Source organism: Loxodonta africana, chromosome 3 (assembly GCF_030014295.1).
Source record: "Loxodonta africana isolate mLoxAfr1 chromosome 3, mLoxAfr1.hap2, whole genome shotgun sequence".
Lineage (NCBI taxonomy): Eukaryota > Metazoa > Chordata > Mammalia > Proboscidea > Elephantidae > Loxodonta > Loxodonta africana.
Window position 1 is genome coordinate 195,881,263 of NC_087344.1, and position 67,327 is coordinate 195,948,589.

At 44.9% G+C, this 67,327-nt stretch overlaps 2 protein-coding genes across 15 annotated transcripts; one reads left to right on the forward strand and one right to left on the reverse strand.

Annotated features, from left to right (window-relative positions):
* Positions 1–16,932: 16,932 nt before the first annotated feature.
* On the forward strand, positions 16,933–51,883 carry SLAMF7 (SLAM family member 7). Of its 8 annotated transcripts, XR_010321579.1 has the most exons (8): positions 16,938–17,072; positions 25,730–26,059; positions 27,325–27,585; positions 27,793–27,912; positions 29,310–29,413; positions 33,940–34,002; positions 51,539–51,660; positions 51,793–51,883. XR_010321579.1 is itself a non-coding variant. In XM_023554176.2 (7 exons), exons 1-7 carry the CDS (start codon positions 17,018–17,020, stop codon positions 40,222–40,224), a joined length of 999 nt encoding a protein of 332 aa, XP_023409944.2. In that variant the 5' UTR covers positions 16,935–17,017; the 3' UTR covers positions 40,225–40,239. The 8 variants fall into 8 exon arrangements, 7 of the variants coding, with proteins under 7 accessions (XP_064138901.1, XP_023409944.2, XP_010593337.2 ...); XM_023554176.2 differs by lacking the exons at positions 51,539–51,660; positions 51,793–51,883 and adding an exon at positions 40,159–40,239 and having other exon boundaries at positions 16,935–17,072; XM_023554177.2 differs by lacking the exons at positions 51,539–51,660; positions 51,793–51,883 and adding an exon at positions 40,295–41,471 and having other exon boundaries at positions 16,937–17,072.
* Positions 39,459–60,360, reverse strand: LOC104846344 (SLAM family member 9-like). Of its 7 annotated transcripts, none has more exons than XM_064282823.1 (7): positions 60,231–60,360; positions 55,254–55,604; positions 51,593–51,865; positions 50,972–51,301; positions 50,602–50,868; positions 44,153–44,229; positions 39,459–41,033 (listed from the first exon to the last, which is right to left on the reverse strand). In XM_064282823.1, exons 1-6 carry the CDS (start codon positions 60,277–60,279, stop codon positions 44,165–44,167), a joined length of 1,335 nt encoding a protein of 444 aa, XP_064138893.1. In that variant the 5' UTR covers positions 60,280–60,360; the 3' UTR covers positions 39,459–41,033; positions 44,153–44,164. The 7 variants fall into 7 exon arrangements, with proteins under 7 accessions (XP_064138893.1, XP_064138896.1, XP_064138895.1 ...); XM_064282826.1 differs by lacking the exons at positions 39,459–41,033; positions 44,153–44,229 and adding exons at positions 46,532–48,728; positions 57,446–57,459 and having other exon boundaries at positions 55,254–55,524; positions 60,231–60,294; XM_064282825.1 differs by lacking the exons at positions 39,459–41,033; positions 44,153–44,229 and adding exons at positions 46,532–48,728; positions 57,437–57,459 and having other exon boundaries at positions 55,254–55,524; positions 60,231–60,294.
* Positions 60,361–67,327: the final 6,967 nt, after the last annotated feature.

Below are 67,327 nucleotides of genomic sequence, written 5' to 3' on the forward strand. Positions count from 1 at the left end.
TCTGCTTGCTTCCTTTTCCTTTTATCTCTCATAAGTTGAAAGGTGGTGCGGGCCACACCCCAGGGAAACTCCCTTTACACTGGAACAGAGAGGTGACCTGAGCAAGAGTCGTGTCACAATCCCACTCGAATCCTCTTAACATAAAATTACAATCACAAAATGGAGGACAATCACACAATACTGGGAATCATGGCCTAACCAAGTTGACACATATTTTGGGGGGTAACACAATTCAATCCATGACATTTCACACTTTAGCCCCTAAAAAAATCACGTCCTTGAGACATGCAAAACATATTCACCCCATCATATCATAGCAAAAGTCTTAACTCCAAATTTAAAATCCAAAAATTCCTCTTCATCTGTGAAATCTAGAATACAAGTTATCTACTTCCAAGGGTACAATGGCAGAACAGGCACAAGCTAGACATATCCATTACAGATGGGAGAAACTAGGAGGAAAAGAAGGCATAACAGGCAGCAAGCAAGTCAGCAGAACACATTACATTAGCCCTCAAAGCTCTGAAAATCATCCTATGTTCTCCAAGACAATTTACACAATAATCGTGCCCTCCAGACACTAGGTATTAGCCACACTCTCCGGATTCTGAGTGGAGGCCACTCGATCCTGGGCTTCAGCTCTACCTTCCAGGCCCACTGGGACAGCAACTCTGCTCCCTCTGCTTTAGATGCACCATTCTCCTCTTCCATCTGAGTGGCAGCTCCACCCTTAGAAACACCAGAGGCCATGGCTCTGCCCTTTGAAACCACTGAAGTCATGGCCATACCTTTTGAGACTGAGACATTTCAGCTTCTTCTGTTCCTTCTCTTTTTTAGCTTCTGCTTCATGGTTTCTTAGCCTCTCGGCTCCTAGGTCCACATGCCTGCATCTGCTCTGCTGGGGAAAGTGTTCCAAAGCTCTGCAGTTCCACTGTTAAGTGCGCGGAGGCACCTCCACTCCTCCAGGAAGCCTCCTGCACACAGGCACTCAGCTCTCTGGCTCTGTGGGTCGGCAAGCCTAGCTCCACTGATAAGTGCCCGGAGGCAGCCCACTCCTCCAGGAAGCCTCCTGCACACAGGCACTCAGCTCTCTGGCTCCATGGGTCAGCTCCAGCACTGCTTGCGCTGGTCTCCTGGCTCTGCTGCTTTTGGTTCTCTGCTGTTTTCACTTCTGTGCCGCTGCAGGTTCTCTGCTGTGCGGATCCTCTGCCCCTGTCGCAACTCTATCCATTCACAGTTTCAAAACCACTTCCACATTTTAGGAATCTGTTAGAGCAGCACCCCCTCTCGATATCAAATTCTGTCTTAGTCATCTAGTGCTGCCATAACAGAAATACCACAAGTGGATGGCTTTAACAAAGAGAAATTTATTTCCTCAAGGTAAAGTAGGCTAAAAGTCTAAATTTAAGGCGTCAGCTCCAGGGGAAGCTTTTCTATCTCTGTTGGCTCTGGAAGAAGGTCCTTGCTTTCAATCTTCCCATGGCCAAGGAGCTTCTCAGGTGCAGGGACCCAGGGTCCAAAGGACACACTCTGCTCCTGGCACTGCTTTCTTAGTGGTATAAGGTCCCCAACTCTGCTTGCTTCCCTTTCCTTTTATCTATTGAGAGATAAAAGGTGGTGCCGGCCACACCCCAGGGAAACTCCCTTTACACTGGAACAGGGAGGTGACCTGAGTAAGAATGGTGTTACAATCCCACCCTAATCCTCTTAACATAAAATTACAATCACAATATGGAGGACAACCACACGATACCTGGAATCATGCCCTAACCAAGTTGACACATATTTTGGGGGGGACACATTCAATCCATGACACTCCCTGATGGTTTACTTTCTTGCTGTGGCTTCATCTATTATACCTTACAGTGTTATTCATGAGGAAATTTGTCTATTATCAAGAAGAGAAAGTTGATAAAAAAAATTTAGGCAATATGTATACCAGTCATAACATATATTGAATCTACCTCATTCAGTTATTGCCCCAACAACTATAGCTTCACAAAGGTGGCATATTTTTCAACTTTTTACAGTGAAGAACATTCTCCTTTTTCCTCTTGTACAAAATGATAACTTGGAATGGCTTTAGAATTCTTGGGTCAAAATCTCCACCACCTCCCTCCCAAACTCTATAGATATTATTTTATTCTCTTCTGACATATGTGAGGCAGAAAATAAAACTTCAAGGCCTGTCCTCACTTGTGATATCCCTCTGCCCAGATCTCTGATTGTGGAGGTCGCCAACATTTATCACCTGGACATATCGCTCCTTTAGAGGAGAGTGAGTCTAGACGTATCCCTTAGTCCACCTTCGTTCTCGTCTGGTCTTCTATCTCTCTAGCAAACAAACTGACCCAAGGATGATTTCCTTTGAGTTATTGGCACTTCTGCAGGTTTCTGCCTATTTCTATTTCCTACTGGTCTGGGCAGGGGTCATTAGATGGCTTGACTCACATCTCTGGTCACCATTTTACTAAGAAATGCTGTATTTAAACTTTAATTCAAACCTGATTCCTAGTTCTGCCTTCTCCAACTCAGTTAGCTTTTGAGAAGAGGGTGTTTTACCAAACCCTTTTAAGATCTTCTCCTGGACGTTGAAAGAGTGCAGAAAGAGGCCCCAGAGCCTCCTCTCCTTTAATGTTTTTACAGAATTACTGGTGAGTTCAGTCATCACAGATGGTGACCCAGAACAAATGCTGAGAACAGACTGAAAGGAATGAAATTGCTTTCACAATTATTGCACTATTCTTTTGGTTACCCTCCACAGCTCCCATTACTTGAGTAGAACTGTTTAGAATTCTGCCCATGGTCTTATATTCTCAGGAGGTAAATTTCTCACACGTTCCAGTAAACGTCACCCTTTGAGGCGGACATTACATCGTGCCTTATCTTAGCTCTTGCAGCAGATTGTATCTGACTTCAAGCTACTTTGTATGACTTAATAAACACAGTGTTCCAGCTCACAGACGTTACCAGATCAGTAAACAAACAAACAAGATGCACTGTTCAAGGTTAGGCGGCACACCTGTAAGGGGTGTGCCATACACCAAAAACATGGCAGCCTCACCGAGAGCAACTGCTCTAGACGCACAGGATTCTCTTCGCCTCCAGTCCTCACTGATGAGACTGGGGATGAGAAATGTGGATCAGAGAGCAGACTGACTGGAGGGTCAGAAAGAGGGAAAGTGGCAGCTAGAGGTCTGTGGTGGACAAGCATATTCGGAGGAAACAAAAATCAGAAAGTGAAGTCATGGTAAGTATGTGTGAATTTATAAATATAATGTCAGAGTGTACAATTGGTGGTGTGAACCTCATGAACACAGGACCAGGAGTAGTGGACATCTCTGAGTTTGTCACTCACAATTCTGTTCCCCCAAAGCCTGGCACGTGGCATATATGACATATGTCAGCAGAGGGCAGCAAAGATCGTGGAAATTTCAGATCAGGGATTAGTTGGGGTGCTGTGGTGGGGAAGTGGTTAAGTGCTACAGCTGCTAATCAAAAAGGTTGGCAGTTTGAATCCACCAGCCACTCCTTGGAAACCCTTTGGAGCAGTTCTATTCTGTCCTGTAGGGTCGCTGTGAGTCAGAATCAACTTGATGGCAACAAGTTTGTTTATTTTGGTTTGGTGGCCGGCCTGACAGAGCAAAGTGGCTTTTCTGCAGTGAATCAAAAAAAAGTGCAAAGGTGCAAAGGGCAAGAGGAGATGGTCCAGGCAGGAAGCTCCCAGCATTCCTCAGTGAAGACTGGGACTGGGCCTTCATCTTTTTTATTGCTGACACCTAACTCAAGGCCTGAGTGATCAGGGATTGTTTTAAATGAATTAACTAAAATAATAGCTAATGTTTACTGACGATTTACTGGAAGGTCACCCCTATGCTGTTTTTTTGTGAATGATCTTATTTAACACTTAAATAGGAAGCTATGGTTACTACCATTTTCTACATGAAGAAACTGGGGTATAAAGCATTAAAATCAACTTGCCCAAGGCCAAATAAGGAGGGAGAAACAGAACCAGGACTCAAATCCAGACGGTGTGACTGGAGCAACTATGTGCTTAACCACAGCTTTATCCTGCCAGAGTAGGGGGTGGCAAGGAGTCAGGCTGTAGACCAGGGAGTCGAGACCAGGGGAGGCCTGAGCAGCAGAGCTGTGCTGTGAGCTGTGGGTCAGACTAGAAATCTAGTCTGGACCGTCTGTGAGTGGATATGGAGCCCTAGTAGCTCAGTGGTTAAGCATTCAGCTGCTAACCAAAAGGCTGTCAGTTCAAATCCACCAGCTGCTCATTGGAAACCCTGTGGGGCAGTTCTACTCTGTCCTGTAGGGTCAGTGTGAGTCAGAATTGACTCAATGGCAAGGAGTTTTGGTGGATGGAAGTAGTGACCATGAGCTCGTTGGACATTTCTTACATAACCTCCTGTCCTGTGCCCCATCTTATTAAAGAGGTTGAATGAAGAATTATTAGGGAAGGCTGAGAGTTGTTTTCTCCTCCAAGGAAATACAGAAATGAGCATACGTTAAAACAGGAGAGATGGAGATTAGACCCAGAGAGGGACCATGAGGGACCAGCAGCAAGAGAGGCTGGGAACAGCCTTCCCTGGAGATGCCCTACTTTCTAGTCCCTCTGGGTTGGAGGAGGTCTGCTGGCATGGGCACAGGACCCAGGGTACCCAAGGCTCCTCAGCTACTTGCCCCTCTGACCTACCTTTTGGATTGCAGAAGTGGTGAAGCTGAGTTACAGCAGCTCTGAGCGCCAGATGTCTGGATAAATTCCCACATCTAAGGGAACTGCCAGAAGCCCTACACAGGACAGCTGTAACAGGAATGTCCTCTCCCCCTAGCACCCCGTACTACCTTGTAGTCACTGCCTTATTGCTCTTTAGTGCTTTCACGCCCATTCTACACTTTTGCCCACAACTACCCTTGAGGTGGGCAAGAGAAGACAGTTGTGTTCTAATTTCATAGAAGTAAGGTGACTTGTGGTGGCAGACCCCACATTAGAACTGTTCTGTGCTCTAAAAGCCCTCTGGACTTCACCCAACACAGCCCTTGCTCTCTGCATTGTCATTGTTGACTTATGTACGTCTCCCCCAATAGACCATGAGTTTTTTGAAGGTAGACAACCGTCTTTTCAACACACAGTACAGTGGATGATACAAGTCGCATTAATGACAAATGAGGAGCACCAGGGCTAGGGCTTTCCACTCTAGTACTTGAGATAGACCTTTGGGTGTGTGGGGTCAGTGTGTGTGGATCTGGTCACACCAGGCACTGTCCAGGGTCCAGGAAAGAAGTAACTTTCTTTCCCAGAGCCCCTTCCTCAAAGGACAGTCTGTGTAACTGGTGAATCCAGGTAGAGCACGTAACTGAAAAGGCATAGAAACTGGAAAACACCATAGGGGTGTGAGACCTGATGATTCTCTCACCTCAGCTTACTCAGAGGTGACTCGTGGAAACTATGGGCAGTTTGGGGAAATGCCCAGCCCTAGACTCATAGCCACCTGAGCTGGAGTGGGTATGACCATCAGCAGAGACCAAACTGGTGAGTGGGCAAGGAGAGAATCTAGGCCTATGAGGTTGGGGGGAAGGATGTGGCCCTCTCATCTGCCTGCCGGCCTTGTCATATTCTTTGAAAAGAAGGCAATTGGGAAATGATAGCAATTTTAGTAGTCAGCCTGAGGGCCTTCAGAGAGCACTATGGTGTTCATCTGGGCCTTTAGGGCCCATCCACCCCTTCAGCACTCCTGATACTCAGGCCAGTTGTTCTGGCTCCGTATTGTAGCCATCCCACAGCCAGACCAAAGCCCAAGCCTAAACTTGGCCTTTTGTGGGGCCCTGGGGATTTGAGGAATCAATGTAAGTCTGTTTGGAAGCCTCATCATGACTTATTAAACATGCTTTCAAAGTGTTTTTTCCTGTGTAAAAAAAAAAAAAAAAAACTAGTGCCATCGTGCTTTGTATAAATAATTATAGATACCATTTAAATACAAATAATTATTTAAAAAAATTTTTTAAATAATTATAGATACCATTTAATTGGCATTACTGTGTGACAGTTCTGGGAGATACTACAATGATCCCATTTTGCAGATGAGGGATGAAACTCAAAGAGGCCGCTTCACTTGCCTAAAGTCCCCAAGACACTGAGTGGCAGAGCCAGGACTTGCTCTACCTGACTCTGCTGGATGCCTCAAACCTGGGCCTTCCATCAGGAGACTAAGAGGACAGCACACTGTCTTAGCTTCCTAGTACTGCTGTAACAAAAATACCACAAGTGGTGGCTTTAACAAACAAAAATTTATTTTCCCACCGTTTAGGAGGCTAGAAGGCTGAATTCAAGGCACTGGCCCTAGGGGAAGTTTATTCACTCGGGGAGAAAATTTGTGTCTTTTTACAACTTCTATTCCTCTGTTACTTGGCGATCTCCACGTGGCATCTGTCTTTCCCCCATTTGCACTTGCTTGCTTCTTTGTGTCTAATCTGATCTTTTTGTATCTCAAAAGTCATTAGGCTTAAGACACATCCTACACTTATAGGACTTTATTGACACAACAAAAAGAACCCTATTCTCAAATGGGATTACATCCACAGGTATAAGGGTTAGATTCCAACAATATTTTGGGGGGACACAATGCAATCCATAACTATCCCTGATGAGAGAAGCAGCCTCAAAAAGGAAACAGACAGGAAGCACATATGGCTGCTGGAGAGGCTGAAGAGCTAGAGTATGCTGCTCTGCCAACAGGAATGTCACTCTGGGCTGTGACACAGGGATGTTACCAGCACATGAGAAAAATACACCTTCATCAGGGTTGTAGCCAGTTTTGATGAAGTCCCAAAGTATCAAATTACTCAAGGTATTTGCATTCCCAGGGACATTTTAACACTAATATAAATATTTCAGAGTGAGCTAGAAAAAGCATTCTGTTCAAAATGTCCAAAAATTTGGTTAAATTAAATAATGATTCAAATATATTCATCTCTGTAGTGTCGCTATGAGTCGGAATTGACTCGACGGCAGTGGGTTTGATTTTTTGGTTTTCAAATATATTAGTGAGAAAAGTATCAAAATATTCTTGTATTTTTCTTAAGCTTGAAACTAAAAGTTCTGTTTTATGTTTTAATGTTATGCTTAATTATTTTATAAAGAAATATTCTATCTGCTCATGGGGTGCAAAATCACATCCATAAGAAAATCAGCTGCTATGCTCACTGTAGGACCACTTTTTCATAACATACTGTATTTGGGTGGGGGGCTCTGGTGCCACAGTGGTTAAGTGCTTGGCTATTAAACAAAAATTGTGGGTGTTTTAAAAAAGAAGCAACAATTGAAAATGCTATTTTTAAAATTAAACTTGCAAAGTAATGCTCTCGTGGTTTAGAGTGAGCAACAGCAGTTTCTCAATTTGAGATGACACAAAATTCCCCTTGGAAATACACAAGCATTCTGTTCTTTGGAAATATACAAGTATTCTAGTCTTTCTAAATTTTCTCTCAACCCCCTAGAGTTTCCAAATCTTCCTCTACATTCTGTTCTGCTACCCCACCAACCTCCCAGGAGATGGAGTGCTAACTTCTTGACAACTAAGAAACCCCATCATTTTCACCTCCTAATTTTCTTCACCAAGTAGAAAGAAATGGTGGCTATCATTCACAATTACTCATCTTTTATTGTTCATGACACTTATTCATTCACTCAACACATATATTGAGGGTTTACTATGTGCCAGGCACCGTTCTAGTCACTGAAGACAGAACAGTGAACAAAAGCAATGTCCCTCTTCTTATCATCCTTAGACTTTAGTGTGGTAGATCTTATGGAAAAAGATAATAAATAATAAAGCAGGGTAAGAAAATAGAGAATAAAGATCAGGGAGTAATGTTTTGTACAGTGGGCAAGTATAAAAATGGTGGCAATGGGGGAGAGAATCACCACCAGCATCAGCCCAAGGCTGATTCCTATGAGGTGGAGGTCAAATATGCCTTTACCCTCCAACCTTTTTACCACTGCTGACACTAGCCATCCCTCCTACAGCACTCTCTACTTCTCTACCGGGTTCATTAACTCATTACTATGGTCACACAGAACTCACAGATAATACGATTATGGGGTTTAATAGGGAAGTAACAGAGCCTTGGTGGCGCAGTGGTTAAGACGTCAGCTGCTAACCAAAAGGTCAGCAGTTCAAATCCACCGGCCACTCTCTGGAAACCATATGGAGCAGTTCTATACTGTCCTATAAGGTCGCTATGAGTCGAAATCGATTCAACGTCAACGAGTTTGGTTTTGGTTAGGGAAAGTAACTGGTTACAATTCAGGATCAGGAATGGTTTAGGATATAGTTCTTTGAACAGGACAGCTTCTTCTCAGCTGTGCCCACAGGCAGGCCTCTCTCTGGCCCTCTGCCCCTTGGCCCCTCAGTCCTTTGGCCTGTCCTCTGCCCTCCTCAGTAAAGTGTTACAAAGATCTTTAGCTCTACCAACAAGTGTCCATAGGCACCCCACTGTAGCCACCTTGCCCCGTGGGCCAGGAAATCTACCTCATTGTCTTGTACCAGCCTCCTGGTTCTGCTGCCACCGTTTCTCTGCCACTGCTTCTCTTTGTCTTGCACCATCTCCAGAGTTACGGCTCTCTCTTTCTTTGCCTCCCAGGTCTAGAAGGTTCTCAACACAAGGACCCCAGGTCCAAAGGACCAGTCTCTTCTTTGTGGTAATCAGGTCCCCCTTGCTGCCTCTTGGATCACGCATTTGAAGCTTAAATTTGCACAGTCCTACCCCCATAAGGGTGCCATGCACCTTATTTGTATTATTAGCAAGCTGTCCAATCCCCTTGGTGGACCATAAACACCTTATTTGCATAGTCCCACCCTATAAAAATGGTAGGGCAGAGGCATCTGACCTCCTTTAACTTCACAAGGGGAAGAGAGAATCATTATCAGCAGCAACAGCCGAAAGTTGATTCCTACGAAGCTAAGGTCAGACATACCTCTACCCTCCAACCTTTTTACCGGTTTTAACATTATCTGTCCCTCCCAGGGTACTCTCTACTCCTCTGGTGGGTTCAATGATTCATTGCAATGTCTACAAAGAAATCACAGACAATACTCACAGTTATGGGCTTATTAGGGAAGTAACAGGTTACAGTCCAGTTTCAGGAATGCTCAGGATACAGTTCTTCAATTAGGACAGCCTCTTCTCAGCCATGCTGCAGGCAAGCCTCTCCCTGGCCTTTGGCCTCGCAGACCCTTGGCCTGGCCTCTACCCTGCTCGGGCAAGTGTTACAAAGCTCTTTTAAGTCTGTCAATAAGTGCCTGAGGCACCCCACTAGACCCGTAAACCTCCTCCTAGAAGGCGCTCAGCTCTCCCACTCTGAGGGACACCTGCCAATCTCCTGGTCCTGCTGCCTCTGCTGCTGCCATTTCTCTGCCATTGCTTCTCGCCATCTCTGATGTTACAGCTCTCCCTCTCCATCCTGGTTCTGCTTCCTCTGCTGCCTCTCTCTGTCTCCTGGGTTTAGGAGGCTCTCAGCGCAGGGATCTTGGATCCAAAGGATGTACTCTGTCTCCATCTCTTCTTGGTGGTCATGAGGTCTTCCCCTGCTCTGAATTGGCTCTCTTTTAAGCCTAGCAGGATGGTAAAACTGACCAATCCCCACGTTAGAGTTCTATACACCTTATTTGCATGGTCCCACCCCCACAAGTGTGCCTTACACCTTATTTACATTATTAGCAAGCTATTCAATCTCTCTGGAGGGCCACAAGTACTTCATTTGCATAATCCTCTCCCAATCAGTGGGAGTTACAAAGACTATGCCTAGAAGGGCCATATTAAATAATTCGCTGTACCACATACCCAACCTTTTGGTGGGAGTTACAAGGCCATGGATAGAAAGGCCGTATAAAAGCTATCCATCACACCACAACAGAGAAGTCCTCTTTGATAGGTGACATTAAGTAGATCTTGAGGAAGACATAGCCATGGGAATATCTGAGGGAGGGTTTGGCCCCAAGGTGGGAGTATGTTTGAAGTATTCCAGGGACAGTGAGGTGGCTAGTGGGACAGGAATAATTAGGCAAGGGCAAAGAGGCAGGAGATGGCATCAGAAATCTAATCAAGAATCAAATCATCTAAGGTCTTGGAGATCCTAGGAAGGACTGTGCATTTTATCCTAAGTGATACAGGAAGCTACCGGTGAGCAGAGGAATAACATGGTCTGACTTAGGTGTTAAACATATCACTCGTTTGGCCTATGAAGAATAGAATATAGGGGATCAAGTTAGAAGCAGGGATATTAGTTAGGTGGCCATTGCAACAGTCCAGGTGAGAGATGGTAATGGAGAGATGGCAGTGGAGAAGGTGGTAAAGGTGATGACAAGTAATGGGATTCTGGGCATTTTTTCATGGTAGAGCCAATAGAATTTGCTGATGGATGCATATGGGGTATAAGAGTGGAGTCAAGGATAATTGTGATTTTCTAGCCTACAAAACCGGGTGACCGGAACTGCAATTTACCAAGATGAAGAAGACAGACTGGAGGAGGGGCTAAAGGGTAGGGAATTAAGAGTTTGATTTGACATATGTTAAGTTTCAGATGCTCATTAGACATCCAAATAGAGAAATGGAATAGGAATGGATATAAAAGACTGAAATTCAGGGAAGAGATCAGAGTTGGAAATAAAATCGAGCATTTCAAACCAAGAGACTGAATGAAATCACATTTTCCTGACTTTAAATCACACAGTATCCCCTTGTTCTGTTTGAAACATTGGCTTTTGATCTATGTACAGGTTCTTCATGAGCACAATTAAGTGTTCTGGAATTCCCATTCTTTGAAATGTTATCCATAATTTGTTATGATCCACACAGTCGAATGCCTTTGCATAGTCAATAAAACACAGGTAAACATCCTTCTGGTATTCTCTGCTTTCAGCCAGGATCCATCTGACATCAGCAATGGTATCCCCAGTTCCACGTCATCTTCTGAATCTGGCTTGAATTTCTGGCAGTTCTCTGTCGCTATACTGCTGAAGCTACTTTTGAATGATCTTCAGCAAAATTTTACTTGCATGTGATATTAATGATATTGTTCTATAATTTCCGCATTAGGTTGGATCACTTTTCTTGGGAATAGGCATAAATATGCATTGGTCAGGTAGCTGTCTTCCATATTTCTTGGCATAGACGAGTGAGCATTTCCAGTGCTGCATCCATTTGTTGAAACATCTCAATTGATATTCCATCAATTCCTGGAGCCTTGTTTTTCAACAATGCCTTCAGTGCAGCTTGGACTTCTTCCTTGAGTACCATCAGTTCCTGATCATATGCTACCTCCTGAAATGGTTGAATGTCAACCAATTGTTTTTGGTATAATGACTCTGTGTATTCCTTCCATCATCTTTTGATGCGTCTTGCGTCATGTACTATTTTCCCCACAAAATCCTTCACTGTTGCAACTTGAGACTTGAATTTTTTCTTCAGTTCTTTCATGTTGAGACATGCCAAGGGTGTTCTTCCCTTTTGGTTTTCTATCTCCAGCTCTTTGCACATGTCATTATAATACTTTGTCTTCTTGAGCCACCCTTTGAAATCTTCCGCTCAGCTCTTTTACTTCATCTTTTCTTCCTTTTGCTTTAGCTACTCGACATTCAACAGCAGGTTTCAGAGTCTCTTCTGACATCCATTTTGTTTTTTTTCTTTCTTTCCTGTCTTTTTAACGACCTCTTGTTTTCTTCATGTATGATGTCCTTGATGTCACTCCACAGCTCATATGGTTTTCGGTTATTACTGTTCAACGAGTTAAATCTATTCTTGAGATGGTCTCTAAATTCAGGTGAAATATACTCAAGGTCGTACTTTGGCTTTAGTGGACTTGTTATAATTTTCTTCAGTTTCAATTTGAACTTGCATATGAACAATTGATAGTCTGTTCCGCAGTCTGCCCGTGGCCTTGTTCTGACTGGTGATGTTAAGGTTTTCCATCATCTTCCCACAGATGTAGTCAATTTGATTCCTGTGGATTTTGTCTGGCGAGGTCCACGTGTATAATCACTGTTTATGTTGGTGAAAAAAAGGTATTTGCAATGAAGAAGTCATTGGACTTGCAAAATTCTATCGTGCGATCTCCTGCGTCGTTTCTGTCACCAAGGCCATATTTTCCAACTACTGATCCTTCTTCTTTGTTTCCAACTTTCAAATTCCAATCACCAAGTAATTATCAATGCATCCTGATTGCATGTTCTATCAATTTTAGATTGCAGAAGTTGGTAAAAATTTTCTTTTTCAGTTTCTCTCCTGGGGTAGCCCCAGGATTTTTCACTGACCTCATTCCACCTCATCCAGCCCCCCTCCCATTTCTAGTTAGTTTCTCTCTTTATCTTCCAGAAACCTTGGCTTGGTCGTTTCCAACAGAAAGCAAACTATGATACGAAGCACAAGAGTGAAACTGTTTGACTAAGAATGAAGCATCTGCTCCAAAACCACCTCTAGGTCAGCTCCTACAAAGTATACATCATTTTGTTTGCCAGAATTTTCAGAAATCAGTATCACAAATCTTTGCCACATTTATATCATGGTAGCTTTATATTAAACAAGACAATGTGATATTGGCAGAGACATAAAGATCAATGAAACAGAATAGATAATCCCAGCATATACCCACACAAGTATGAACAACTGATTTTTGACAAAGGTGCAAAAACAATTCAATGGAGGAAGAAGATAGTCTTTTCAATATGTGATGCTGGAGCAATTGGACATCCACGGGTGGAAAAAAAATTAACCTGACCTAAACTTCAGACTTTACACAGAAATTAACTCAGAATGGATTGATATTTAAATTGAAAACACGAAACTATAAAGTTTTTAAAAGAAAACATAGAATAGCTATAGTTTTTAGGTGTGATGTAGTATTTGAAGCATATCAATCAGGTCAAGGAGATTGGTGGTACTCTTCAGATAAAGTAGGACCTTACTGATTTTTCATCTGGTTGTCCTGTCAACTGCCAAACAAAAATGTTAAAATCTTCCACGAAAATTGTGGAATCTTATTTCTTGCTTTAATTATGTCTATCTTTGCTTCTTGTATTTTGAAGATCTGTTATTAGGAGTATACACATTTATGGTTGTTATGTCTTCCTAGTAAATTGATCACTTTATCGTTATGAAATGCCCCTTTTTATCTCTTTGTCCTAAATTCTGCTTTATCTCATATTAATATAGCCACTCGTTCTTAAGCTTAGAGGCTGAATGGTATATCTTTATCTATCCATTTACTTTCAGCCTATATGTAGCTTTATATTTAAAGTACACCTCTTATACATAGAATCTTTTAATTGGAGTGTCTAGTCTATTTACACTCAGTGTAATTATTGTTAGAGTTGGACTTGTTGTTGTTAGGTGCCATCAGGTCTGTTCTGACTCATAGCAACCCTATGTACAACAGAAAGAAACACTGTCCAGTCCTTCGCTCATCCTCACAATTATTGCTGTGTTTGAGCCCATTGTTGTAGTCACTGTGTCAATCCATCCCGCTGAGGTTCTTCCGTTTTCCTAACGACCCTCTAATTTACGAAGTATGTGTCCTTCTCCGGGGAGTGGTCCCTCCTGAAAACGTGTCCAAAGTTCTTGAGACAAATGAAGTCTTGCCATCCTCACTTACAAGGAGCAATCTGGCTGTACTCTCCCAAGGCAGATTTGTTTGTCCTAGCAGTTCATGGTGTATTCAATATTCTTCTCCAACACCATAATTCAAAGGCATCAATTCTTCAGTCTTCCTTATTCATTGTCCAGTTTTCGCATGCACATTAGGCAATTGAAGATATCATGACTTGGGTCAGGCTCACCTTGGTCCTCAAAGTGATGTCTTTGCTTTTTAACACTTTAAAGAGGTCTTTTGCAGAAGACTTGCCTAATGCAACGTGTCTTTTGACTTCTTGGACTGCTGCTTCCATGGGTGTTGATTGTGGATCCAAGTAAAATGAAATTCTTGGTGACTTCAAACTTTTCTCCATTTATCATTATGTTGCTTATTGTTCCAGTTGTGAGGATTTTTGTTTTCTTTATGTTGAGGTCTAATCCATACTGAAGGCTGTAGTCTTTGATCTTCCTCAGTAAGTGTTTCAAGTCCTCTTCACTTTCAGCGAGCAAGGTTGTGTCATCTGTACAACACAGGTTGTTTATGAGTCTTCCTCCAATCCTGATGCCGTGTTCTTCATATAGTGCACCTTCTCAGATTATTTGCTCAGCATGCATGTGGAATAAGTACAGTGAAAATATACAGCCCTGACACACATCTTTCCTGATTTTAAGCCATGTAGCATCCCCTCGTTCTGTTTGAACGATTGCCTCTCAGTCTATGCACAAGTTCCTGGTGAGCACAATTAGGTGTTCTGAAATCCCCATTCTTCTCAATGTTATCCATAATTTATTACCATTTCAGATTTATGGGTACCATTGTATTATTTGTTTTGTGTTTGTTCTGTCTGATTTTGGTTTAACCTTTTCTCCTTTCCTCCCTTAAAAAAAATTATTATTGGAATTTTTTTAGAATTCAATTTTATTGCTTCTATTGACCATTTGGATTTCCATAACTGTTTGCATTATTTTCTTCATGGTTTCTTTTTATTGGCTGTTTTGATATCCTTTTTTATGAAGTACCTGCTTTAGTCTCTTTCCCATTGGCTTGTCTGCTTAATTCCTATTGATTTGTAGGAATTCTGAAATAAGACTTGTATTCTGAATATAAGATTTTTGCAGGATATATGCATTGCAAATATCTTCACCCACTCTATGGCTTACCTTTTTACTCTCATGATAGTTTAGGTCTTAATTTTACTGTAAACTAATTAATTAATTTTGTCCTTTATTACTAGTACTTTTGTGTCCTGCTTATGAAATCTTTGCCTACTTCAAGATCATAAACATTGTCATTTTTTTCCCTAGATTTACTGTTTTACCTTTCACATTTAGATTGATTTAGGAAATAATATTGGAATCATTATTCCCTGTCCTTGAGCATAGAGAATGTAACCCAGCTGGAGCTGGGCTCACAAGAACTCACAAGTGCACATCAACTGGGCCCTCAGATATTAAAATGATAGTATAATCTTGGAAAATATCTTTTATGGAAACTTTCACATAAAACAGAACACAAAAGACTTTCCCACTCTTACCTTTTTCTATTAGCATTTAGTGAATAGAAAATTTTTTGGACCAATAAAGACCTTCCTGACTGTCCTTGCTGAAGCCTGTACCAATGATTGTTAAGAAAGATAATACAAAATGTAGGATCACAGTTTCTAGCCAATCTGTGAAAAGACGGAGTTTTCAATGGTTTTGCCCATTTTTGTAATATGAATATATACTGATGACTCTATAATATTCTTTGGACTTGGGCAGACATGACTCTAGCAGTATGCTTGTTTGTTTTCCCATTCTTGTCTTCTGTACTATTCCTTGGACTCGGGCAGACACGGCTGTGGAAGGGTACTTGTCCATTTCCCACTTTTGCCTTTTTGAACATATGCTCAATAAAAGTTTCTTTTTGCTTTACTAAAGTTTGTGATTTTTTTTTACCCTACAACAAGATCTAAATTCATCTGGAAAATATTTTTGTTATTTATTTTGTGAGCCTTACAGATTGAATGGTGCCCCCTCCCCCAAAAATATGTGTTGTAAATCCTAACCCCTATATTTGTGGCTGTAATCCCATTTGGGAATGGATTTTCTTTGTTATGTTAATGAGGCAGTATTAGTATAGGGTGTGTCTTGAGTCAATCTCTTTTGAGATATAAAAGAAGCAGATTAAGCGAGCAGAGGTGGGGGAAGGTATATGTCATGCCACATGAATAGCACAACGATCACCAAGGAATAGAAGCTGAAGAGAGACAAGCACCTCCCCCTGGAGCCAACAGAGAGAGAAAGACTCCTCTTAGAGCTGGCACCCTGAATTCAGACATCTAGCCTCCTAAACTGTGAGAAAATGAATTTCTGTTTGTTTCAAGACCCAATTATTTTCTGCTTTGAATTTTATGTTGATATCATGTGTTTTCATTAACGGAAGCATGCGGAATCATTGAGTGTTGTTGAATTTTTGGTAGGCAGCATGGACCTATTTTATTTATTTATTTATTTATTAGCCTCCGCAAACAATCCTATCCTCCGAGCCCCAAGGGACATAAGTTGTCCCATTTATTTTAACCCGGACACCCCCTAGAGTCCAGAGGGACAGACATTGTCCCAAAGAAATATTTTCAAAATGCCTCTTTCTCCTGACAGAAGAGCACACACCCCATACAACAAACACCCTGTAGAAACAGTAATTTGTGGCACACACCTGTTTTTTGGTTTCAAGCAGTCATAAAGTACCAGCATGCACTATCAATAGGAAAGCAGCTTCCGAATGAACCTGAGAAGCAGTAAAAGTGGGTGGGCAACCATACACCCTAACAGTCATGAAAAGGTTAAAGCTATCCACTTGGGGTATTTCAGTTATAGCAGCACTAGATAACTAAGACAGTGAGGTAGAAGTGAAGATAAACTTTTTCCATATAGATATTCAGTTGATCCAACACAATTTATTGAAAAGTCCTTTCCCTAAAGCACTGAAGTGTCATAAATCAGGTGGCCATATAGGAGCGAGTCTGTTCCTGGCCTGTAGTAGCCTCAATAAATATCACTATTTACCCCCAGTACCACCCTTTGTCCCCTGTCTAACTTGCCAGTTCTTTCTATTTCTTCTGTTTCTGAGTCCCTGAGAAGTCATGTGATGTAGCAGAAAAAGAAAGTCATTTGGCCTTGGTCAATTTCTAATTTCTGAGACTGTGATTCCTTTCTGTAAACTGGGGATTCCGTCAACTTCATTTTCCTTCCTTCACTGAGCATCTACTATGCACTGGCACCTACGAAATCAGAGATGACGCATTCTCTTCTACTTTAAAACCTCAGCTGAGGAAGAGATGTGAACATATGTGAGATAAAAGGGAAGTAAGTTTGTTTCAGTAGCTGACAACCAGAAGAGGATATGGTTGGCTCCCCAGTGTGTTTCATCCTCATGTCTCTCCTCTGCCAGTTCATAGGTGAGTCCAGTCAGATTCTCTCCTGTTTTTCTGACTGCCTTCCCATCCAGGGATGTGGCTCTAGCCTTCTGGGTCCACTCCTGGCCTCTGGCCCAACTCAGAAAGCTCTGTTCCCTCATCTAACACTGCTTTTTATTGTTCTCTGGCCTCTAAATCTTGGAGGGTGGGAAAAGGCTGAAGGAAGAGAAAGACAAATGGCTCCAGGGACTGATGTACCTTCTGATTGTCCAAGGGAAGGAAGGGCTGTATGGGCAGGTGCTGGGTATCAGAAGACCTGTGTTCTAATCAAGATTCTTGCATGAATTAGGAGGAAAATCAAAGCTTCCCTGAGACTCAGACTCTTCTTTTTCCAGCCCTCCTTCTCTTTGAGGGCAACTTTAAGAGAAAAATGAGACCATACCAGTGAAAATACATATATTTTTAGAATGATTATGCATAATGATGATATTAGTGCAAGGAACAATTTGAATTTTCTCTTACCCCCAAGAAATCCAATTAGTCTCCACTTGGAAAACCAACTCATACCATAGGCACTTTAAGTTTAATCTCGCTAAAGACCGAGGACTTTTCCACACTGGTCATAGGTATTCTATAGGCTTTGAAGATTTTACTATTCTCCAGGACTCTCAGAAATGAACATGAGTCTCTTAAGTGAGCGATATCTCTCCTGTCATCAAACTCATGGGGCTGTACCCTGAGACCCATGTTAACCTCAGGCCTGCCTGAAGGGCACAAGGAGGAAGAGGGGTACGAAATCATAGCAGCACATTTATAGGCAGTAGGGATGATCTGAAGGAACCCTGGTGGCACGGTGGTTAATAGCTCAGCTGCTAACTGAAAGGTTGATGGTTTGAGCCCATCAGCTATTCCGAGGGAGAAAGATGTGGCGGTCTGCTTCTGTAAAGATTTACAGCCTTGGAAACCATATGGGGCAGTTCTACCGTGTCCTATATGGTTGCTATGAGTCAGAATCAACTCAATGGCAATGGTTTTGGTTTTGGTTTGGTTACAGATGGTCTGGCTCAACAGTTACATATACAAAAAGAAATCGAGCGGTCGGTAAGCATAGAGTATAGCAGGATTAGCCAATATAATATTTCTGAAATAGAAATCAACTTTAATAGGAATCTAGAAAGAGGGAGGTGATAGCTTGATTCTCCTCTGCTTTGGCCAGACCACCTGTACTATATTATAGACAGTTGGGTACCTCATAAGAGGGACATTTACATAGGAAAGCCAATCAGAAGGAATGAGTCAGAATACCAGGGATATTGAGAAACTTCAAGAAGAAAAAAAAAAAAAACTTCAATGGATTGAATACTACCTACAGTTTGCTGATGTGTAATATCTGAAATAATGAAGGGCTACTAGGTGACAGGTGAGTCCCCAGGTGGCAAAAGTGGCTAAAACACTCTGCTGCTAACCCAAAGGCTGGCGATTTGGGTCCCCTCAAATGCTCCTCAGAAAAAAACCTGATGATTTACTTCCAAAAAAGCGGCCATTGAAAGCCTTATGGAGTTCTCCTCTGACACACACGGGCTCTCCATGATTTAGAGTTGCATCAATGGCAACCAGCTTATTAGGAAAAAGAAGGTATAGATTTGTTTTTAGGGGCTACATGGAGATATGGAAGGACCAGAGGTACAAGCTTCAGAAGACAGATTCAATCGTTGCATGAAAGAAGTTTCTTACAATTACAGCTGTGCAGAGAAAGCCTGGGGGAGTGTGTGGGCTGGGGGCAGAGGCTGGGCTTCCTGCAAAGGTGGGGTGGCAGTTAGGGGTGTCTTACAGGAGATTCAAGCAGAGAAAAGGAGCTTGAACTAGAATTCTGTGAGTTAGCTGTGGTGCACCTGTGAGTGTACTCTAAAGTGAAGAGTCAAGCATATTGTTTTATTATCATTTCCTACAAAGGGAAGAAAAGTGTTCAGCTAATGATAACCCGGAGGAGCATATCAGGCTGAGAACATTAGGGGGAGGCGGGCTCTCCAGGGCCTGGTTCTCAGCTTTCCAGATGAAAAATCTCTGCTGCCTGGACATGCACTTCTGCTGTGAGATTGAAATATTCGTGTCCACTAACATTCTCAGCTGGCTGTACTCTAAGGTCAGGCAGGCCCACTTGACCTCCAGGCCTGGTGTCCAATCCAGCCCTCTTGCTTCAAAGATGAGGAAAATGAGGCTCAGAGAGGTTAAGTGACCAGCCCAGGACCACCTAGTCAGTCAGCACTCCTGATCTTTTCTCCCTACCTCCAGGCCTCACTAAGATCAGCATCAGTAGGCTTTCACCTCTCCTCTCCTTGAATTCATTAGAAGTTATATTTTTAGGAAGTGCTTGATTCTAAACAAGTAGTCCCAAGATAGAGTCTCACTGTAAAAAACACTCCCTGAACGGAAATGGTGATCAGAAGTAGAACCTGGGGAAGGGGCAAGGAAGGGCGTAGCAGGGCTTTTTTAAAGCCCCAGGTGTCCATCTGAAACTGGAACTGTGGGCAGCAGAGCACAGGTGTGGAAATCTGGCGCTGGGGGACTTTTCTGCCTGTCCTAGGAGACTGGGCAGCTTCTGTGGCACAGCTACAGAAGCTGGAAGGAGTCAGAGCTCGACCTAGAGCCTCCAGGGGGTAGGACAGTGGAAAGAACATGTCCCTGGCAAAAGGACATCCTGGATTTGACTTAGTAGTTGTGTTATCTTGGGCAAGCTATCCACCCTCTGAACCTTGGTCTTCACAGGTGCCTAACAGGTTATTATATCTATCTTGCAGAATTCTTGTGATGTTTTGAATGAGATGTCAAATGCAAAATAATTATAGTGGTAATCATTTATTAACCTCTACTGCATCCAAGGCATTTTTCATACAATCTTCTCAGAGGCCTATAAAATAGACATTATTATCCCCCATTTTACAGGTGAGGAAACTTAGGCTTAGAGAAGTCAAGTGTCTTGGCCAAGATTCCACAGCTATTATGAGGTAGAGCAGCAATTCAGTCTCCAAAGCTAGTGTTTTTTTTTCACCACGCCAAGCTACCTAACACTATACCTGACATCTGGGAGGTGCTCAAGAAATGTGTATTTCAGTGAATCTTCTTCAAAAAGAGTCGGTTGGGATTCCTTCCCTCTCTAGGTGTCCAAGGCAGGGACTAGAAAGGCCCAAGAGAACTTGGTAGCTCAGTTTCCAGGGGACAAGGAGCAGTTCTCACAGGTTCAGTATTCTCATCTGGAAAATGGGCACAATAATTTCAACCCTCTCACAGATTTTATGAGGATTAAGTAATACAGTCATGTTGAGGAGACAATTTATATAAGAAAAACGTGAAAAAGTGGGTGGGGACCTATTAGGGAGGTGGTGTTGGAAAGGACCAGGAAAAAAGGAGGAAGAGACGGGGAAGGGTGATGGGCAAGGGGCAGATGGTGGGCAGTTTGAATGTGAATATGTCAAGTTGGGGTTGGAGTACTGAGAAAGCTGTGTGGTGAACTCTGTTCCATGATATGTCTCACACAGCACTGATTTACAGTGCTTTTTCCACAGGTCAGCAGTGGACAGCTGGGTGCAGAGCAGTAGTTTCCAAACTGGTTTTGTTTGTTTGTTTTTTCTTTGTAGCAGTGGTTTCCTTTTACGAAATGAAATCTTACACAGAAACAAACACATAAAATATATAGAGGATTGAAGCTGTTCTAATGGAAGGGGCATCCCGTGGCCCCTGCCTCACCACCTCCTGCTCTGTGTCCCACCTGTCCCAGCTCCCTCCACCCCCCAAAGACAGGTTGACTGAGGGGATATTCACTGCCCTCTTAACCTTCTGGCTCACCTTGCTGAGAAGCCATCCAAAGACACTTTATGAAACCTCTGCTTTGAACTGGGCTTCATGTCTGGCACAAAGATGGAGCTCGATAAGTTCATGTTAAAGGAAGGAATGGCTAAGTGAGGCTTGTGTGACATGCCTCGACATGGTAAGACTGTGGGGGCCACACATCGTGGGTGGTGAAGCCATCACCAGAAGGGGAGCTTTAGGTGAGCCTTGAATAGCTAAAGAGAGAAGTCGATTGTTTCTGGATCCCTTTTCCCAGTCAGCAGGGAAGAGGAAAGAAAACTGGTTAGGGCTCACCAGCCCTACCACTCCCCTGAACCCACATTTGGGAAATGGCACAGAGCTGCTTTCTTCCTTCATGATTTGTCTTCCCACCCCAGAAGATGCAATAAGGTAGAATAACATACTCCACCTAGGCTCATATGGGCAATTTGCCTGTGGGTCACACCCCACTTTCATTCTAACAAGGAACAATGAATTTTGGAAAGTTTTCTTACCAAATCAAAAAAAACTAAACCCACTGCCACCAAGTTAATTCCGACTCACAGGGACCCTACAGGACAGAGTAGAACCGCCCCATATAGTTTACAATTAGCACCTGGCGGATTTGAACTCCCAACCTCTTGGTTGGCAGCCATAGCACTTAACCACTACGGCACCAGGGTTTTCTTACACTCCTACACAATTCTCTTGGCATTTTTCTGAGAATACAGCACCACATTCGTGGAAGTGTGAAAGAAGTAACCGCCCAGGACTTAAATGCGTGATACATGTTAAAGCCACATCCTTGCAATTTGCACCTACTTACCTTAAACATCTCTTGTAAACCTAATGTGCAAAACGTGATAACTTGAAGTTTGCCCTAAGTTCAGAGATTGCATTCACTTGGGGGCAAGAGATACTCAATTCTTATTTGACTTCAAAAGACTTCCCTCTTCCCCCTCTGTTTTTGAAGTGAGAGAATTAATGCATTAATTATCAGTCAAAATTTCAAACTAAAATTAATTTTATCTGCAAAACTTACTGGGGCTATCGGGACACCAGTCGAGATGACCAAAGAGAAAAAAAAGCGGTTGAAAATCTATTCTGGCCTTTGTATTAGGGGAGTGGAGAGAGGAGCTTTTTGAAAAGTCAGAATATTTAACAAGATGATATGACAAAGGCTGGAGGAACCCAGAGTATCTATGCACCGACTGATAGATCACGGGGGGAAAAAAAGCGTTTGAAAATGAGAATCAACTCCTAAAAGGCATTTGCCCAGGGAGAGAAGCAATGATTTTGAAGATAAGTTTAGCGAAGAGCTAAACCTGTCATCAAAGTCATCAAGGAAATAGGTCAACGTTACTGGCATCAGGTTTCCTCACCCTGGAGCCCTGGCAGGGCACCTTGTGCTTGAAGGAAGGACAGGAAGTAGAAACTAGGTTGCAATGAGGCCCAAGGCTTTAGAGTTGATACAGAGTGGAGGTGAAGAAGCTGAGACAGAGGGGCTTAAAGCTGGTGTCTCCCCTGCAAATTCAGGGGCCTTCAATCTGAGCCGCGGCGGAAAGAGTAGTTCTCAGGGCTGGAGCAACATGGGGTCAAATCCTCAAATCTTCACTAGTGTAGTGCTCTTGGATAAACTACTTGGTTTTATTTAACCTCAGCTTTGCTTAATCTCATGTAAATGACAGCTTGGCTCTGTTTTAATAAAACTCTGTTTACCAAAACAGGCGGTGGGCCAGATTTGGCCCATGGATGGTAGTTTTCTAAAAGGACCAAAGTCTCTAATTCAAAGGATTGTTTAAAGTATTAAGCAAAATCTTTACAATAAATGTCCGGCACAGGGTAAACCTTTAAAAAAAAATTATTGAGGGTTTTTATTAATAATAAAAAATGATTAATAGTGACCAATTGAAAATAAATAATGACTGTTATTATTTGGGAACCCTTGCTGAGGTAGTTGAGTTTTAACAGGGACTAAAGAAATAAACCTCTAATGAAGCAATTTGAGTTATCTGGACAGGCCAGCATAGGAATCTACCTTTTACCAGGAGAGGCATGAGTAACATCAGCTCTGGGGTGGTAGGAAATGTTATGGTAAGAGATTAAGTTGTGAAATTAAGGAGGGTCTGGGTGCTTGGTCAATAGCACAGGACCAGTTAGGCCCAGGAGGCCCAGTGCCAAGGGCCCATGAGAGCTTTAATCTTCATTTATTTTAAAATCAGAAGAGAAATGAAATATAATAATGAATCCAGAGTGGATTGAATTTGTCTTTTTTACCGACACAGTTGTAAAATAAAATTTGTTGTATTTTTTTATTGAGGAAGGGGTGACCAAAGGCAGAAGTGGTTTCCATGACGTATTGTTGCACTTCCTTCTTAAAATTTCAACCTGACACCTTATTTGTAGTGTTGCTCTTTTAAGACTCTTTTTATCGGGTCCCTTTTGCTCCCAGGTTCCTTTTTATCAGAAGAACTTGGGCTCTGGTTTTTAGTTCTGCCACTATTTCTATAAGCCTTGAATAAGTTATTTCATTCTCTTCTACTTAGTTTTCTCATCTACAAAATACGCCCTTTAAGGCCTGGACCCTGTGCTGTGTTTGCCTCATTCTGATTTATATCCCCACTGCCCAGCATAGCCTCTGTCCTGTAAGTCAAGTTTACCGTAAATGAGTCTGTACGATGTTGTTGTAGAAATAGCACAGGCTTTGGAGTGTACCAGTGTGGGCTCTGCAACTTATCATCTGAGTGGTTTAAATAAGTTATTTAACCTCATTGATCCTGATCTGTAAAATAAGGATATTTAAAAAAAAAAAAAAAATCCTTCCTCTAAGGGTTGTTTATGAGGGTTAAATCAGATCACAGTAGGTGCTTTGAAACTGTTAACCAAAAACCAAACCCATTGCCCTCGAGTTGATTCTGACTCATAGTAATCCTATAGGATGGGGTAGAACGGCCCCATAGAGTTTCCACGGAATGCCTGGTGGATTTGAACTGCTGATCTTTTGGTTAGCAGCCATAGCGCTTAACCACTACACCACCAGGGTTTCCTTGAAACTGTTAGTCCCTATCTAAAGTCCTTGACTGCTCTGTGCTTCCATTAGACAGTGGGGACAGTGTACTAGCAGAGTGCTACCCCCAGGGTCTGTCCTTCAGGTCCTACCACATACTCATTCTCCAAACCTGTTCACTGGAGGTGCTCCCTTGGCCACTATTGGAAGTTTCTTCAGCAGCGATTAACTGTTTTTCACCTGGAGGCACATAATCAATGATGGTTGATTATGGCAAATTGAACCAAGATTGGGGTGAAACAAAAAATTTCCTGGGGAAACCCTACTACAATTCCTAATAGTTTGGGGTGAGCATCAGGACATAGCCTGGGCATATTGCCAAGCTCCCTGCCGCTTGCCTTTGCCCTTCCCACACAGGGAAGCATACTGGAATGCCAGTGAGTGAGAACTCATTTGGAAATGAGCTGAGATCTACTTAACCTATGTTAAAATAGTAGGGTCAATCAGCCTCAAACTTCGAAGCTGTCTCTATCATTGTTGTTGTTAGGTACTGTCTTAGTCATCTAGTGCTGCTGTAACAGAAACACCACAAGTGGATGACTTTAAGAAAGAGAAATTTATTCTCTCACAGTCTAGTAGGTTACAAGTCCAAAATCAGGGCATCATCTCCAGTGGAAGGCTTTCTCTGTCAGCTCTGGGGGAAGGTCCTTGTCATCAATCTTCCCTGGTCAAGGAGCTTCTCAGGTACAAGGACCCAGGTTCAAAGGACACACTCTGCTCCCCGTGTTGCTTTCTTGGTGGTACAAAGTCCCCAACTCCCTGCTTGCTTCCCTTTCCTTTTATCTCTTGTAAGATAAAAGGTGGTGCAGGTCACATCTCAAGGAAACTCCCTTTACTTTGGCTCAGGGATGTGACCTGAGCAAGGGTGTTACATCCCACCCTAATCCTCTTTAACCACAGGCAGAGATTAGGATTTATAACACATAGGAAAATCACAAAATGGAGGACAACCACGCAATACTGGGAATCGTGGCCTAACCAAGTTGGCACATACTTAGGGGGGACAAAATTCAATCTATGACAGGTACTATCAAATTTATTTTGACACATAGCGATCCCAGGACACAGTAGAACTGCCCCACAGAGTTTTCTAGGCTAAAATCTTTATGGAAACAGATTGCCAGGTCTTTCTCCTGAAGAGCTGCTGGGTGTGTTTGAACAGCCAACCTTTTGGTTAACATTAGGAACTTCTGTCTCACCTTCCAACGTCCTGATCCAAGTTGAGAACCACCGGCCCAGGTCAGGCAGGCTGATGCCTGCTTCATCTGCACCAGAATCAGCTCTCCCAGGAGCAATATGGGTGTCCTAAAGGGGGCTTGGAAACCCTGGTGGTGTAGCGGTTAAGTGCTATGGCTGCTAACGAAAGGGTCAGCAGTTCAAATCTGCCAAGTGCTCCTTGGAAACTCTATGGGGCAATTCTACTCTGTCCTATAGGTCACTATGACTCGACAGCACTGAGTTTTTTTTTTTGTTTAAAGGGGCTTTAGACAGTAATTGCCTCCACCCATCCCTCCAGGGAAACTTGTCAAAGCTGGAGCTAGGCTGTCCGGTCTACCTCAGAACTCTGTCTTTTCAACCAGCTGTCTTTGGGAATGAGGTGGAATCAGCTGCAGTCGCCTCTCTCAAGCTGAGAGCTCTGACCTCAATGCTTTCCTGTGAGTGAGGTTCAGAAGGGTGTGCCCTAGGGGCTTGTTGGAGTGAACTAAGGGTGTTTCTCCAGACCTTCCCAGGATCTGAAGAGGGTGAGTGATTAGTGGCAAGGGCAGGGACTCAGGCATACTTCATGGTTCTCTCTGTGTGTCTACAGGGCCAGCAGCGTCTAGAGATCTGAAGAAGCTGGTTGGTGCCCTTGGCGGATCTGTGACTTTCCCTCTGAACCACTCAGTAAAGAAGGTTGGCAGCATTGTCTGGATCTTCAACACAACTCTCGTGACCTTACAGCCACAAGAGTCAAATAAGTCAGCCATTGTCATAGTGACCCAAAGCCATAAAAAAGAAAGAGTGAGCTTCCCAAATAGAGACTACTCCCTGAAGCTCAGCAAGCTGCAGAAGAATGACTCGGGCACCTACCGTGTGGAGATACACAACCCACTCCACCAGCTGCCCTTCACCCAGGAGTATGTGCTACGTGTCTATGGTAAGCAGAATCAGTTCCAAAGTGGATGGCTGCCATGGCGAGGTGGTGAGCTCCCTGACATGGAGGACTTTCAAGCAGAGGCTAAGTAAACACTTGTCAGGAATGTGGAAGAGGGGATTCCTGTACGAATGGAATATCTATAGCTGGTCCCTGAAGTCGCCTTCTACTCAGAGATTCTATGAGAGGCAGTGTGGTGCAATGGATGGGCCACATGGGGATTAACGATCACACAGACCTAGGCCAAATGCTGGCTTCTCTACTCACTAGTCACTTGACCTTAGACAAGTACTTAACCTCTTTGAAACTTAGTTTCCGTATCTCTAATGGAGAGAAGAGTGGTACCTACCTTAAGCTTAAGCATCAGTCATACCCCTTCCCCTACAGATTCCAACCAATTGAGAACTAGATGCAAGAACCAGAAGAAAGATAAAAATATCAGCTTTATTTCTGGTAAATCTAAATAGAAGAAACACTTCCTCCTAAGTCTAGGCCAGGTAAGACACCTAGGGAAGCTGGACTTACCAAACAATTAATCAACCAGCAACAAGAGGAGTAGCTGCCTCGCACTCGTTGAACCCTGATATCGGGAACACCAGGAGATGGGCCTCCAGACTTACTGGTAGGAGGCAGGCCATGCACCTTGAGCTTGGTGTGTTTTAGACACAGTCGAAGGGAGAAGAATCATGCATTCTTCAGGCGAGCTAGGCTGGGAGGGAAGAAAAGGGCAAACCACGTGGGAACAGTGACCTTTAACAACTCAAACCTACGGATAGAGAAATGTAGATAATAAATGTCAGCCTCTCACCAATGAACCAGTCGCTTGTCCTCTGAGGGGCAGGAGTGATCATCAGAAGTGTTACTCTAATACTGTTTTCTCCTGGAGAGTAAAGTGGAATCTCTTCAAGGAAGCCTGAGGACAGGGAGATGGGGAGTCCTGAAGAAAGATAAATGGAGCTAGCACCTAAAACGCAGGTAGCGCAGTGCTTGGTAAATGGCAACTGCGTTCTTGTTACATTGTTGTTATTTTCCATTATTGTTCTTTTTGCTGCTGTTGGTGTTACTATCGTTGTTATTATAAAGCTATGGGCAAGCAGACCTAGATAGTTCTTTTTCCCAGGTAAGAATGAGAATTCTGCTCTGAATTGCTCCTTCCTCCCGACTCTGGAGCATCCCAGGGAGATTCAGGTGCAAGGTGTCCAGGAATAATTCAGAGCAAGAACTATAGGCATAGTTTCCAACCCTGGCTGTCCATTTCTCTTTCACAGAATACCTGTCCAAGCCCAAAGTCACAAAAGGTCTGCAGAACAAAAAGAATGACACCTGTATGACCAATCTGACATGCTCCATGGAACAGGGTGAAGAGGATGTGACTTACAGCTGGAAGATAGCCAATGAGTCCCATGACGGCTCCGTCCTCCCCGTCTCCTGGAGACTGGGGGAAAAGAACATAAACTTCATCTGTGTGGCCAGCAACCCCATCAGCAACAGCTCCTCAAACCCCATCTCTTCCTGGAACCTGTGTGAAGGTGCACCTCTTCCCTCTCTCCCTGAGCCTCTGGTTCTAGGACCTTTTCAGCCCCTGGTCCCCATGGGAACACTCTTTACGCAAAAACTGGAAGCCACTGGGAAGTCACCGGGCTGGGAGGAAGGTGGCAGTTGCTCCAACATTCGGGTCATTTTCCCTAGCTGACCCTCTTCCCTTTTCTGTGCCCCCACCCATTCTCTCTTTAAAGGTACCGCTGGTGATACAAATGCACCCATGTTTTTACTGTACTTCCTGTTGGCCACCTTGCTCAGTGTCCTCGTATTTGGACTCGTACTTATTTCAAGTATGCAGAGAGACAGAAGAAAAGGTTTGGACTTCCCCGAAGTGGAGCAGGCACTTTTTTTGTCCTCATCCTCATTCATGCATTTGCTCCCTCATGTATTTGATAAGCATATATTAAGCTATGTGCCAGGTTTAGTATAGGCACTAAGGATGCAGAGATGAAGAGGCAATAGTCTCTCCCTGCAAGGTAGTCAGACTGCACCCCTTAGCTCTGGAGTAGGGAGAATGCTTGAGTCCTTTACATCTCTCTGGAGGCCAAGGCCCTCCTAGTCCCCACTCCATGCCCATTCTTCTCCCTCTCCTCAGAGGGACTTGCTGGTGTAGTCTTTCTGTTGACACAGGCCTCACACTGCTGACTCTGTTCCCCTGACCTGGCAGATGATGGCCTTCAACTCTGAGATCCCCATGGACCAGCACCCTCCACAGAATCCTGCCTACTCCCCTCCCTGTCAAAGCCCCCAGCCATCCTAGCCCTCTCCACTGGATCAACCCCAGAGATCTCTTTTTCCTTCCCACCTCAGCCTAGACACATCCTTCCTGGAGAAGCCTTAAAAGGCCAAAGAATGAATCAACCCCTCTCTCTGTCTCCACCCTGCATCCCATGCTCTGTGTCCCTAAACCCTGCTGATCCTGGCTTCTTAGGCTTCCACTGATACTGTCTGGGGGGGCATCGGAGAAGATCCTAAGTATCAGCGATGCAGACTTTGGGATCTCTCTCGGAAGCACCCGGAAAGCATTTTTGACCTTCTTTGTTTCCCACTTTGGCTGCTGTCTTAGCTATCTAGTGCTGCTATAACAGAAATATCACAAGTGGATGGCTTTAATAAACAGAAATTCATCCTCTCACAGTTTATGTGACTAGAAATCAAATTCAGGGCACCAGCTCTAGGGGAAGACTTTTTCTCTCTGTCGGCTTTGGGATAAGGTTCTTGTCTCCTTTCAACATCTGTGGGCCTGACATTCCTTGGAGATCTCCATGTGTCTTGTGATTAATCTTCCCCTGCGTCTAGGAGTTTCTCAGCACAGGGACTCTGAGTCCAAAGGATGCACTCCTCTCTTGGCTCTTCTTTCTTGGTGGTAGTGAGGTCCCTCTTCCCGCTGCTTGCTTCTCTCTCCTTTTATCTCTTATCAAAAAATGGAGGACAACCACATAATACTGGCAATCATGGCCTAGCCAAGTTGACACGTATTTCGGGGGAACACTGTCTTGGTCCCGAGAGTAGGATTTGAAGCAATTCATCCTGATTTGCCTGGGGTTTTCCTGGTTTTAGCAATGAAAATTCTGCATCCTGGAAAGCCCTTCAGTTCCAGGAAAACCAGGATGGTTTTTCAACCTAAATGAATCATTGGGTGGGTCATGGACCCATGGGGATGGTGAGTGGTTAGAGGGACCAGCTCTGATTCTCTCCAAATTGGTTTCAGAGTTCACTGGAGAGAAGGAGGGAGTGGAAATACATCAGGAAATTCCTGACGTCTGCCTCCCTTCAGGAGCGACCACAGTGTATGACACCATCTCTCACCATAATGTGAGTCCTTTCTCATCTTTTCTAGGGCCTTTTCCTCCTTTCTGAAGTCCTACTTGTTTTACTTGAGATTTTTCCAGGAGTTTGGGCAACATAGGGATAGGGAGGGGGAGGGAGATCATGTGTAGCCCTGGAAACCCGATGCACCTGTGTCTCCCTCAAGTCTTTGTGGACTCTCTCTTGTGCAGGAACTGGTGGCCTCTGAGCACCTGGTTCTGACCCAACCAATAATGCTCATGTGTGGTCCATGCAGTTCACACCAGCCACTGAACAGCCTGATTCCTCTCGCAGTGGGACAGAACAGTGGGTAGAGGAGTGTGACTTTGAAATGTTAGAGTCACGGTGTCAGACAATTCTCTGGAGATGCTTTCTCCTCTGTGGTGACTCAAGGAGCCATCAGGAAAGGGTCAGAGGGCCCGCAGGGCTTCTGGGCCCATACTCAAGGTTCCCCAAATGTGGGTCACTGAAGTGAATGAACACAAACTTAATTCAAAGCAAACTCTTTGAAAAGAACACCATAAGAATAAATTTTAAAGAAACTCAAATAACAAGTGACAAATTGGGGGCATGAAACAAGCAACTTCGAAAGACTTTCCAGGAACTATCATTGTGGCCCAGGCGGGACTAGCTCTATAGAGGTCATAGGGCCCTTTCCTACACTACCCAGAAAACAAACAAACCAAAAAAAAAAAAAAAAAACCTATTTAATAAAGAAATAGAAATACTTTGACACCTCAAAACTCTAATTTTACTTCAGCTTTTGGTGTCTCCCCATCAAGCTGCAGAGGAGGCAACGTATTTCCTCTTTGAAGGTGTTAAGTGTTCTGAGAGCGCCATCCTTCTTCCCAGGAGAGACTGCTTTGTGCTTCACTCAGCCTGATTTTATTACCATCCTCCCTCCAACCAGCTCAGTCACATCCCCAGGAGGCCACAGGACTCCCCTAGATCTTCAGGAACAAACTTAACTGACCCAGAATGTTTTTCTGCAGCCGGGAAGGAGTTTTTGTTGTTGTTTCATTTGTGTTGTGTTTTGTTCTCTCAGTCATCCTTACTGAGTTGCCTCAAAAGCCCTTTCTAGTGATGGAAAAGTTTATTTGCAACATTAACATTATTACTTAAGATTATCCTTTAACAACTTTCCAGCAAACCAGCTGCCATCACATCAGTTCCTACTCATGGCGACCCCATATGTGTCAGAGTAGAGCTGTGCTCCATAGAGTTGTCAATGGCTGATTGTTGGCAGTAGATCACAGGCCTGTCTTCTGAGGCACCTCTGTGTGGACTCAAACTTCCAACCTTTTGGTTAGCAGCCCAGCATGTTAACCATTTGCACCACCCAGAGACTCCTTAACCACTTCAGGAGGCTTATAACTCATGGGACTTAGGTATTTTTTAATTCATTTAAACATAACACACAGCTTTTTTTTTTTTTTTTAATTCTTATTGTGCTTTAAGTGAAAGTTTACAAATCAAGTCAGACTCTCATACAAAAATATATAAACACCTTGCTATATAGTCCTAATTGCTCTCCCTCTAATGAGACAGCACACTCCTTCCCTCCACTCTCTCTTTTCATGTCCATTCCGCCAGCTTCTGGCCCCCTCTAACCTCTGATCTCCCCTTCAGACAGGAGATGCCAACATAGTCTCATGTGTCTACTTGATCCAAGAAGCTCATTCTTCCCCAGTATCATTTTCTATCCCATAGTCCAGTCCAATCCCTGTCTGAAGAGTTGGCTCTGGGAATGGTTCCTGTCTTGGGCTAACAGAAGGTCTGGGGACCATGACCTCCGGGGTCCTTTTAGTCTCAGCTAGACCTTTAAGTCTGGTCTTTTTACGTGAATTTGGGGTCTGCATCCCACTGCTGTCCTGCTCCCTAAGGGGTTCTCTGTTGTGTTCCCTGTCAGGGCAGTCATTGGTTGTAGTTGGGCAGCATCTAGTTCTTCTGGTCTCAGGCTAATGTAGTTTCTGCTTATAACACAGCTTTAAAATAATTCAATGGCATCCTAAAAAAAAAAAAAATTATTAACACATGCACACCTCATTTTATTGTGCTTTGTAGATATTGAGATTTTTACAAATTGAAAGTTTGTAACGGCATCATTTTTCTGACAATATGTGTTCTCTTGGTATCTCTGTGTCATATTTTGGTAATTCTCACAATATTTCAAACTTTTTCATAATTATTGTATCTGCTATGGTATTCTGTGATCAGTGATCTTTGATGTTACTGTTTTAATTGTTTTGGGGCGCCACGACCTGTGTCCATATAAGACGGCAAGTTTAATCGATAAATGTTGTGTGTTCTGACTGCTCCACCGACTTGCAGTTTCCCGGTCTCTCTTCCTCTCCTCAGGCCTCCCTATTTGCTGAGGAAGGGCAATATTGAAATTCGGACAATTAATAACCCTACAATGACCTCTCAGTGTTCAAGTGAAAGGAAGAGTTGCACATCTCTCACTTTAAATCAAAAGCTAGAAAAGATTAAGCTTGGTGAGGAAGGCGTGCTGAAAGCTGAGATAGGCCGAAAGCCAGGCCTCTTGCACCAGTTATCCAAGCTGTGAACGCAAAAGAAAAGTTCTTGAAGGAAATTAAAAGTGCTACTCCAATGAACACACGAATGACAAGAAAGCAAAACAGCCTTATTGCTGATATGGAGAAAGTTTTAGGGGTCTGGAGAGAAGATCAAACCAGCCACAACATTCCCTTAAGCCAGACCCTAATCCAGAGCAAGGCCCTAACTCTCTTCAATTCTATGAAGACTGAGAGAGGTCAGGAAGCTGCAGAAGAAAAGTTTGAAGCTAGCAGAGGTTGGTTCATGAGGTTTAAGGAAAGGAGCCGCGTCATAACATGAAAGTGCAAGGTGAAGCCGCAAACGCTGATGTAGAAGCTGCAGCGAGTTATCCAGAAGATCTAGCTAGGATGACTGATGAAGGGACTACACTAAACAACAGGTTTTCATTGTAGATGAAACAGTCTTATACTGGAAAAAGATGCCCTCTAGGCATAGCTAGAGAGAAGTCAATGCCTGGCTTCAAATCTTCAAAGGACAGTCTGACTCTCTTGTTAGGGGCTAATGCAGCTGGTAATTTTAAGTTGAACCCAATGCTCGTTTACTATTCTGAAAATCCTAGGGAGCTTACGAATTATGTTCAATCTACTCGTCCTGCGTTCCATGAATGGAAAACAAAGTGAATGAGAGCAATCTGTTTAAAACACGGTTTACTGAATATTTTAAGCCCCCTGTGGAGACCGACTGCTCAGAAAAAAAAGATTCCTTTCAAAATATTACAGTTCATTGACAATGCACCTGGTCACCCAAGAGCTCTGATGGAGACGTACAAGGAGATTAATGTTGTTTTCTTGCCTGCTAACACGACATCCATTCTGCAGCCCGTGGATCAAGGAGTAATTTGGACTTTCAAGTCCTATTATTTAAGAAATACATTTCATGAGGCAATAGCTGCCATGGTGATTCCTGTGATGGACCTGGGCCAAGTAAATTGAAAACCTTCTGGAAAGGAGTCACCATTTTAGATGCCATTAACAACACTCATGACTCATGGGAGGGGGTCAAAATATCCACATTAACAGGAATTTGGGAGAAGTTGATTCCAACCCTCAGGGATGACTCTGAGGGGTTCAAGACTTCAGTGGAGGAAGTAACTGCAGATGTGGTGGAAATAGCAAGAGAACTAGAATTAGAAGTTGAGCTTGAAGGTGTGACTGAATTGCTGCAATCTCGTGATAAAACTTTAACGGGTGAGGACCTGCTTCTTACGGATGAGGAAAGAAAGTAGTTTCTTGAGAAGGAATCTACTCCTGGTGAAGATGCTGTAAGCATTGTTGAAATGACAACAAAGGATTTAGAATATTACATAAACTTAGTTGATAAAGCAGCGGCAGGGTTTAAGAGAACTGACTCCAATTTCAAAAGAGGTCCTGCTGTGGGTAAAATGCTATCAAACAACATCACATGCTACAGAGAAATCTTTGGTGAAAGGAATAGTCAATGGATGTGGCAAACTTCATTGTTGTCTTATTTTAAGAAATTGTCACAGTCACCTCATCCTTTGGCAACCACCACCCTAATCAGTCAGCAGCCATCAACGTCGAGGCAAGACCCTCCACCAGCAAAATGATTACTACTCGCTGAAGGCTCAGATGATGGTTAGCATTTTTTAGCAATAAAGTATTTTTTAAATTTAGGTATGTACATTTTGTTTAGACAATGCTATTGCACACTTACTAGACTACAGTATAGTGTAAACCTAAATTTTATATGCACAGAGAAACCAAAAAAAGGCTTGAAACTCACTTTATTGCGATATTCGCTTCATTGCAGTGGTCTGGAACCAAACCCGCAATATCGCTGAGGTATGCCTGTAATTATGATTATAGCAGCCAGCAGCAAGAGCGCTTCCCACTACCCAATCCTGTTCCAGAATTTTCTCTTTTCTCTCTCCATCCCCTTTCACCTTTTCTTTCCCTTCTCTGACTTTGATGATTTGTTTTTTTGTTTTTTAATAGAAATTGACCCCAGAGGAAGAGCCAGTAAATACACTTTATTCCACCGTTCAGATACACAAAATGGTAAGAAGCTTTACAGCTGAGCTTTGTCTTAGTTGTCTCCTCCATTTTCCTGGTTCATGCTCAGGTTAAAATTTCATGGGCCCCAGGGATCTCATATTTCCTGGTTCTAAAAAGTACCCCAGTACTTCCCCATTCCCTTTACTTAGGATTACATAATAATATGGGGAATAGGAGAGAATTGTGTTTTAGGAGTCAAAAGAGGTAATCTTGAACTAATAGAGTTGGAGAGGGTCCTAGGCAGGAATGTTAAGAAAACTCAGAACGATCCTGACTAAGGTCATGGATGAGGAATAAGGGGGTGGCCCGGGTGGTTGATGACATGGGAGGGATGGCTGGGGAGGAGACTCCAACTTGCTTCTGAGCCAGCAATAAGCTGAGGAGGGAGAGATTTCTACTTCTTTTCCTCCAGCTATGTTACTTACGTCTAACTGGCACCCCACCTCCCAGTCAAACTACTAACGTGGAAAACTTTAAAGCTTATTCCTCTACGGATCACCCTTGGTAGAAACAATGGTACCTCCCTGTCTCCTGTTCTCTCCTTCCCCAACTAGATCAGAAAAGATTGGGATCGTTAAGCAGGTTGCTTAGTGACAGGATAGATCGGTTCTGATGGATTATTGGAAGGAAAGTTCAGTTCATTAAACATTCACTCAAAGAACAGCTTCTGTAAACCAGGAAGGATTAAGGAGTCCCTGAGTGGTGCAAACAGTTAAGCGCTCAACTGCAAATGGAAAGGTTGGAGGTTCAAATTCACCCAGAGGCATCTCTGAGGAAAGCCTAGCAGTCTAATTCTGAAAAATCTGCCATTGAAAACCCTGTGGAGCATAGTTCTACCCTGACAAACATGGGGCCACTATGAGTCAAAATCGACTCCAAAGCAGTTGGTAACTGGTAAACCAAAAAAAAAGCAAACCCAGTGCCGTCAAGTCAATTCCGACTCATAGCGACCCTATAGGACAGAGTAGAACTGCCCCATAGAGCTTCCAAGGAACGTCTGGCAGATTCGAACTGCTGACTCTTGTGGTTAGCAGCCGTAGCACTTCACCACTACGCCACCAGGGTTTCCAGGTAATTGGTAGGAAGTTCTAAAGAGCAGGAGCAAGCACAGTGGGAGGTTTGGGTCGAGTAACCTTGGAAATGAAAAGTGTCTGGGATGTCAGGGTCCACTTTGGACGTCCCAGAGCCCTGCCATCTCCAGCGCTCTGCATCTTTATGTCTGCCTAACAGGAGGAGAAACCCCACGCACTGTTCGAGATTCTGGACACACCAGTGCTACCTGCCTATGAGAATATCTAAACAGCAGTGCACTCTCCTCAAATTTCATTCCAAAAGGAAAGAGGCAAAAGGACTTACTGACTGGATCAGAAACATCAAGGAAGAATAAGGAACACTGATTTCCTTCCAGAATTAAGCTGGCTCAGCGTTCCTGGGCCGTCCTTTATGCTCCTTCAAGTTTAAGAGTTCGTCATTCTACCCGCTGCTAAGAAATCTCCTCAAACTCAGGATGGAAATGTGGCTTTCTAGAAGCCAACCCAAGAAAGGGGCTTAGAGGTGGCCGTGTTGAAATAGAAATGCCATGGCACTTGTATTAGTGACTGCCGCTGTCCTGTGTGAAGCCACTGCACCCAAGGCTTGGAGTTTGGGAATAAAGCAAGAGATCAAGAAGGATGGAACAGACAGACATGTCCAGCAGAAGCAGACAGACCTGTTGCTGTCAGTCGATCCCAACTCATAATGACCCTATAGGACAGAGTAGAATTGCACCATAGGGTTTCCAAGGCTGTAATCTTTACAGAAGCCGACTGCCACATCCTTCTCCTGCTGAGTGGCTGGTGGGTTCAAACCACTGACCTTCCGGTTAACAGCGGAGCACTTAACCTCTCCGCCACCAGAGCTCCTTAGAAGCAGACATAGCAGTCGAAAATGGATTCATTGATTCAAAAAATATTTATTGAGCATCCGCTATGAGCCTGGCACTGGGCTGAGCTTACGCTGATTGGTCAGACAATGCTCCCTGCATTCATGAAATTGGCCCCTCTTGAACTACTTCCGTAGGCAGTTGCTGCAGGCATGACCACAGATTCCCAGCGCCCAGAGGGGTCAAATGTGGATCCACAGGATTTGGGAATCAGAGCACAAGGACTGAGAAGCCAGATGGAAGACCAGGTTTGGCTGGAACCATCAGAAGCAGTCATGGCCCAGGGCCAAGGACCACTGCCCCCAGCCCATTTACACGCTTGTGCTGCAAGTGAGAAGCCCAGACCTTAAACCCGGCACAGGAGACCATCTCAAAGGGAAAATGGTCTAAAGGCACAATTTGAATCAAGAATAGGAGGCCTGGAGTTAAGAAGTGGTGTTTACTTGCAAAACTTTAAAGTCACTTAATTCATCCAACATGTATTTATTAGGAACAAGCTCCCAAGAAACAGGTCAGCCTGGCCAATAGAATAGCCATGACCCCTGCCCCCGCTGAGCTTGTCTTTGTAATGAAGCGAAAAACATTGCTTTTGATGTGTTCTGTGATACATATCTTAGGTGGGGTTCCTGGGAAGGGGCTCGATGCCCCAGGTATAGGGGTGGGAAGTAAGATGGAGAAATGTGGGTTAAAATTTGTGAAAAAGAAAAAATAACTGAAAAAAAACTTCCGACGTAAGATGGCCAAAGTAAGACCCTTTGCAGTCGAGTCGATTCCGACTTCTAGTAACCCTATAGGACAGAGTAGAACTTCCCCATAGAGCTTCCAAGGAGCACCTGGTGGATTCGAACTGCCACCTTTCTGGTTAACAGTTGTAGCACTTAACCTCTACACCACCAGGGTTTCCCTAGCCAAGGTAAGAGATGATAAATCTTGTAGAAAAAACTAAGGAGGGGGAGACCCTGAGGCTGATTTGGGATGCTAACCAAAATGTCAGCAGTTCGAATCCAGCAGCTGCTCCTTGGAAACCTTATGGGGCAGTTCTATGGTCGCAAAGAGTCGGAATCACGTCAACGACAATGGGTTTGGTTTGGTTTTATATTTATTACTACAATTTTCTGGAAAAAAGTATATGTCGTATTTTTAATAAAATAAGTATGTCTTGAGGAAGGGGTGTTTTTCTTCTAATTCTCACAAAGGTGGCCTCGGAGTGTTGTGGCTCTAGCAGCACCTGGAGGGGAGAACTATTTACAACGCAGCCAAAGTGGAAACCAGGGCCTGGAACTTGTCCTATGCCAAATGAGGGGGCAGTGGCAGTTCAGTGGTAGAATTCTCCCTTTCCATGTAGGAGACCCAGGTTCAATTCCCAGCCAACGCGCCTCATGTGCAGCCACCACCCAACTGTTGACAGAGGTTTGTGTGTTGCTATAAAGCTGAAGGAAACCCTGGTGGCACGGTAGTTAAGAGCTTGGCTGCTAGCCAAAAGGTCGGCAGTTCGAATCCACCAGGTGCTCCTTGGAAACCCTATGGGGCAGTTCTACTCTGTCCTATAGGGTCACTATGAGTCGGAATTGGCTCAGCAGCAACAGGTTTGATTGTTTGGTTTTATAATGCTGAACAGATTTCAGCAGAGCTTTCAAACTAAGACAGACTAGGAAGAAAGGCCTGGCGATTTACTTCTAAAACTCAGCCGCTGAAAACCCTGTGGATCACAACGATCTGAGGCACAGCCCATCAAGAGGATGGCGCAGGACCAAGCAGTGTTTAGTTCTGTTGTACATGAGGTCATCATGAGTTGGGGGCTGACTCAACAGCAGCTAACAACATGTCAATTGAATGCTGGCGAGGCCCGTATTGGTGCTACCTCTGCTGTGACACTGTACTGCAGGGCAGGGCCACCGCCCCTTCTCTCTCCTTCAGCCCAAAGCCAGCAAAGCCTTTAGGCAACAGTGTGAACCTGAATTCACACCTAATCCGTAGTATTTCCCATTGAGATCACAGCCTCTCTGGGGGAGGCCTCAGGTATTTACCAGGCCGCATTGGAGAAAGCATATCACTCAGATTCCGCTAGCATTTTGCATCTTCTTGAACTTCTCAACCACAGGCAAGTCTTCTGACACCTCGAGCCCCCCAGTTCCCCACTAGGGGGCAGTTGCTTTCATGTAAATTTGTTCCGTAGAGTCTTATATGACTCACATGAGAAAAACTGACTAGGGTACATATGACCAGTTTCAGGATGTCGAAATAGAGACCCAGAGAAACTAGACTTGCCGGCAGTTTAGCACTTCAGTGTGGCAGAACCAAGCTGGAACAGAAGCAGTGCCTTTCCCACGGCCCACCATCCACTGCAGAGTGCAGGGAAAACAAGGTTCAAGGAAAGGACCTAGATTTGAAGACAGACAGGCCTGGGTCCAAATCACCCTACAAACTGAGCAACCCTGGCCAACAACTTGGGCTCTGTAAAGTTCTGTTTTCGAATCCCTAAAACCTTTACAGAGCTTGCAATGTGGGGATTAAATGAAACTAGTGTAAGTATTTGGCACACAGTAGGCGATTCCTGGTGGTGCAGTGGTTAAGAGCTCCAGTGAGCTACAGCTGCTAACCAAAAGGTCAGCAGTTCAAATCCATCAGCTGCCCATTAAAAACCCCATGGAGCAGTTCTACTCTGTCCTGTAGGGTCACCATGAGTCGGAATCAACTCAACAGAAACTGGTTTGGTTTTTTTGGTTTAAGGGATTCCTACATGGCACATGATGCTTGGGGAAGGATACAGTACATAAAAAGAGTGGTTATGACATCCTGAAAGTCTTGTTGAATAAGAGACAGAAGCACTAAAATAGAGAATCAGCGCTTAAAAGAGAGGCATCAGGCTTACAGTAAAGAGACGCAGGAAGAGAGAAGAGCAGGAATTCGTTTTCCCCCAAGTGTTGAAAGAACTAAAAAAAAAAAAAATGCTTCTTATGCAGGAATGGGATTGAGAAATTATCTCAAAAAGGCACTAGCAAGATTTATGTACATAAACATGCATTATTGTACTGTTCGTAATAGTAAAATTCTGGAAACTACCTAAGAGTCTGACCATAAAAAAAAAAGAGTCTGACCATAGGGAAGGGTAAGTAAACTCAGATATTAAGAAGTAAGAAATGTAAACCTCCGTAAATAACATAGATTATGGTATGACATCATAAGTGGAAAAAGTAGAACTCAAATACTAAGGTACTGTGTGATTACAAGTATGTTTAAAAAGCTCTTACACGTGAGAAAACCTTGGAAGGAAATACATCAAAACGTTAGCACTGGTTGTTTGGGAGGGTGAAATCTTAGGTGGCTTGGCTTTAGCCTGTTTGTCTTCCTTTCCTAAATGCTCTTTAAAGAGAGAACATGTATTATATAATGTGGTGAAACAGTTTGAAATAAATATGCAGCAGGGAGGGTGGGGGGAAACTGTTGCCCACTGTGAGGAGCTGAGGGGAAAGTCTGAGACCACTTGTTGAGGGCAGGGTGAGGGAGGATGGAAAGGAAGTGTCTTCTCAGAGTGAGAACGAGGTGGGGAGAAGCAAAGAAGCCCACCAGTGTGATCAGTGGAACAGATGGCTCTCCCTCAGAGAAGGTGGCTCGAAGTGTTAGGAGCCGCAGAGTGGGCGAAGATGGGGGAGGTGAAGAGCAGGGACTGCTGCACCTTAGAATGACTCCATTGCTCCTGACCTCCTCTCCTCAGAGCCAGTTCAGATGGTAAGGTAATCAGGATTAGTCACCGTATTTTACTGGTGAGGAAAATGGGGCCCAGAGAGACCAAAAGATCTAGGGTCTGGATACTCAATACGATCTGTCCCAAAGCTGGCTGCAGAACGAGCCTTTGCATCATGAGCTCAGCCAGCAAGCAAAGGAAACCACCACACCATGCCAGGAAGTTACCTCCTGCCTCACAGGCCCACCACAGACAGCCCCCAAAGCTGTGTGATTGGGGCCTCTGAAGCATGAGGGCCAACTTCTCAAAAATAGAACCTCTGGTGGGGAAGTAAAGAAGGTGTCTGCACCCTTTCAGGCAGTGTTCACTCACTCTTTCACCACATATGCATTTATTCACTTAACAACACCGTGAACACCGCTAGGTGCAGGCACTACGTTAAACACAGGGAATAAAACCTGTGAGCCAAAATAGAGGTCTCTACTCTGTCCTATATAGTCGCTATGAGTCAGAATTGACTCGACAGCAACGGTTTTGGTTTTTTTACCTTCAGGGTGCTAACACTCTAATGAGGGAGACCGACACTCAAATTATCCTTCAAATTATATTGCAACTATGATGACTGCTGTGAAAGAGAGGTATGTGGGAGTACTAACTACCACACTACTAAGTACCACCTATTTTCCTAGGTCCAGAAAGGCTTCTTGGAAGCTGCGAAGATTGAGCTGAAACCTACAGATGAGTAGGAGCTACTTATACAAATGGAGAGGGGAGTCAGTGAACACCCCCTTCTAGTCAGAAGGAAGAGCATGTGCAAGGCATATAGTGGGAGGGCCTCAAAGGGAGTCAGTATGGCTAGAGCAGAGAGAGTTGTGCTTCTAAAGTTTCTTGGGTTGCAGTATGGGAAACAGATTGTAGGGGGTCAAGGGTGGATGCAGGCAAAATACTTAGGAGGTGCCTTAGTCATCTAGTGCTGCCCTAACAGAAAGACCACAAGTGGATAGCTTGAACAAAGAGAAGTTTATTCTCTCACGGTCCAGTAATCTAGAAGTCCGAAGTCAGGGCGCCAGCTCCAGGGGAAGGCTTTCTCTCTCTGTTGGCTCTTGAGGAAGGTCCTTGTCATCAGTCTTCCCTTGGTCTGGGAGCATCTCAGCACAGGAACCTCAGGTGTAAAGGATGCGCTCTGCTTCTGGCATTGCTTTCTTGATGGGAGGAGGTTCCCTTGTCTCTCTGCTTGCTTCTCTCTTTTATATCTCAAAAGAGATTGGCTTAAAACACTATCTAAGGTTTTTTTTTGATCTTGTAGACCTCATCAATATAATTGCCGCTAATCCTTTTTATTACATCATGGTGATAGGATTTACTACATATAGGAAAATCACATAAAATGGTGGACAACCACTGCACCACCAGGGCTCCTTTTAGAACCTATCAAAAAAAAACAAACCAAACCCGTTGCCATCAAGTCAATTCTGACTCATAGCAACCCTATAGGACAGAGCAGAATTGCCCCATAGGGTTTCCAAGGAGCAGTTGGTGGATTCGAACTGCCAACCTTTTGATTAGCAGCCCTAGCTCTTAACCACCATGCCACCAGGGCTCCCTAGAACCTACAGTGTGCAAAAAACAAAACAAAAAAAAAACCTGTTGAGTAGATTCCAACCCTACAGAACAGAGTAGAGACGCTCCAAAGGGTTTCCAAGGAGCAGCTAGTGGATTCAAACTGTCGACCTTTTCATTAGCAGCTATAGCTCTTAACCACTGCACCGTCTGTGCTCAATAAATACTTAGCAAATGAACAAAGTGTTCTCTGCTGCCCCTCCTTGCCATAGCCTGTAGGTACTCTGTGCTGATGTTGTGGCTCTTTGTCTCTCTCCCATGCTTTTTTTTTTTTTTTTTTCCTCCCCTATATACACCTCAGCTGCTAACCAAAAGGTCAGCAGTTCAAATCCATTAGCCACTCTTTGGAAACCTTACGGGGGTAGTTCTACTCTGTCCTATAGGGTCACTATGAGTCAGAATCGACTAGACGGCAACAGGTTTGGTTCTTTGGTCTTACATATTTCTCTAACTCTGTCTCTCTTCCTCCCCCATAGGATAAAAAAAAAAATACTGAATAAAATAAGCATAACTATTTGGATATTATTTAATTTTATGCCCCTCCTTTAAGCAACAAATAGGATGATGATGGCTAACATCTGTTGAACCCCTACGTAAAAACGAGCCTGTGCTAAACGCATGACATAAATTAGCTCATTAACGCCTTGCAATACCTCTATCAAGCAGGTACTATTGTTATTCCCATTTTACAGACAAGGAGACCAAAAATTAAAGAGGTTGAGCCACTTCGCCAAGTCCACAGTGGTGGAACAGGGAGGGGAACCCAAGCGACTGATCCCAGAGCTCTGGCTCTGGACCACTCCTCAGAATTTGTTTCTCCGCCAGATGCTGGGAGCTCTATACACAAAGAAGAAAGCGCTGAGACCCTCCGCTGAAGAAGCTCCCAGTCTTGTGGCAAAGCTCGCTAGCTGGCAGAGAGGTCTAGCCAGTAAAGGGTAACAGGTGTGGACTGCAAAAGAAAGTCTGTGGCTGAGTGACTCGATGGTTAAAACCTACAGCTGCTAACTAAAAAAGATTGGCAGTTTGAATGCTCCAGCTGCTCCCTGGAAACCTTATAGGGCAGTTCTACTCTGTCCTTTAGGGTTGCTATGAGTCGGAATTTTTTTTTTGGTTGAGCAAAAATAGACATGATTCAATCAGAAGGGGGTTGGGAGAGTAATAGCCTTTGAGAGAAAAGGGAATGTTTTAGGGTAAATATTGGCTAAAGATCAGCAAACTTTTTTTTTTTTCTTTGCAAGGCCCTAAATTGATGAATAGGTTTTTTACGTAAAACCAAAAGAAAAACCAAACCCATTGCCATCAAGTCATTTCTGACTCACAGCAACTCATAGGACAGGATGGAACTGCCCCATGGAGTTTCCAAGGAGTGGCTGTAGATTGGAGTTGCTGACCTTTTGGTTAGCAGTCATAGCTTACCGGAGCTCTTAACCACTGCACCACAGACAGACATCAGTTAGGAGGGATTTCTCCACAAAGTCCCTTTTATTAGATGGCAGGCATTACTCCCTGCACTGATTTCTCATCTTCTTTAAGTAACATCCTGCACTGGTTTCTCGTGTTCTGCAGTCGACGGTTTTACCCATCTGAGCATCCTACTCACTGTCTTAGGCTGACCAGTTGCCATGGAGATGATTCCAAATCATGGCAGCCCCATGAGTATCAGCATAGAACTGTTCTCCATAGGGTTTTCAAGGACTGATTTTTTGGAAGAGATCACCAGGCCTTTCTTCCCAGACACCTCTGGGAGGATGTGAACTTCCAACACTTCGATTAGCAGCCGAGCCCATAAACTGTTTGCTCCAACCAGAGACTCCTCATTTTCCCTCGGGCAAGCTTTGTGGAGACAAGCTAGGGTCTGCTTCTCCCCTTGCCCCCACCCCAGTAATATATGCTGCCCCCAGAATTAAAGACTATTTCAGTAGAACAGAACGTCATGGAATTGCAAGTGTGTTTAATGGAGCTTTCAGATAAATTCTTCTATTTAAACCTTAGCTTCCAAGACCTTCTCTGCTGAGTCTGTTTTGACTCCACCAGTCTGAACCAAACTCATAGACACACCAAACCAACCAAACCCGATTCCGACTCACAGCGACCCTTATAGGTCAGAGCAGAGCTGCCGCATGGGGTTTCCAAGGAGTGCCTGGTGGATTTGAACTGCCGACCTTTCGGTTAGCAGCCGTAGCTCTTAACCAGTATGCCACCAGGGTTTCCCATAGATACACAGAATCTTAAAAATGCAAGAGACTTTAAGGAGCTCCTGGCCCAACTTCCTCATTTCACAGATGAGAAAGTGGAAACCCAGAGAGGGAGAATTACAAAAGCAAAGCCACGAGGCAAGCTGGTGGCAACATCAGGATTTCCAGTCACACGGTAAGCCCTGAATCAGCTCACTGCTACCCCCTGGTGGCTCCAGCTGGCAAGCCATGCACAAATTTGGCCAATTTTCTAGTGAATTTTTTTCAATAAAATATAAAGCCTTATGAAAACAACTGCACATTAAGATTCACCAACACTGGGGAAAAACAGTAATTCCAGGAAGCAAATCCACCACCTGGTAGGGTAGTTTAGCAGGAGGAAACTTCTCAAAGTCTTCAGAGAGAAGAATACTGCTGTAACAATCTATCTTTTTACGGTACAGTCAGGGGGGAAAAAAAAGTTTTGAAGGCAAAATATAACTGCCCTAAAAGACATGGAAGACCCTTAAGAATAAGAGAAGAAAGGATACAGATACTCCTGAATTTTGTGTCCATTTCCGCATAATTTCAAATAACTATTAGCAGAGGTGTGAATACTTCCTCCCCCATCCCCAGACCCAGAACTGTGCGGTAGGCAAAAAAAAAAAAAAAAGGATGAGTTCCTTCTCCCACAGAGATTTTAATTAATTCCGTCCCCCCGCCCCCCCACCCCGCTCCGGTTCATTGACTCACTTCAACAAGCCTTTAGTATGTGCCATGGTCAGACGCTTGGGATGAAGCAGAGATGAGTAAGGTCAAGGAGTGCTCATCTAATGGGAAAAACAGATGGGTCAATAAGCAGTTAGACACAGTTTGAACTTGGATAAAGAATTAGAAGAACAGGGAGGAGGGAAGTCTTCGCATGTGATGTGATATTTAAACCAAGCCTAGCAGGATGAGTCGGAGCCAAATAGAGAAAGAAAAAGGAGCGCCTATAGCTACGTGGTGCTTTAATGCTGTAGTTCAGGGTGCAGATAGGGAGAGGGGGACAGTAAGACTGAAGAAGGCCGATTGTGGAAATATTTCTTCTGCAGTTATGAAAAGCTGAGGAAGCCTTTCCAATAATTTTTTTCTGAGTAATCTGAACTGTCAACTTACTCACAGGACGGTAGGAGTCCCCAGATGGTGTAAATGGCTAACTCACTCGACTACTAAGCCAAAGGTTGGAGGTTCGAGTCCAGCCAGAAGTGTGTCCGAAGAAAAACCTAGCGATCTACTTCCGAAAAATTAGCCATTGAAAACCCTGTGGTGTACAGTTCTACTCTGATTCACATGGAGTTGCCATGAGTCTGGGTCAAGTATACAGCAACTGGTTGTTGTCGCTTGCCATCCAGTTGATTCCTACTCATAGTGACCCTATATAGCAGAGTAGAACTGCCCCATAGGGTTTCCTAGGCTGTAATCTTTATGGGAGCAGGTTGACGGGCCTTTTCTCCTGCAGGGCCACTAGTGGGTTCCAACCGCTGACCCTTTGGTTAGAAGGGCAACTCTTAACCATTCCGCCACCAGGGTTCCTTAATACATTCCTGAGGATCAGTTAGTGGTTCCCTCCTATTCCTCCCTACCCTCACTTCTTCCAGTCACACAGCAGCTCCCTCTGGCCACAGGAGACACTTGGATACACACAGTTGGCACCTTACACCTAAAACAACTTCCAATAAACACCCACTTCCCTAGCTTTTTATGTATAAGGGTAAGGGTTTGACCCTTTCCTCCTCTGGGGATCTCAAGGCTTTCAGTAATTCAGGACCTTTTGCCATCAGAAATTCGCCTCCCATTTTACTATCCAGCCTCAATCTGGGGACTGGAGGATGAAGCATTCCACTCCCACAAAACATTGGTGACTTCTCCAAGATCTCTAAAACAAACATTGAACTGATCCTTCCTCCCCCTTCACGTTTCAATCTCCGGTTGTGGCCCATGAGTAGGGGTACTGGTTCCTCAGTCCCAGGCTGTGGCCCATGAGTAAGGGGTACCGGTTCCATCCAGGTGCAAAAGGTGAACAGTGCCCATGATGTAGCTTTACACCTGCACGCCTGCGCCTCAGACAGCTGTGTGTTTCTGTTCGGGGATCGTGCTGATTGGACGCTGCAATACGTGAGACAGCTGACAGTCCTGGAACTACCTTCCCCAGCTGTGAAATTTTCATTATGTTTTCAATAAGCATAAATACTAGCTAGTTTGAATAGTTTGTGATGTTGAATTTTGTTGAATCCCTACTTTGAAGCTATAGTTAATAACAAGATATCCAATTGTAATTCAGTTTATTTGCTTCATCTAAAAATTTTGCTGGGTAATGTCTGCATCTTTGTTCACACTGTTCTTTCTTCCTGCAGTCTCCTTCCTCAGCACCTTGACTCCAGTCTAAGCCTTCCTGTTTTCTTCTAGTCAATTTCCTAGGCCTTTGAATTTTCTTTTTTGTGTTCTTTGCCTCTTTGTGTGTGTCCTCTTAATATTTTAGTTTTTTTTTCAAAATAATCTATATATAGTAACAATAATAATATATATACACAGAACCCCCGTGGCAAAGTAGTTAAGAGCTCAGGCTGCTAACCAAAAGGCCATCAGTTTGAATCCACCAGCCATTTCTTGGAAGCCCTACAGAGCAGTTGTACTCTGTCCTATAGGGTCTCTATAAGTAAGAATCAACTTGATGGCAGTGGGTTTTATAAATATTTATCTCAATATGTAGCGCTTATCTCAATATGGTCAAATACATCAGACAATCCAAGCAATCTAGCAATGCCTTTTTTTCTATGCCTCCAGAGCTTGGACTTCTACCCCCATCCAGACTGGATCCTCTCTGGTCCTGCTGCCCAGCTCTCACTCTGAGACTTCTGCAATCTGGCATCCCAAGATGTCCCTTCCCCTCTCTCGTGTTTCCTGAATGCCTTGTCTTTCTCTCAGTTTACTGCCCTTCTATGGAGGAGCATGTCTTCCAGTAGCTTCCTGAGAAACACTGCTTGGGAAGCCAATTTCTGATCCTCTGAAGGCCTGACATAGTCTGTATCTTCGTCTAAACATTGATGGTTAGTTTGAATGCTAATTGGTTTGACTGATAAGAATTCTGAGCTGAAAATCATTCTCCCTCAGTGTTTTAAAGGCATTGCTCCATTGTCTTTTGGCTTCTGGAACTACTGAAGTTTCATGCCATTCTCATACCCAATCTTTTATTTGTGATCTTTTTTTTTTTTTTTCCTCTCTGAAACCATTGAGAAGCTTTTCTCTATTCCTGGTGTCCCACTATTTCATAATCTTGTGATTTAATGTGGGTCTTTTTTAAATTATCATTATTAATTATTCTGGGAATCAACTTGGCCCTTTCAATATAGGAGCATGTGTTTTTTAGTTTGAAAAAATAATTTTACATTATTGCTTTCTTAAATTTCTCCCCTCTGTTTTCTCCGTTCTCTCTTTCTGGAACTTGTATTATTCAGATATTGGGGTTTCTGGACTGATTGTCTAACTATCTTTTCTTTCTAATTTTCATCTCTTTGTTCTACTTTCTGAGGGATTACTCAACTTAATCCTTCAATTTTTCCATTGATTTTTCATTTTCTTTTTTTCTGTCAATTTTTTATTTTCTAAAGTTCTTTCTGATTCTTCTTATTCTGGCTTTCTCTTCCTGTTTCATAGACGGAATATTCTCTCATATCTCTTTGAGAATATTAATTACAGATGTGGGGCTTTTAATTTCACTTTCCTCAGCTCCCTGCCTTATCTCTCTTCTTCCAAGTCCCCCTTTTCTTCTAATTTGTTTGGTTTGGTGTCTGTCTTTCATGTTCGAGGCTTTTCTTAAATATCTTGTCATCCTGGCTATATTTCAGAATCAATTGCTAACAACCTGATTGAAGCCTGTGTATAATGGGTGGAACATGTCAATCTTCACTGTAAGTGAAATAGGAAACAAGGGAATCAGCTCAGAGGGAGGAAAGGGAGGAGGAGTTCATGATCTTTCTCTCAGGAAAATAACTCGCCCAAATTTGGTCAGTTGCTTGTATATGATTCAAACTCTGTTGTTGTTATTGTTAGGTGTGTTGAGTTGATTTCGACTTATACTGACGGCACGTGACAGAGTAGAACCGTCCTGTAGGGTTTTCTTGGCTGTGATCTTCACAGAATGAGATCCCCAGGTCTTTCCGCCTTGAAGTCAATGGGTGGGTTCCAACTGTCAACCTTTTGGTTAGCGGTCAAGCGCTTAACCATTGGCCACCAGGTTCAAGCTCTAGATCAACCTGTTTAACACTTCAGAGCAGCTTGCTGTCAAAACTTTCTAGAAATGATTTTCTTCTTATTTTAACCTTTTTTTCTTTTGCTAACTATTGAGCGTTCAAGGAACTTTTTTAGGACGAAAATCCCGTTTTTTTCTTCTTTCGATCAAAAGCAGAAAGAGAAAGGAAAACACGAAATGGTATATGTTCCAGATCTTTATGAAGCTTCTGATAGTCTTAAAATCTTAAGAAAAAAACTGTTCTCTACTCTCTTCCATCCATTCATTTATTCATTCATGGAAAAAATAATGAAGTATCCACCATAAGCCAAGTACTCTGCTATCCTCTAGGGATGCGATTGTAAACTAAACAGAAACAGTTCCTGCACTCATGGAGCTGGAGGTCTTATGGAAGAAACAGATGATACACAAGCCAACGAACAAATAAATATGTAATTACAATTTGCGATAAGTGCTGTGGCAAAATTGAACTGGGTACAACGACTATGAATAATCAGAAGATCTACTTATATATGACAGGCAAAAGACTGCTTGCTCCAAGGAGGTAACATTTAAGCTGAAGCTGGGCCCTTGAGCCCATTTATTGAAATATTAACAAAAAAATAATAAAATATATGCACAAACACTAGATCAGCTTATTAATCTTCTTATGTTTCAAACTGTCTAATTTTTCTTACATGAATAAGCCCCCTTTTCTTTCTGAACACTTTAGGACACACTTAAACAAAACAAATGATTATTTTAAACAGAACGCATGTAGTAGTTTCTTAGTATTTTTGAACTCAGTTTGCAAATGAAATAGGTTTTATGCCTTTTTCGATGTCCACGTCCCTTCTCATACACATTTGGAGATGCTGGCATCAGGGAGTGCAGCGTTGGCAAACACTTCAGTATCTCTGCATCTCACAGGGTGGCCACTTTCTCGCATTCCTCCTCTCAGCTTCTTCATGTGTCAGGGTCAAATCGATTTAATCCACAAAGCTCCCAGGATCACAAAGAGAAGAAATTCTTTCCTCAGGGAGCAGGGTAGGAAGGAGGCTGAATGAAGGATGACCACAGGTTAGAAACTGGGATAAAAGAGAAGAATGGGAAGACAGGGAGAATGGGAAAGGGATTTGCAGGGATGAAAAGCCAGAGGAGTGGATAGGAAACCCCTTTAGAAAACTGAGTGAGAGAATCTGTCCTCCAGCCCCCAGAGAAAGGGGAGGAGAATATTAAGGTCTGAAGCCAATTACCATGCTTCCTCATCTCCCATGACACACAGCACACTATGCTCATTAAACAATTGTCAGGTGCACAGTTTTTCTTTTGCCATCTATTACATTTTATATATTGGAAATACAGAAAAAAGTAAAATGGGCTTTACTCATGGCTCAGTGGAGGAGGTAAACACATCAACAAAGGCAATAATACCACATGCTCAGTACTCTCCTGAAGTCTTTTATGGGGGATAACTGGAAGGCAAAATGCAGATTGTGATTATGGTAAGTCACGCTACATTGGGAGTTCCCTTCGGGCTGAGAATTTATCCAGGTCTCTTCTTCACTGCATCCTCAATGGCTAGAGCAGCATAGGGTGCGTAATAGATGCTCAATAAATGCATGTTGCTGAAATGAGTGAATAGCTGCTAAAACATCTTTACCTTAGATCATGGGCAGACACCATAGTGTTTTAAGCAGAAAAGTAACTTAAGTGTTTCTCTGATTTAGAATTAACCCTCTGCAGCAATCAGGGTGATTGGGAGGGAAAAGACTAGAAACAGGAAGACTAGTTAGGAGGCGCCAGTAGTGGTCCAGGTAAGGAATAAAGAGAAAGTATAAACAATAGCTGTTCCTGGGTGGCTCAAATGGTTTGCCCTTGGCAGCTAATGGAAAGGCTGGCGGTTTAAACTCATCCAGCAGTCCTTGGAAGAAAGGCCTGGCAATCTGCTTCTGTAAAGATTACAGCCAAGAAAACCCTCCGGAACAGTTCTACTCTGTAACAACTGGGGCCTCCATGAGTCGGAATGGACTCGACACCAACAGGTTTGGTTTTTTGGTTTTGATGAGCAATGGCAGGTAGCAGTGGTGAGGAAAAGGAGGGGCTCTAGAGGACCCCCAGCTTTCTGTCTTGGGCAACAGAGGGAAACGAGGGGAGTGGAGAGAGGCCTGAGAAGGGCTGTAATCAGACAGAAGAGGTACCAGGAACGAGCATCCCCGGTGGCTGAGGAGAGCATGTCAACGGTGTCAAGTGCCATGGAGAAGCCCAGGACAGAGAGATGAGGAGTGGCCATTGCATTTAACAACCAGCATGTCACTGGTGAGGGAAACCAGCAGCAAGGGGTTGAGGAGTGAATGGTTGATGAAGAACTGGAGATAGCAAACAGAGACAACTGTTTTAGAAGTCAGACTATGAGAGAATGGGAGAAAGCATGTTTGGTCTAACGTGGGTTGGTTTAACTGGTTTCCTGCCAAAGCCTGTGACTGAGTTGGAAGGGGTGGGGAAGCCAAGAGGCGCCATGCTTGCTCAGCAGAGGAGCACAGCCTCAGGTCACTCTCAGAGCTCCAGGCAAGGGAGAGGCTGAGGCTTCTCTGAGAACACAGCCAAGGGGGCTCTGCAGGCCTGAGACTGAGTGGGGATGGGGAAGCACCTTCCTTCAGGGAGTTCCAAGAATGAGCCGAATGCCCAGCTGCGTCTACAGCAAGTGGAAGCATAGGGGACACCTGAGAGACAGGTAGTCAGAGGGAGGCTCTTGGGATGGTGGCTTCAGACCCCTCATCTCCTGGCACCCTAGAGACACTACCTGTTGAAGACTATCCTGCCCCTCCGTTTCTTCAACTGCTCCTAGAGCCCTGAGGACAGCAGGTAGGGGTTCTGAGAATACGGGCAGAGGCTGCCCAGGAGGGAGACGGTCCCAGAGAAGGCGCTTTACCTGAGCAGAGGGGCTTGGCCAGGATGGAGCGGGATCTCTGGCTGACAGGGTTCCTGATGGTGCAGCAGTAGCTGTCACTGTCCCCAGATCTCCAGAAGATGCTGAGAGTGGTCCCCCCGTGGGACACAACTGCCCTCTGGCCATGGGGGTCCCAGCTGTATTGAACATCCTCTCCAGCCTGGTCCAGGGAGCAGACGAGTGTGATGATGCAGGTCCCATCATTCATGATCCCAGAGCTGGCAGTGATGTTGGGCTCCCGCAGCTTCTCTGTGCCAACAAGGGAAGGCTCACGCTATGAGAAGGCTCTGGTCTGGCCAAGCAAGGGTGAGGAAAGGTTACGTCCAAGTGGGGGCCCTCTTCCCCACCTTACCGTAGACACGCAGGGTGAAATCCTTGGTGATGTTCACTGGAGGAGTACGCAGAGTTATCTGGGCTCTGTAGAGGCCAGAGTCCTGCAGCCTCAGAGGGCTGATCTGAAGAGAGTAGCCAGGGTAGGGGACACTCAATCGTCTGGTATAGGGTTCCTGAGACTCAGCAACCAGGACTGGTTTGCCTCCTGGTCCTGGTCGCAAGACAGCAAGAAGCCCTCGAGAGCTCCACGTGACATTTTCTACCTCCTGCCTTGCTGGGAGCTCCAGATGCAGAGTGGCTGGCTCCCCAAGGGTGCCAATCACTGTCTTCCCCACTGTGGTTCCAGATCCTGCAGACAGAAGGGAAATGACAGACTCGGTGTCTCCCTACCCACTATGAGCAGCCCAGGTCTGGTAGCCCCATCAGGCTCCTCTTGCCCAAACCCCTAAAGGTGGCTTCTGGCTAGCCTCCCCATCAGCTCCACCCCCAGGACCACCTGCTCTGTACTCTGACCCCAACCTCCACCCCAGCCCCGCCCCTCTCTCCGCAGGAGCTTCCCCTCATCCACATTGTCTGTTCTCTCCAGAGCTGCTGTGTAGGATGTGTGCACAGGCTCGAGGCAGACTGAGGAGCCAGGTACCTGCACAGAAGTGTGGCACTGAGACCGGGTGGGAGCTGCTGTTACTGACTGGGTTCTGGACCATACAGGTAAATGTCAGCTCACGGTCTCTGGGCCTCAAGGAGACACTGAGGACAGACCCTCCGTGGGACACAACAGTCCAGGGCCCCAGGGGTGTCCAGCTGTAGGTCATGGGACCTCCTCTGCTTTCTGCCACACAGGTCAGAATGAAGGTACAGTGTTGATTCTCAGACATCTTGGAGCTGAGGGTGACACGGGGCCGGGCCAACTGCTCTGTGTGTGGAGAAAGGAATACACTGAGGACTGGTAAGCCACTCTGGGCCTCCCCTGCACAGGGCAGAAGGCACAGGCGGTGGGGCCCAAGACCCCACAGCATCCTGAATACATGTGACTAACAACAGAGGCAGGACCTGCCCACACCTTTGTGCTGGTGCTCCCACTTCATATCACATTATTCCCAGAACAACCCAATGAAGTAGGTAGGGAAGGTGCTATTATCTGCTCCATTTCATAGGCTCAGAGGGCTTACCACAACTTGCCCAAAGTCACATCTAATAAGTGGTGAATCCAAGACCCAAATCCAGGTGGATCTGACTCCAAGGCCTGGGCTCCAGCCCTGCATTGAATAGAAAAAGGCTATGTGTACTTGCACAGGCCAGTGATGGCTCTGTGGTAAAATTCTCGCCTTCCTCAGGCTCAGTGCAGGCTTGCGTGTTGCTATAACGTTGAACGGATTTCAGCTGAGATTCCAACCTAAGACAGACTAGGAAGAAAGGCCTGGTGATCTGCTTTTTAAAACCAGCCAGTAAAAACCCTGCGGATCTCAACAGTCTTTCATGAGGACGGCGCAGGGCCAGGCAGCATTTTGTTCTGTTGTGCCTGGAGTCACCATGAGTCGGGGGCTGATTGAAGGCGGTTAACAACACATGTACCCAAAGGCAAGAAGCTGTGCTGTAATTATGTCTTTCTCTAGTAGGGGGCCTTACAGTCAACACTGACTGAGCTTTCAGATGCTGAGTAAGGCTTCTGGAGATGCGGCCCTGAGCCACTGAGGTTTCTCCCACCGCCTTGCACTTCCTTGGTCCTCCATCCCACTGTCTTTTCTCCTAAGCCCATCCACCCAGGTGCTCCCCTAAAGGTATCCACGTTGTTACTTGCCCACCTGCCTCCCCAGGCCACAGCGGGGGCAGGGGTGGAGGTAGAGGTGGGAATGGGGAGAGACAGCAAGAGCAGCGGCAGAACCACAGACGACCAAGACAGCTAACCAAATCACAGAGTGTGGGAGAAGGCCGCTCTGCTCTACAGCTGACAGCAGCCCCAGGGGCGGCCTAACTGTGCAGAACAGGGCCCTACAGGCCCAGAGTGACCCCTCGGATTTTCACTGCTGGGTAACTTTCTGTGGTTCTCCCCAGGGTGTCTTCTGTAGACCGGCCCCTGGGATCCAAATCCTTTTTGACTTTTTTCTGCAGGTCCGCTTCTCCTCAGCACCATCTCCTTCAGGCAGATAAATATGGTGACAAACCAAAACCCCAAAGAGCCAGGGTGCAGGGTCAGGGTCCCTGAGTTCTATTCCACTCTGCCACTTTCTAGCTCTGGGTCACGGGTATGTCATTTTTTCTCTCTGAGGCTCCATTTCCTCAGCCTAGAAATAAAAACCCCTGTTCTGTCTGCTGTCTGGTGGCAGAGCCCTGGTGGTGCAGTGGTTAAAAGCTCAGCTGCTATGACTGCTAACCAAAAGGTCTGCAGTTCGAATCCACCAACCACTCCTTGGAAACCATATGGGGCGGTTTTACTCTGTCCTATAGGGTCGCTATGAGTTGGAATCGACTCAATGGCAGTGGGTTAGGTTTTTGGTTTTTCAGTGTCTGTTGACAGGGCTGTGGTGAGACTTAAATGACCTGAGAAATACCCCAAGGATAAAAGCCTGGCCCATTGCCATTGTTGCTGCTGCTGGGTGTCAGCCCAGAGGGCAGCTCTGAGGAGACCCCACACTCTGTTCAAGGGACACAGCCTTCTCCTCCCAGATATAACCCGGCACTGCTGCATACTGAGCCCATCCTGCCAGGCTTGCCCTGAGGTCCATCAGTATGGTAAGGGGCTCTCCACCAGCTCTGGGCCCACCCCAGTGAACAGTCCTACCCCAGGTCCTAGCAGACCCCACCCCATCGCTGACCTTCATCTTGTTGTGAGGAGCCAGCTCTCACCAGGCCAGGCCTGATTCACAACCAAAATGCTTTCTCGCCAACCACGCAAGCCCTGACAGGGAGCAATGCTATCATCTCCACCAAAAAAGATGCCTTCATCCAACGGGAATCTTTCCCTTCACATAACCCAAGGAAAACGTCGGAGAAGGTTCTCCGCCTTCCCCCCGTCAGTTAGTTTTCCTGAGTTCATCCTCACTCATCATCTGTGCCTTTCCTGCCTGTTCACTTTCACTGTAGGGGCAGCTCTGCCAGGGCATCCTTGTGACCTTGAACATATCCACATGGGTCACACAGGCCAAGCCTGAAGCCACAGCTAATCTGAGTCTTGACAAAACGCCTTGGGATCCTCCCAGAACACAAGAGGATGGGTGGCTGGCAAGGAGCTACTGCAAGAAGCTACCTCAAGGCCATCTCCCAATCACCCCCCATCTCCCCTGGGAGGCTGTCATGACACAGCTTCACATTGCCTCCCAGGTCATAACGGGGTATGAAGTTTTCTGCAGGGTATGTTGTTGTTGCTCTAAGCTATCCAGTTGATTCCAACTTATGGGGACCCCATGTGACAAAGTAGACCCGCTCTGTAGGGTTTTCTTGGCTGTAATCTTTACAGAAGCAGATCACCGGGCCTTTCTTCCAAAGTACCATTGGGTGGGTTTGAATCCCTAACCTTTTGGTTATGAGCTGAGTGCAAACCATTTGCTCTACCCAGAGACTTACCACAGGGGACAGCTGCAGACGATGAAGCCACTTAGCTACAGTCTAGAATGGGCTCTTCAGCAGCAGAGTCTCCCTCAACTAACTGTGTAGTCTTCTGGCCCCTTTCATTTGGGTGTCATACTTTTTGGTGTGTGGGACAAGGACCCAAAGACCTGGCACTTCTGGCTACTCCTCCTTTCAATGTCTACATAGGTAATAAACTGAACCTAGAAGGGGCTTGCTCTATCTTTACCAGCCAAATCAGCCAGGCTTTGGACTTGCTTGCTACCCCTATTACTTCTTTTATAGCTTCTCTGGCTTAAAAAAAGAAACTTAAATAAAAGAAAAAAAGTACTTTAAGGAGTATGATCCTTTACATCTGTGTAGAGTTTTACAAGGCTCTTTCACATGTATTTTTTCCTCACAAGAAGGTAGTATTCCTATTTTATCAATGAAGAAGCTCAAGACCACACGAGTAAGGTTGTGGCAAAACCCAGTTCTCAGAGCCTGAAACCCCATTCTCTGTCCATGATGTATCCCACAGCTCTGCCTCAATTGGTCAATGGCAGGTATTGGGCATTGCAATTTTTCAGGAGATTCTCCCAGGTGATCCCGCTGTAAATTTGTTTACAGTGAGCATATGTTACTCGTGCAATTAGAAAGAAAATTGTAAATGTTATTAAAAAGGAAGTGGGGAAGGCTTTAAAAATAACTGAAAGGCTGACATTGTCCCCCTCTCCACACACCCCCAGAACACTCACCATAGACTTGTAGAATGTACTCCCGGGTATGGGTGACAGGGGACCTCCTCAGGTCAATGTGGGCTCGATAGAAGCCTGCATCCTCGCTGCTCAGGTTGCTGATCTGCAGAGAGCGGCCTGGGCCCGTGACACTCACACGGCCCCAGTACCGGTTTTCCGCCTGATGAAAGATGTCTGGTCCTCCAGCTTCTACCAGGGTTACACTGGCAATTGCCACAGGGACCGAGCGAGTTGTCCAGGAGATGCTCTCCACCTCCAGATCAGACGGCCACTGCAGGGGAAGAGTGACAGAGCCCCCTAGGGTCCCAGTCACCACCACACGGGCTGAGTCCTCTTGGGGAGCCCCTGGCCCTGCAGACATAGAACAGGGGGGCAGCTTCAGAGGCAGCCTGACCAAGCCAAAGAATCGCAACCACCCTAAAATCTAGTCAGGTAAAGGATTACCATCCTTATTTTGGAGCCCTGGTGTCACAGTGGTTAAGACCTCAGCTGCTAACCAAAATGTTGGCAGTTTGAATCCACTAGCTGCTCCTTGGAAAACTTACGGGGAAGTTCTACTCTGTCCTATAGGGTTGCTATGAGTCAGAATCGACTCAACAGCAATGGATTGGCCTTGGTTCTTTTTCCCCGTTTTACAGATGAGAACCAGAGACCCAAAGAATTTAGAACTAAAACTAGAACACAAGCCAGTGTCCTTTCCTTCATACCAGAATGTTCGTCAGTATTTACATTGATTAATTAACATATAATTAAATGATTGCATGAATGATGCCCTAAGGGTTGCAGGTGTGAGTGGAATGGAGTGTAAGGAGGGTTTTTAAGAGGCAGCTGCGGGAGTAATTTCTGCCGTTACTGTGAGTCACTCTCTTGCCCATTCCTGGGAAAGCACTAGAACTCATTTAGCACAGCCCCATTCCCAGCAATGTTCCACTGCTATTCATAAAGTTTTCACTGGCAAATTCTTTTCAGAAGTAGACTGCCGGGTCCTTCTTCCTAGTCTGCCTTAGTCTGGAAGCTCAGCTGAAACCTGTCCACCAAGGGTGACCCTGTTGGTATGTGAATACGGGTGCCATAGCTTCCAGCATCACAGCAACATGCAACTGACAGGAGGGATCAGTCTCTGGAGAAGGACAGCCTGCTTGGTAAAGTACAGGGTGGGCGAAAAAGAGGAAGACCCTCGACGAGATGGATTGACACAGCGGCTGCAACAGCAGGCTCAAACATAACAGCAATTGTGAGGATGGCGCAGGGCCGGGCAGTGTTTCCTTCTGTAGTACGCAGAGTCACTAAGAGTTAGAACCAACTCAACGAGCATCTAATAACAACAACAACAACACTGCCAGCAGGAAGAGCCTTGCAGCAGCCTCAGTAGTTGCCTGTCCAGACGCTTCTGAAACAGAGGCCAGCTCCTCAGAGGGCCAGCCAGGTTTTCCAGGACTGTATTTTTCTAGGGCAGGAGGACTGCGCTATACTGGCCAAGCCAGTTTAAGGGTGACTGTGGGACAGGCATTTAAATACCAGCCTATACTGCACTTGAGAGAAGAGTGTAAATTACCAGGGCACTAGTCAGACAACCGAGTTCAAACACTTGCTCCACCATGGACTAGTTGTGTGATCTCGGGTAGGCTGCTTAACCCCTCTGAGTCTTGGTTTTCTCACCCGCGAAACAGGGAATGCCATCTTCTAGGGGTTTGTGAGGACAAAATGAGATAATACAAATAGATGCCTCACTATTAGCATCATTAAAGACACTTAGGCATCACTGGAATAAACTGGTGAACGCACCTTCTTCCCACCCTCATCAAAGCTAGTTGGCACCTCATTGAGAAATTAAAAAAAAAAAAGTCCCCAATAGCCTGACCCGCTTCTGTTAAAATAGTTTTGTAACACAGATATGCAGTCCCATGAACCTGGCCAAGGCCTGCTACACAGTTGTTTAGGAAGAAAAGGCAGCATGGCTCAGGGACGGGGATCTTGGTCCTGATTCCCTGGGGATCAGGAAGCACTGGCTATACCACTGTTTCCTAGGCCAGGTGGTGGGTGAGGCTCTTTGCCAAAAGTTGAACTGAGAAGAAGTGTGGCGATCAGGGACAGATGACCCAGTAAGCAAGGTAAGCACAGGCTTACTTGTGCTTTCTTACTAAATTGTAGTGAACAATTTCACATGGGTTTCAGCAGCTTACCTTGCTTACTTGGTAATCCGTCCCTGTTAGGGACTGTAAATTTGAAAAGAGGCTTTGATTCTGTAGGAAGGTGCTGTGGGGTTGGGAGAGGGACAGATGCCAGCCATACCTAGAAGCAGAATCTTTGATGTGGTGAAAAAAAGTGAAATCGTTCACTACAGCTGATCAGGTAAGCAAGGTAAGCTCTGTGCTTACCTTGCCTCTTGGATAATCTGCCCCTGGTGGCAATAACTGTGATGATGGGTGGGGGGTGGTTGCTGTCTGGTGAGAGTGTGCCCGCCAGGAAGTGCTGTGTCCTGGTGTGCCCACCCCAGAATCCACTCTACTTTCAGCTGTTCATTTCTTCTACGGAACGATTCTGGCTCCACCTGGAGAGTCGTGCAAACCAGTGGCAATCATCCCAAAGTGGGGTCACAGCCGGAGTGGTGCTGACACCGGGAAGACCTTCCTCTTCTCCTGAAGCGGAGGCTGCAGGAATTCAACCTTGAATAAGCAGGTTTGTTCGCCCTTGAGCCTCTCTAGTGCCGTAACTAGCAAGTTCCCACTCAAGTGTTGCTTCCTGTCTGGATCCTTACCCGAATTCCAGATTTCTGGTCCAGCCATCCCCTCCCCTGGTTTCCTCCAGCCTCTGCTTTTGTTGACTTCTTTTGTTTTAAGCATTTACTTCATTCTGCCTCATATAATAACTGTGTTGTGTGCCTTCCCCCACAGTCCACAAGCTCCCCAAGGAGAGAAGGGGGAACCCAAAAAAACCAAACCTGCTGCCGTCGAGTTGGTTCCGACTCATAGTTACCCTATAGGACAGAGTAGAACTGCCCCCATAGAGTTCCCAAGGAGTGCCTGGTGGATACAAACTGCTGACCCTTTGGTCAGCAGCCATAGCACTTAACACCACCAGGGTTTCCAGAGAAGGGGGAATGGAATTAATACCTGAATATAAAATAAAGTAAATGGGGTAGTTTATCCCAGTGGTTAGGTGCAGTAGAGTAGGTGTTGAGCTTTCTGGTTCAAATCCTGTTTCTAGATTCAGGGAAAGAGAAAGAGGCAGAAGGGAATCAGGTACAGGACACAAATCCCAAATGCCAGATGCTGTGCAAAGCACTTCATACATATTATTTCATTTAGCCTTCCCAACAAACTTTCAAAGTGGGTATTACTGTTCCTACTTTACTGACAAAGAACACGAAACTCAAAGAGGTTAAGAAATTTGCTCAAAGACATCAACTAGACAGCACCAGCGTCCAGCTGGAAACCCAGGCTTCCCCGATCCCAAAGCCCATGCCCTAAGTCCTGCAGCAGAGCTCTGCCACACTTAACTAGCCTGCTGCCTTTCCCCCACACCACACACATGCACACACAACATAGGTCTTGCACACCACGAGGCCTCAAAAATGTTTCTAGAATGAACTGAGGAATGTTAGTTTGTTTTTTAACTTGCCTCTTTAAAGGCAAGATTTGTCTTACCCATTCTTTCACGATAGACCCAAGAGTTGCCTCTGTGGCCACCAAGAGCCCACCTGGACACCACGCGAGGCAGGAAAGCTCACAAATGTTTGTTCCACAGGGGAGAGGAAAGCGCAGGAGAGAGGAGCATCACAGGAAGCCAGCCCTTCAGTTTCAGTTCTGTGACTTTGGTCAGGATGTTGTGGTTCTCTGAAAGTTTTCCTGTTGCTGTCGCCTTCCCACATAGGGGCTGCACTGACTCAGTTTCAGAGATTGCCAGAAGATACCACCTAACCTCTCATCATCTGTAAAATGAGGGTGATACCATCTGCCTTATCTATATCCCAAGATTGTTGGGCGGGGTCACATTTTTAAAAATCTAAGTGAAATTCTTTATAAACTACAAAGTATATCTAAGGGTCCATCCAAGCCCTGGTGGCACAGTAGTTGAGTGCTTGGCTGGTAACCAAAATGTCAGCAGTTCAAATCTACCAGCTGCTCCTTGGGAACCCTGAGGGGCAGTTCTACTCTGTCCTATAGGGTCGCTACAAGTCAGAGTCGATTTGACGGCAACAGGTAAGGGTCCATCAGAGGCTGGAGAGGGGACAACTCTGAAGGCAGATGACCCTAATAGCCAAGGCTAATTGGTTTTTCCCATACAGAAGAGCAAAAGTGAAAGCTCAGAAGTTTGGAAACCAAAGAGCAGAACCCACCCCTCACCATGAACATTTCCAGAGCTATGTTCCTCTCGCTCCGGTTTCCAAGACCATCTCCCGTCACCTCTCGGGTCCCTGGAAAGTGGGGGTTAGTAGTAAGAATCCAGAAGGACAGGAACTCCTCTAGCTACCAGGTGTGAAATCCTCTACTGAAGCTAATCATGGGACATGGAGGGCCCATGTCATAATGAAAGGTGATTCTCAGGGACTGGCAGGAAGGGGAAAGGGACACAGGAGGATCAGATACAGGACACAAATCCCAAAGCACCACATCCATATGCAGCCTTAAAAACCTGACTGTCCCCGGGAACATGCTCAAGACAGCAGGATGTGATGGGGTAGTCCTGGAAGTGGCCGGGGATGATCCTCCATCTTGTGCCCCCTCCATTCAGCCAGTCAAGAAATGCTCAGGCTCCTTGGGATTCATTAGTAAAAGAGATGATGTGAGGGTGACAAGGACACAGTCTGGGCTTGCATAATCTGAGCTTAGGGTGCGCGCACACACACACACACACACGCACAGAGCCTGGCTCCCATAGCAGTAGTATCTTTGCTGAAATTTACCCATTCCTAGAATAAACCACCGTACAGGCCAGGTAGAGGTGCCTGGGAGGTTGTAGAGGGGGTGGACTTACCCATGAAAAGCCCAAGGAGGAACAAGGACCACTGTGGAGAAAGTCCCATACCGTCCACCAGCAGACTGACCTGCCTCAAGACGGTGATGACTGTGTGTGAGTACGTATCAGCCCACAAACATTTCTCCTTTTTAGAGCGTCACCACTTTAACCACATGTCATTTTGAGTCACAGATATGAGGACAAGGAGCCATGAAAATAAAGAACAGTGACAGGCACCAAAAACCAATTGCCACTGAGTCAATTCGAACCCATAGTGACTCTACAGGACAGAGTAGAACTACCCCATAGGGCATCCAAGGCTATAAATCATTATAGAAGCAGACTGCCACATCTTTCTCCCACAGAGTGGCTGATGGGTTCGAACTGCTGGCCTTTGGGTTAGCAGTTGAGTACTTAACTACTGTACAACCAGGACTCCTTGAGAGGCACCAAAGGGAGCTATTTAAAAGCAGAGTTGACCATGGCACATCCTTGCTTTAAACCCTTCAGAGGTCCCCCATACCCTAAAAGGCTGAGGTCCAGGATCACAATCCTGATCAGCTTGCTCCCTGCCAACCTCCCTGGCTTCATGTCCTGTCACCAAGTCTCATGCCTTAGACTCCAATCACTGCAATCAGCTTCTAGATTGTCCCCACACACCCCTTAAGATTTCTCACTTTTATAACTTGACTTATGCAATTCAGCTTCCTGGATGGCCCTAGAATTCCTGGGTGCTGCAACTGTTAATATGCTCAGGTGCTAACTGAAAGGTTGGCAGTTTGAGTCCACCTAGAGATGCCTCGGAAGAAAGGCCTAGTAATATACTTCCAAAAAGGCAGCCATCAAAAACCTTATGGAAGCTCACAATAGCTAAAAGGTGGAAACAACCGAAATGTCCACAACAGATGAATGGATAAACAAAACGTGGCACATACATACAGTGGCATACTACTCAACCATAAAGAGAAGTGAAGCCCTAATTTGCGACAACATAGATGAATCTCGAAAACATCAAGCTGAGTGAAATAAGCCAGTTGCAAAAGGACAAATATTATATGACCTCACTTTTATGAAATTATCAAATATATAGAAACCAAAGATTATTTGTGGTTACCAGTGTGAGAGGTAGGTGGAAAGGGGGAAATTTTTTTTAGGCAGAATTGAGTTTATACTAATAGTGGTAGAATTATTTGGAAAAGGATAGGGAGGATGGTTGCACAACTTGAAGAATGTGATCAATGTTACTGAACTGTACACATAAAAATTGTTGAGATGGCATATGTCTTGTTATGTATATTTTTACCACAGCACATTTTTTACATTAAAAACAAAAAACCTGTGGAGCACAGTTCTATTCTCACATACTTGGGGTCACCATGAGTTGGAATTGACTTGATGGCAACTGGTTTGGTTTTTGAGTGGCCCTAGTCCCTGCTGCCTATCTCACCATAACATCCTACCATTTCCCCACCTTAAGTCATCACTCTCTTGGGAAAGGCTTCCCTAAAGCTTCAGGCTAGGTTAGAAGCATTCTTCTGGGCCTATCAGCCTACTTCTATCCTAACACCTATAATAAATATCTGTTTATCTGTAGGCTTTCCCCAGTCAACTCTCAGCTTCTTGAGGGTAGGGCCTGTCTTTTGCATCTTTCAATTCCCGGTGACTAGCCCAGTGTTGGCACATAGCAGGGGCTTAATTCCTACTTGCTTGGTGAATGCATGAGTAGACATTAAATCAGCAGGCGGTAGAGTAAGAGCGAACCCAGAATGGCAAAAGGACAAAAAGGGTGAAGGCCTATGTGTTGATCATAGATTCTTTAGTGCAGAAACAAGGCTGGGAAAGATCAGAAGGCAAGAACTTTGGGATCAATTCTACCTTGAGCCACAAAGGACTGGGTCAGATATTATTTTGCTATCTTGTCCTTTTGGTATATGGTGGAGACAGTGGCATGAAAAGGCCCTGATCCATGGGTAGACGGAGGGAGAGCGGAGAGGGGAAGTGGGTATGAAGTGCCCTTCCCCACACCCTACCTCTCCACCCCAGACAGTCCTGATGGCTTTGCTGGGATACGCAGAGTCTGCTGACAGCTCCATGGGGATGTAGCAACTCCTAGAAAGGGACTGGTGTCTCCTGTTGGCTATCTGAGTGCTCAGACTTTGACAAGCCCCTAGGTAGTATTTCCCTGCACAGACTAGGCCTTCAACGTATGGAGGCCAGGAGCCCCTGCAAGACCTGAAGGGGATCCACGTGGCTTTCAAGATGGTCAGCAATTACCTCCCACTGGTAATATTCTATAGACCCTCTGATCCTTATCTTATGGGACCACCAAGTGGAATTTGACACCGGACCCTCCTTGCTTGATATAATCTACTCTTGTAGACTTCAAAATACCACTTTTCCTGGGTTCTCCTCACTCATTTATTCAACACACATGCATTGAGTTCCTATGAGGTGTCACACAAGGTTTAAAGCAAGGATGTGCCGTGGTCAGCTCTACTTTTAAATAGTTCACTCTGGTGCCTCTCGCTCTTCTTTCTTTTCATGGCTCTTCATCCTCACATCTTATGACTCGAAAACAGCATGTGGTTAAAGCAGTAACACTCTAAAAGAGGAAATGTTTTGTTTGTGGGAGGACACATACCCATGCCCAGCGATCAGCTGTCATGAGGCAAGTCAGTCTGCTGGTGGATGGTATGGCCCTTTCTCCACAGTGGTCCTTGCTCATCCTTGATCTTTTCATGGGTAAGTCCACCCCTGCGACAGCCTCCCTGGCACCTCCACCTGGCCTGTACAGTGGTTTATTCCAATAATGGGTAGATTTCAGCAAAGACACTACTTCTACAGGAGCCGGGCTCTGCATATGTGTGCACCCTAAACTCAGATTATGTAAGCCCAGACTGTGTCCTTGCCACCCTCACATCATTTCTTTTACTAATGAATCCAAATATTTGTCCACCTATGATCACAACTTCAAAGAAAGTCATTCCAGTGTCATTGACCTCTCAAAGCCTTGGTTTTTGCATATGTAACCAGCTGCCCACCCATTAGCTTGGATTTATGGGGACTCCTTGTTTCAGAGGAGACCTGTACTCCATAGTCTTTTCAATGGCTGTGATATTTCAGAAGTAGATCGCCAGGCCTTTCTTCTGAAGCACCACTGTGTAGATCCAAACCACCAACCTTTCTCTGAGTAGCCAAGTGCTTAGCCATCTGCATCTCTCAGAGACTCCTAAAATGGGGATAATAGGAGTACTAATCAAACAGTTAATTTGAGGATTAAAAGAGAAAACATATGTAAAGTTCTAAGCTCAAAGCCTCTGATGCTTAAGATTGTGTGTTGACTTGGCTAGGCCATGATTCTCAGTATTTATATGTGATCATCCCCATGATGGGATCTGCCATGAGTAGTCAATCAATTGAAGGAAAGTTTCCTTGGGGGTGTAGCCTGCATCCAAACATAAGTGGAAGTTCTGGCTTTTGCCCACTCTGGATCCTGCAGCTGCCTCCTCTTCATCTGACCTCCAATTCTTGGGACTTCAGCTAGCAGCTTACCTGTTGCTCTTGGGATTCATTTATTTTCATAGCCTGTGAGCAATAGTCCTGCTCTCCAACCTGCCAATCTTAGGTTCACCAGCCTCTGCAGCTATGTGAATCAGAAGAAGCCTTGTGGTTTTGCCTGCCAACCTTGGAACTGGTTGATCTTCACAGCTTGTGAGCAAGGACCCTGCTCTCCAACCTGCCAATCTTGGGTTCGCCAGCCCCTGTGGCTACATGAATCAGGAGAAGCCTCATCCTGATCCATGGACTTGTGACGTTCCAGTATCTACAGTCATGTGAGCTGTTTCCTTGATATAAATACAAATATAAATATATATAAATTTGTTGTTGTTAGATGCCAACTCATAGTGACCCTATGCACAACAGAACAAAACCCTGCCCGGTCCTGTGCCATCCTTATAATCGTTGTCATGCTTGAGCTCATTGTTGCAGCCACTGTGTCAATCCACCTCATTGAGGGTCTTCCTCTTTTCCGCTGACCCTGTACTCTGCCAAGTATTGATGCCCTTCTCCAAGGACTGATCCCTCCTGATAACATGTCCAAAGTATGTAAGATGCAGTCTCGCCATCCTTGCTTCTAAGGAGCATTCTGGTTGTACTTCTTCCAAAACAGGTTTGTTCATTCTTTTGGCAGCCCACGGTATGTTCAATATTCTTCCCCCACACCACAATTAAAAGGCATCAATTCTTCTTCGGTCTTCCTTATTCATTGTCCAACTTTCACATGCATAAGATGTGATTGAATATATATATATATATATATATATATATATATATGCATGCATGTATGCATATATATATATACTTTTTATTGGTTTTGCTTCTCCAGAGGACACAGCCTAAGACCGCCTCACTCATAATAATTACTCCATAGTTGTTACTGGCTATTTTTGTTATTAATGTCTCTGAACCTTCTTCCTCCTTTGTCCTCTCCTCCCACTCAGATTGTCCCTGCTCTCATACACTTACCTGGATTCCTTTAGCAGCTTCCTTACCTGTCTTCTCATCTCCAGTCTGCTCCCTTCCATCCACCCTCCACTCTCCTACTGGAGTAAGCTTTCTAAATGAGGCCTTGGATCATATCACACCCCTGCTTAAGAACAGCTTCTGGCTCCTCATTGCCTTTATCTTGGGTTATAAGACCTTGTATCTGGGCTGCCGCACCCCCTTCTGGCTATATGCCCTGTGTAAAAACAGTATCGGGGTGGCATCTGACCTCCTCCTACCCCATCAGGAGAAAGGAGAATCAAGATCAACTGCTCAAGGCCGATTCCTACGAGGCAGATGTCAGACATGCCTCCTCTCTCCATCATGTTTACCAATCCTGACACCAACCATCCGTCCCACAGTACTCTCTACTTCTCTGCTGGGTTTGATAATTCATTGCAATGGCCACACAGAACTCACAGACCATACTCACAACTATAGGGTTTATTAGGGAAGTAACAGGTTACAATTCAGGCTCAGGAACACTCACGATACAGTTCTTCCATTAGGACAGCCTCTTCCCAGCCGTGTTCAGAGGCACACCTCTCCCCGGCCCTAGGCCTCTGCCCAAATGCACTCAGCTTTCTCTCTCCATGGGCTGGGAAGCTCACCACACCATCTCCTGCTGCCAGGTCTCTGCCACCTTTAGCGTTACTGCTCTCGCTCTCTGCCTCCTGGTTCCAGGAGCTTCTTAGCACAGGGATCCTGGGTCCAAAGGATGTGCTGGGTCCTGGCTGTTCTTCCTTCGTTGTGGTGGGATCTTCTCTTTCCTGCCTCTGGGGTGGCTCATTTCAAGCCCAGCGGGATGATAAAACTAATCAATCCCTCTGGTGGGCCACAATTACCATATCTACACAGCTGCACCCAATCACTTGGGTGGGAGTTACAAGACCATGGCTAGAAAGGCCAGACAAAATTGATCCATCACACCACACCCTGAGACTTCCTCTAGACAGCCATGTTCAAGCCACAGGGCCAGGACTACAGTAAGGCAAGGGAGGCACTTAAGGCACAAAAAATAAGGAAGAAGTCATTCTCAGGGCTTTGCAATATCAGCTGACAATCATCCTCTGAAATGTTCGCCATGGGCAGAAGCCTGCTCTCCCGTCTCCTTTCCTCCTCCCAGACTGACTGAGTTAAAATCCTTACTAACTACAAAACACAGGGTAAATTACTTAACCTTTTTGTGCCTCAGTTGCCTTATCTGTAAAATGGAGATGATAAAAAAATATTTATCTCATAAAGCTGTGGTGAGGATTAAATGAGTTGGTATGTGTAAGGTGTTAGAGGGAGGCTAGCACTCACTGAATGTTAGCTAAAACCACACACTCCATCATCCTAAAGTTTTGTTGCCAAGTCCTCTAATGCTACTGCCTAAACAAACATGAAATCTGAGTCTCGAAACACAGTAGGCTTCAGTTCAACCAGCTATTTCACTACCAGTTTAAAAAAAAAAAAAAAAAAAAAGTCACTTTCTCGAAGCAGGGTAAAGAGGATTTCATGCCTCCCAACCTATCTTCTCAATTCAGCCAATTCCACAAATGTGAATTGCAACATCCACTCCTAGCGCAGTTGCCCTGGTGCATTTTTCCATGTCAGTTAAAGTCTTTCAGTTGCCTGTGACAGTAAGCCAACACAAACTTGCTTAAGCAAGATAGGGAATTTATTGGCCCATTGTATTAGTTATCTCTTTCTGCATAACAAATTACTCCAAAATTTGTCAGCTTAAATTAACCATCAAAAAACCACAAGTATGTATTATTTCATACTTTCTCTGGGTTAGGAATACGGGCATAGCTAACCTGGGTACCTCTGGCTCAGGGCTACTCCTAAGGCTTCAGTCAAGGTGTTGGCCAGGACTTCAGTTATCTCAAGGCTTAACTAGGGGAGGATTCACGTCCAACATCACTTGTGTGGCTCTTAGCAGACCTCAGGTCATCATCGACAGTTAGCCAAAGACATCAGTTCTTCATTGGGTGTTGGCTGGAGGTGTCCCTCAGTTCCCCATAGGGGCCTCTCCATAGGGCAGCTCACAACATAATATCCAGCTTCCCTTGGCCCAAGCTAGGAAGAGAAAGAGAGAGGGCACCCAAGATGGAAGCCACAGTCTTTTTGTAACCTGTTCTCAGAAGGAACATGTCATCACCTATACCATTCAATTCACTAGAAGCACCAGACTAAATCCAGCCACAGTGAAGGAGAGATTACACAAGGGCACGAATACCTGGAAGCAGAGGTCATGGGGGCCATCTTAGAGGCAGCATTAAAGGAGCCTATGTAACTGAGCATTCCAGGGTAGATTATGCTTCAGCCACATTTTAACTCAGTGCTTAAATGTCACCAAAACTAGTTTCTCTGTCTCCATTTTTTTTTTTTTTTTTGCTCTACCTCTTCTGTGTTGACTCCATTCTCAGACAGGCTCCCATTTTGTGGTCACTAGATGATTGCCAACACCTGTAAATAATACTTCTTTCTAACTCAAACCCAACATAGAACGAGAAAGAAAGAGACTATTTGTCCCAGAATTCCCAAGAATGTTGAATTTCATTTTATTTAGATGACTTAGGCCG

Coding starts and splice junctions, on each gene's coding strand:
- LOC104846344 (XM_064282822.1), bottom strand. CDS start 60,279: ATGGGACTTTCTCCACAGTGGTCCTTGTTCCTCCTTGGGCTTTTCATG. Junction 51,866..55,253: donor GTACATTCTACAAGTCTATG/GTGAGTGTTCTG, acceptor CTCCACACACAG/AGCAGTTGGCCCGGCCCCGT. Junction 51,302..51,592: donor AGTGCCACACTTCTGTGCAG/GTACCTGGCTCC, acceptor TTCTGTCTGCAG/GATCTGGAACCACAGTGGGG.
- SLAMF7 (XM_023554175.2), top strand. CDS start 17,018: ATGGTTGGCTCCCCAGTGTGTTTCATCCTCATGTCTCTCCTCTGCCAG. Junction 27,586..27,792: donor TTCCTGGAACCTGTGTGAAG/GTGCACCTCTTC, acceptor CTCTCTTTAAAG/GTACCGCTGGTGATACAAAT. Junction 27,913..29,309: donor GCAGAGAGACAGAAGAAAAG/GTTTGGACTTCC, acceptor AATTGGTTTCAG/AGTTCACTGGAGAGAAGGAG.